At 36.5% G+C, this 63,029-nt stretch overlaps 3 protein-coding genes and 1 long non-coding RNA gene across 4 annotated transcripts; all 4 read left to right on the forward strand.

Moving 5' to 3' along the window:
• The first annotated feature begins 10,996 nt into the window (after positions 1 to 10,996).
• Positions 10,997 to 13,346, forward strand: LOC140167247 (uncharacterized). Its single transcript, XR_011861011.1, has 3 exons — positions 10,997 to 11,135; positions 12,302 to 12,342; positions 13,153 to 13,346. It is a non-coding gene; the product is annotated as an uncharacterized lncRNA (long non-coding RNA).
• Positions 13,347 to 20,552: 7,206 nt separating this feature from the next.
• On the forward strand, positions 20,553 to 31,570 carry LOC140167248 (uncharacterized). Its single transcript, XM_072190589.1, has 6 exons — positions 20,553 to 20,722; positions 21,958 to 22,084; positions 22,837 to 22,877; positions 23,978 to 24,171; positions 25,118 to 25,269; positions 31,075 to 31,570. The coding sequence occupies exons 2-6, from the start codon at positions 21,988 to 21,990 to the stop codon at positions 31,194 to 31,196; spliced, it is 606 nt and encodes a 201-aa protein (XP_072046690.1). The 5' UTR covers positions 20,553 to 20,722; positions 21,958 to 21,987; the 3' UTR covers positions 31,197 to 31,570.
• An 11,577-nt stretch (positions 31,571 to 43,147) lies between these two features.
• On the forward strand, positions 43,148 to 43,729 carry LOC140167571 (uncharacterized). Its single transcript, XM_072190871.1, has one exon. It carries the CDS (start codon positions 43,148 to 43,150, stop codon positions 43,727 to 43,729), a length of 582 nt encoding a protein of 193 aa, XP_072046972.1.
• Positions 43,730 to 58,340: 14,611 nt separating this feature from the next.
• Positions 58,341 to 58,667, forward strand: LOC140167573 (nucleoredoxin-like). The gene has a single exon (XM_072190872.1). It carries the CDS (start codon positions 58,341 to 58,343, stop codon positions 58,665 to 58,667), a length of 327 nt encoding a protein of 108 aa, XP_072046973.1.
• Positions 58,668 to 63,029: the final 4,362 nt, after the last annotated feature.

A 63,029-nucleotide genomic window follows, 5' to 3' on the forward strand; every position in this document is an offset into this window, starting at 1 on the left:
GTCCCTCTCCTTGATTGATAAACAATGATGTGAAGTGGTCTATACTGCAGAACATGTGGAAGAGGTTGTTGAATCCTACTATATATCAGATTCATGGAATGAAAGCCTACCCTTTATGTCATTTTTTCTTTAGAAATATATGAATTTGTACACCAATTACTTATAACATAGTCTGTACCAAGCAAAGTATTAAAATAAGGTAGACTTTGACACAGGTGTTTCACATGTTTGTTTGTTTATTTATATGTCATTTGTCTTTTGTTGTATTAAAATATGCAGTTTGTTTATGCAGTAGTTGGATGAGAGACCTCTCTGTAATGAAATACTTGGGCACTATTTAAGTACTTCACTCACCCGCATCCTGGGAAATGTGGGGCACTTCTTGTAAGTTCCGATTACATAGTGGTTCAGGTGTGTCACAAGCGGTAGCTTGGCTTACTCTGCTTTCCGGGATCGTAACAACTTTGGGTGCCCCATTTATTGTCACCTTGATATGTGCTTATAGAGGTTAACTGGTTGGTGTACCCCAGCAGTGTCCGAAATAAGGAAAATATGGAGGTTGTCCCAAGGACAACTAATGTATAAATTGTGCTTGTCCTCAAAACATTTTGGTTGTCCCCAAAATGTGTCATATTTGTGAGTGCAAAACCTGTAAACCTAGGTGCAAGCTTGTCATCATGCAGATCTCAAGCACTGGCACTACTGGGTAACTCAGTGAAATAGTTAATTAAAATTATTCAAAACTGGACATGCTGTGGACATCACAGCATATTGTAATACTATGTGCTAGCAGTGGTCCGTAGATCTCTCTTTTATGAGGATACAAATTACAATCGGACATGACAAGTCAAAAGTTTTATATTATATAAATCATAATTTTGGAGGTAAAATAAAGTGGTTGTCCAGTGGATAAGTACATGCTCAATTATGGTTGGCCCCAGCGAATTTTGTACAAGAGGATAAGTGCTTATTTCGAACACTGTACCCCAGAGGTGGGGGCGTGCAGTGTTTTGTTAAATGTGTCATTTCTGACCCGGGGATGGGCAATAGGAGAGTTGGTCAGGCAATAAATACAGTGGTCCTTAGGGCTCTTGTGATGTACTTCGGTGTAATTAGCTCTGTAAATTACAAGCCCCAGCATTTCCCCACATTCCTCAGGATTTAGGGTGGAGGAAGAATGAACTGCAAGTTTGACCATTCAATTTGGATGCTTCAAAAGTTAATGATAATGAAAGAAGTTGATATTGCCAATTTGCCATAGCCCACCAAACAAAAAAGACATTTAAATGCTGTCTACTGAAGATAGCATTCGCTTATTTAAATGATAGCCGTTTCCACAAAATACATCAAACATAGGCTGATAACGAGGAAGTTCCTCTAAAGCGCTCCCGGTAAGCGAAAATATACAAGTAGTGTTGAAGTTTAATTTAAATTACTATCATTTAAAACGTTTTCTAAAAACTGGGTTATTAAAAGATCAAGAAAACAATTTTAAAAAATGTTTTGGGAAAAATTGTTATTAATACAATTTTTAATCTAACCTTGACCAGTAAATGGTTTCTGTCAAGCTTTGTGCGCCCTTCCTTTTGAAAATATTATGAAAATATTTTGTATTTACTCTTAATCTTGAATTCCCCTAAGTATGGCAATATTTTCATCGCTCTTTTCATGAAATTGGGTGGTGTAATTTTCTAAGAAATATGAAATTTCTTTTAAATTTGAAATAGTTCTTTCGATATGTCTCGGGCACTAGCGGACCAGTTCACACAGAGTATCATTCAACAAAAATGAAAGGGAATGTTGGTCTTGTGGTCATATTTTGTAATTTTTCACCCTTTCATGCATGCATGATTGTCGACCTACATTCATACTCATTCATTTTTTCATTCATTCGTTTTATTTAACCTTGGATAAAATTTTGTGAACTTCGAGTTGATTGGAATAGGGTATTTGTATAAATTGGATGAGATTCCAGGTATTTATCCTCTTAGCATGAAAGACCATTGGCTAATTTCTATGTTTGAACTGATTGAGTATGACATTTCGAGAAACAGATAGCCAAATTTTCTCCACCGTGTTGTCTGATCATCGCCTTCAGGAGTGAAACTCAGAGTAACGACTTTTATTCTGGAAGGTCTAAACTTTGAATTTGAATTTATATATCTATCTATATGTATGTCCCATAGCTTGGAGGCCATTGGGCCTACACACTGATGACCCTTGAAACACAATATCTCCAAAGCACTCTCTTCAGCTGTTCTGATGATGAAAGTCTAGGCCAGTCCAATCTTTGATGTTATTTAACCAAGTCTTTACAGATCTTCGTCTCTTTCTACAGCCGTCTGTGCCTCCCTGATGGTGTTTGCAAGGCTGCCCTTCCATCTGGTCATGCCCAAACCAATGTAGCTGCTTGCTATCTGCTTGATTGAAGTGTGCGAAGTGGGGTGTACCTGGAGGAGTCTGCGCATGCAGTTCACCTCAAAAGTGTGGATTCGTTTTTCCAGTTCCGCATTCAGCGTCCAGGTTTCGCGCCCATTATAAGAACACCAATGTGACCAGTGCACAAACTTGCCACGAAATAAACCCATGTTTTCATGGAATTGTTCTTGTCCCTCCATATGGGCTTCAGCTTTGCAAGCGGTGATGTGGCAATAGCAATCCTGATGTTTATTTCTTGCACTGATCTTGCATCCTATATGATGGTAGCTCCAAAGTATTTGAATTTAAGTAACAGTTTCTTGTTTCTCGCCATCAGTTGATATATCCAATTCCTTGTTGGATCCCATTCTCGTGACTTTACTCTTCTCTGCACTGATCTGCATGTCAAGAACTTAAGTTTTGCACTCTTCTCTCGTCTTGTTGTCAATTAGACCCTCCCCCCTCGGGTCCATGGAGAACGATTGTAATGTAGATTACATATTTTAGCGTTCAATATAGGTGTGATTAGTGTAGTGGCATCAATTTGTGTAGAAAGAGGAATTGGTTTTGGGCACTGGGAATTGGTTTTGGGCGCTGTGTATTTAGAATCGGGGGGGGTGAAGGACTGTGGAATATTTTGATAGGCTATTATGTAATTATGTATCGTTCGTGTCGGGGTCGTCAGCAAATCGAAGATTGGTGACGGTTCTTCAACCAATACTGACTGAACCTTCAAAACCATCCAAGGCTTTGAAAGCTTTCATTACATTCAAACGTTCTTCTTTTAAGTGGGGGAAGAGGTGAAGTGCCCTATGTAATTTAATTTGATCTTTGTTTTAGCTGTTTCTTGAGAAAAAGAAAAACCATCCAAGGCTTTGAAAGCTTTCATTACATTCAAACGTTCTTCTTTTAAGTGGGGAAGAGGTGAACTGCCCTGTGTAATTTAATTTGATCTTTGTTAAGCTGTTTCTTGAGAAAAAGGTATCCCCCTCTCAGGTAAACATATAAACAACATGAACAATGCGATTTATAAAGCGCCTTAAGTAGACAAAGCGCTAAAAGAGAGAAGACAAGAAAGGAAAGACCTATTAAGGGAAAGAGGTGAGTTTTAGGAGATTCTTGAAAGTGGTAATATTTTCTTGACCACGGACAGTGGTTGGCAGCTCGTTCTTAAAATCTCAAGTAAAAGTTGAATCACAATAACGTCAGTCAGACCTATTTATGGATCGGGAATTCCCAGATGGCTCAGTGGGAAAGAGGCGAGTTTTAAGGAGATTCTTGAAAGTGGTAATATTTTCTTGACCACGGACAATGGTGGGCAACTCGTGTTCAAGTAACAGTTGTATCACAATAATGACGTCAGTCAGACCTATTTATGGATCGGGAATTCCCAGATGGCTCAGTGGGAAAGAGGCGAGTTTTAAGGAGATTCTTGAAAGTGGTAATATTTTCTTGACCACGGACAATGGTGGGCAACTCGTTTTCAAGTAACAGTTGAATCACAATAATGACGTCAGTCAGACCTATTTATGGATCGGGAATTCCCAGATGGCTCAGTGGGAAAGAGGCGAGTTTTAAGGAGATTCTTGAAAGTGGTAATATTTTCTTGACCACGGACAATGGTGGGCAACTCGTGTTCAAGTAACAGTTGTATCACAATAATGACGTCAGTCAGACCTATTTATGGATCGGGAATTCCCAGATGGCTCAGTGGGAAAGAGGCGAGTTTTAAGGAGATTCTTGAAAGTGGTAATATTTTCTTGACCACGGACAATGGTGGGCAACTCGTTTTCAAGTAACAGTTGAATCACAATAATGACGTCAGTCAGACCTATTTATGGATCAGGAATTCCCAGATGGCTCAGTGGGAAAGAGGCGAGTTTTAAGGAGATTCTTGAAAGTGGTAATATTTTCTTGACCACGGACAATGGTGTGCAACTCGTTTTCAAGTAACAGTTGAATCACAATAATGACGTCGGTCAGAACTATTTAAGGATCGGGAATTCCCAGATGGCTCAGTGGGAAAGAGGCGAGTTTTAAGGAGATTCTTGAAAGTGGTAATATTTTCTTGACCACGGACAATGGTGTGCAACTCGTTTTCAAGTAACAGTTGAATCACAATAATGACGTCGGTCAGAACTATTTAAGGATCGGGAATTCCCAGATGGCTCAATTCCATGATCCATTGCATGTGGGAAAACACTGTAGCTAAAATAAGGTGAATGTGACTTTCCAGTTTTACAAATTTTACTTATGGAAACTGTTGTGTTGTGTCGTATAAATGTGATGAGTATTGCAATGTGCCTACAAAGAAAAGGGTGCCTGGGATGTGAGCTAGTCCATTTGCAAAGCTAATAATGTGTTATTAATCCAGTGATTAACAACAAAGAAGAATCAGAGTACGCCAAAGAGCTCATCTTTCACAGAACGGGAATATATTCTTCTGTCGACTTACTGAAATCTGGTTTATGAAACGAGACATATTCAATGTAAGTGGAAATAAGAGTGAAAAATGTCCGTTTCCTGAAAAAGGACCATGTTTTTGAATCGTTTTATAATGCACTATAGGCTAATTTTTTTAAATTAATAGTTTTTTGATGGAACACATTTTTTCATGTTGTTCATTACAATACAATATTGACTCCAAAACGTGATTTCTTGAAATACTTTTCATTATGATAAAGTGAATCCTCCACCTCTCTGACCTGTACGCGAAAGTATGTACGTAATCTTAAGGTCAAATATGTTGTGTGAACTTTCAGAATCAGAAGTTAATTGGTATTGCTTTGAAAAATTATGATGATCATAAAATGGCTTTAATATGTGACCTGAAAGACATGGGCATGAATTCCGGTTATTTCTTTTGGATTCAGTACTTTTTAAGTGAGCATTGATACGAATTATGACGTTATTGCTTCCAAGAGTTTCAGCATTCTGTTTATACCTCTACGCATGAAGTCATGAATATAATGCATTGAATTGGTTCACATTTCCTTTTATTGGTATTAAATCAGCGAAAAAGTAATGAAAACAATAAAAATGAAAGTGAACAACCATTGTGTAGATATATATAAATGTTTCGGAAGATTAAATCTGCGATCAGATTTATTTGGATTCAGGAGTAGGACGTTATTATACTGAGTCATATCACAGTCTTCAAGTGCGTTTATCGTCTCATTTGGGTATAGGAGCGATAAGGCATATATCATCTCATTTGGGTATAGGAGCGTTAAGGCATATATCATCTCATTTGGGTATAGGAGCGTTAAGGCATATATCATCTCATTTGGGTAAGTGATATCAATATCTTATCAGTTCTATTTTATCATTGTAAGTTTGATAGTTATTGTTAAGTATCCACTATAACATACTGCAGTTACTGTCCGTTTTTTTCCTTATACACAATAAGGGGGCTCATAATTATTGCACAGCCCCTAAACGACAGATAACACCAAAAATATAAAAAATTATTTCCAAACCGTGTTAAGTCTGCAAACCATTATGCTTCTCATTTTCAAGAACGCTGGTTAACAATAAGCAGACTATTGTCTCATTTCGTAAACAAAAGCCCACACAGTATTGTTACCTTGCGTTCGCTTTATAATCGTTCACCCAACTGAAACTATAATACCAGCTCATTGCTCATTGCACAGGTCAAACAGAAACATGTGTAGTGTGGATTTAACCAGAGAAGATCTGATTTAATCAGTTGAGCTGTTTTCAATGAGTGTTATCAGGTGGTGTATGACGTGCAGTCCCTAAATTCAGTAAATTTTCATCGTCAACCGTGTAATTGAATGGGATTATTTTGAAATTTTAAAACGCTTGAAATATCACAAAACAAATAGGCCTATGTTGATAAATAATATAAATACAAGCTAAAACCGTTGGGTTCGATAATGAACCCCACAAAACTAACCAAGTATATGGAAAATGCCATACGGCCGGGCGGTTTCACGAGTTGCCGGCTCGATCATGTCATCCGCCGCCTGAGTGTTATCTTGGTTTAATAGCATTTAATGGGGTTTTATTAGGTCCTGCAAAGGTCGTGGTGAATTCTACTGTAGAAATGACTGCATCATGATAATAGTTAAATTCAAGTCGTTGATCTACAATTTGCAACTCGCAGACATAGAAAAAGAAATTCGAATGACTCGTAAATGAATGATACCACCAGGTACCGCTACCCAACACGGCATGTCACATAATAGCCTAATATTATTGAATAATCAAATCTTAGATCCTCTTTTTATGGTATTTTTTGGCCAGCCAAAAGGATGGGGGAAGCAATTTTTGGCAAGCCGAGAGGGCAACCGATTTTTGGCACCGTCATGGGGGCTATATATATAAAACGCTCTTAAAACACCTAAATATACAAACTCTCCTGCTCGCTGCCCTCCCAATATATCTACTGTAATTATTCATAAAGTTGTGTTTCTTCTTTCGTGAAAAAGAGTGCTCAATCCTGTGAAGGAGAGCGTGTATACATAAAATTAAAAGAAACAATTTATTCCATGTTCGAACATGGAATAAATTGTTTCTTTTAATTTTATGTACTGTAATTATTCAATATTTTGACACAAAGTAGCGATAAATGTGAAAAATCATGAATCAAATGTTACTAAATATTGTCAGACCCAGCAAGCGATTTTTTGCAGGCCGTTTGAAAATGTGACCCCTCGGCACAACTGAGCCCGGATGTCGCCAGTGCCACTATTGAGATATGCTCCATCGAACACAACAATAAACAATAGGAAACAAAGGATTTATTGACTGTTTTATTGATTTTTCACTACTTAAATGTCAAGTACTATAGACATGATATACATCATTTTAAAGCTAATTTCAAGCAGAATATTTTGGTTGAATATCTCAAAAATGATGATTGGCGACTTCAGGGCTCATTTGTGCCGAGGGGTCACAAATATTATTACCCCCGGCTCGTAGTCATTACACAGCCCCTAAGTTGGGGGTGAGGCTGTAGAGGCTGTAGATCACAAAGTGCCCCGTTAATTATTAACTCGAAATCTAATTGCACTTATTCTGTTGAAACATAAACGTTAACTGTTCAAGTGTTAAATAAGTGTTGCTCTGATGTTTTTGCGGATTTTGGCATCTGAAGAAAGCTCCTCATTTTACTTCATTTATACGAGTATTCATAACCCCCTGCAAAGGTGTAGGATGCAACAGACATGACAGAAATAACAATGAAATGTCTCCATTAAAGGGCATTTCGTGATCCACAGCCTCATCCCAACCTTTCTCCAAAAACAGTTGAGATTTTTATACCACTGGAAACCTCTGGTTACATAAAGTTTCTTGCACATTAATCCCGGGGGGGGGGCACTTCCATGACAGATATGCATCATGTGCCTCGGGATAGACCCCCTTTTTCAAACCGGCTTGTACCCAATGACCCCCCTTTTTGTGTTATGGTCCCATCTATTACCCAATGACCCTCTTTAAAAAAATTCATGTACTCAATGACCCCCTTTTTCTATTTACTGCTATACCCAATGACCCCCCTTTTAATTCCCAAATTTAGGTGGTATTTGTGTTCTCCTCCAGAAATAATGAGATTTTTGACATTTCCAAGGTGGCCAAGTTGTTTTTACGCAGTTTGGCACTTATTTATGTGTACTTAATGATACTCTTTTGGCAATCCTGTACTCAATGACTCCCATTTTACTTTTTGTTACCCCAATGACCATCCTTTTTCAAAGTTTCATACCGAATGACCCCATTTTTATTCAGGTTGTGTACTGAATGACCCCATATTTTTGTAATTGTACATTTGACCTGAATGCCCCCTATACTTTTAACATGGCCGAGGCACATCCCTGCCATTTCAGATAGGGAGTGCCTCCCCCGGGACATTAATTCGTAAAAATTATATCGTAAAATTTGAATTACGTTCTGGTACACCAGAACGTCAGAGCAATGTAATACACATAAGGCCAAGTAAAATAAATAGCATGATGTATATCGTCCCCACCCTCACCGATTTTTGGAGATTTTCAAATATTTTTGTTATTTTTCCTATTTGCTCCCTTACAATTACAAAATTGTTGTGATGAAAAGACATGCTTGGTTATCATTTATAAACACATTGCAAACACTTTCTTCAAGCTAGGGGTAGGGCTTTGGGAAAATAACAAAACTATTAGGCCTACTAATAATAGTATTAGGGGCCTCCCCAATTTTATGATGTGTTGACAAACACTCTGCAATTGTAATTTTAAACATAATAATAAATAATAAGGATCTCCCTCACCGATTTCTGAAAAAGTCCGGACGATATACATGTTATTTTTTTACTTGGCCTAATCATGCTTTTACAAAAGCCCATTCAGTGATCCCAGCGAAAGTATAACAAGTACAAGTCGTTAAAATTGTCATTATAGGCATTTTTAAAATGAAAAATTTGGCCAAAAACAAGGAAACGGTATTATTGACAAAGTTGAAGCCCGGCCCATTGACATGTATTTATAGCTAATTTATATACTATCAGTATATAAATTACTGATTCATGTAAAATGTCTTATTTTGTCTTTCATACACGGCTTTCAGCTTTGCTACTACTGTCTGTTCAATTAGCTTAGATTCTTGAATTTTTAAGATATTTGAAAAAATAAAAACTTGTGGCCAAAGTCATCAAAGAAAAGTGTTAGCACAGCCTTAGACCTAACGTGATTTATACTTTTCAAATTCCAAAGTTCAATTTAAAACCCCATTTCTTTTCAATTTTGCCTCATTTTAGGCAGTTACTTGGGTCCACCGAAAGGGTTCGCGACCTTTTACAAATCGAGTGGGACGGTCCATTCTCAACTTAGGGCATACACCCTATCCAATTTAGCAAAACAATCTGTCCACCAATCTGTCCTGCCATTTCAATTGTTATACCGTTCCGGTTATTGGATAGGTTCTATAGGTGATGATGGTCTATCGGTTTTTGTTACACGAAATTATATGGCGCGATTACCTTTTACATGTTTTATGCATAACATTATTCTGAGCATTATTTTTCCCTAAACAATTACATTAAAATTATGGATTTCGTTCTTCAACTGGTTTACAATGTAAATTGAGTTTTGTTTAATACCACCATTCCTTCCCAAGAATATCAGCATTCGCTTGACATTTTCAGATACAGTGACTTTACAAGAATTGTTTTCTGTAACCTGATTGTTTTAAATTATATTTTCTTGTACAAAAGTTCTTTTGTTTCACGGTTTTTTCAGTTTGTATTCAACAAACAAAACGAAATAACAAATTGAAAATAAATGTGTAGTTTTATAATAGGCCTATAGGCCTACACCTTCTCAGACCAATTCTCAGACCCATACGCAAAATAAATAAATAAATAAATAAATAAATAAATAAATAAATACGCAAGGAATGTATTTATATAAGCTGTGCCTATTTTAGAAAACATTAGTTCATAAATAATAACGTATTGTTTCAACAGTAGGGTTTCAACACAAATTAGGCATACTGGCAAATATTTTTCTGAACAATACTTCCTGATGCGGATGGTCGAATAAATACTATCTCTGCGCATTGTGACATTCGTCCCCATTGCTCTAAATGGATTGGTTCAAAAAAGTTTATGGTACCCGACGTTCTACGGCTTTTTATAAAAATATCGCGGGAAAAGACCAAAATTGAAAAGAAATGGGGTTTTAAATTGAACTTTAGAATTTGAAAAGTATAAATCACGTTAGGTCTAAGGCTGTGCTAACACTTTTCTTTGATGACTTTGACCACAATTTTTTATTTTTTCAAATATCTTAAAAATTCAAGAATCTAAGCTAATTGAACAGACAGTAGTATCCTCTTTTTATGATATTTTTCAGCAAATATCCAAGAAAAAGGCTTATTCCCAAAAATTTCAGTTGATTCCGATGTTGCGATTGCGAGTTATTGGCCCATTCAGTGATTTGCTCATCCGGACGATCGTAAAAATCATCATTAAAAGGGCATTTCGTGATCCACAGCATCATCCCCCCACTTTTCTCAAAAAAAGTTGAGATTTTTATATCACTGGAAACCTCTTGCTACATAATGTTTATGTACAAAATATTTCTTGCAGATTAATTCGTTTAGCAAAGATATCGTGAAATTACAACATCTATGCAGCAGTGCAATATACATAATCATGCATTTACTCGCAAACGCAAGATCGGAAGCAACTGAAATTTTGGGAATAAGCTTTTTTCGTGGATATGTACTGAAATATGTCATATGGCATATGTATGCCCTAAGTTGAGAATGGACCGTCCCACTCGATTTGTAAAAAGGTCGCGAACCCTTTCGGTGGACCCAAGTAACTGCCTAAAATGAGGCAAAATTGAAAAGAAATGGGGTTTTAAATTGAACTTTGGAATTTGAAAAGTATAAATCACGTTAGGTCTAAGGCTGTGCTAACACTTTTCTTTGATGACTTTGGCCACAAGTTTTATTTTTTCAAATATCTTAAAAATTCAAGAATCTAAGCTAATTGAACAGACAGTAGGATACCCCTTTAAGTGATATGAAAGAACAATTTTGTTTCTTGACATTTTCTTGTTCAGTTGATTACGAAAAAAGTGGAGGTGAAAAACTAAAAATGGTTCGATTGAGCGTCTTTGTCATGTGTGTTGCTATGATGATGATGGTGGTTTGGGATCATTGCTTGGCCGACAATGAAGACGTGGACATGGAGGCAACACTGAAGGGTAAATATCAGATTAAAAAAAAACCTTTGTGGATTTTGGTTTCTAACAACAAACCTATTGAGACCAACTTTACTTTCTTTGTTTAACCAGTCGCACAGTGTCATCGCCCCGATATCTTCATGGCAGAAATCGCCATGGTAGGTTGAATCCACCGCCACGCATGGCCATTTTGTTCCGACCTGTTTAATAGTTTTGAGACAATAGCCCGGTGACTGACCTCGCTATGTGTGAGTGAGCATGGTACGCCATGGGTCATATGCTTTTGGCCTATACACTGCGCTATATATAGTTCGGCACATATAAAATCAGAATTATTATCAGTTTTTGAGTTCAAGACGCAAGCTTCTTTCTCAAGACGCAAGCTAACGACTATCATATCTGTTCAATGCATATATTCAAGTGCAAGGAACCACATCTGGTTTCTTTAGACGAAATCAAATACGGGAGATATTCATCATTTTCTACCCCGGTATCCAAAGATTTTCGTCTGAATATCAAAATCGTGCATAGCGCATTCACGTGTATCGATCCCGGGTATTGATTTTAGTATCTTTGCTGTACCAAGTAATTATTAGCCAGGGGATGTCGGTGTGAGTCGGTCCGAGCGGACGCGCGTTTGGGTCTTGATGGGACCAGGCTCTAGCATAGCACAATGCTCAAGCCAATCTGAAAAGAATAATCATGCTGACTTGTATTGGAGGGAAAAGAAAGAAACAGCATTGAAGGAAAACTGTCATTGTATTGTGATTTTCAAACATAGACTAAGATTACCATGATTACAGTCAGACCCAATGACAAAAAGGTCCACTTTTCAAGAAAAGTGTAAATATGTACCCAAGATGGTCCAAATTACAAAGAAATATTACAAAGGGACCACTTTTTCATGTTAAACCGTTCAAATTAGCACGACAATCATTGCTATTTAGGAGTTATGTCCACTTTTTGCATGTAAGCTAATTTGTTGAGGAAAAAGGTCCTTTTTGGAACTTCCGCATCCCCGCAAAAAAATCGAAGCGCCTTATCAGTATTTGGGTGCCGGCATAGACCGCGATGACGGTCTATCCCTAATCATTAATGGATTGGTTCTAGCGTAATTAATTATTAAACGTTCCATAACAACCTGCTTTCTTTTCTCTCTTTATGTCTTTTTAAAATATTTTTTATAGAAAACACGAAAATCGCAGGCTTCGGCGAAAAAGAACTTCAGGTGAGAGTGTAGAAAGAACTATTATTATTGCTATGAACATAGGCCTACGGGCGAACATCTTTCACAAATCACAATTTCGTTATGTTTACTTTTTATCATGATATAGTCCGAAAAAAATGAAACAAATCAATCAATCAATCAATTAATCGATCAATAAATCAATTAATCAAACACCTACAATCAATCAATCGATCAATTAATCGATCAATAAATCATTTAATCAAACACCTACAATCAATCAATAAATCAATCAATCAATCAATCGATCACTATAAAGTAGCCGGGAGGAAATTAGGGTACGGGGATGTGCGGCAGATTGGGGGTATATTTTCAGCCATTTAGTTTAGACTCGGTCGGGTGGTTTCATTTATTGATGGCCCTCAATTTCATGAAAATTTGGTTTAAGAAAGAGTGCTTTTCAAAATTTCTCGAAAATGTGCCAATTTTGTTTTAATGTGTGAAATTTCCGAAAATTGGAGCTAAGGCGACGAAAAACCCAACCTGTTCTACGGGCGGATAAACCTTTCAAGTATAAGGTCGGTCGGTTGGGCTTTTTTTTCTGGAGGCTAAAATTACCCTAAAATTTCACATGAAAATCTTCGCCTAAATTGGTATAATTTCGGGTCTGTGTTTTGTCAAATTTGGTTTAAAATGGGGTAGTTCCATCAACACATCCACACCCAAACCAAAGTTGAGAGGGATGCTATTTCCCCTCAAAATGATATGGTTTACTTCATTTTACAATAAAAATATTATTAAAACGAAATTCAATAATCACATTTCCCTTTATTAATGTTCTTCGTTTTCCAGAATTTGAAACTTATCCGTTCCAAGCGTTCACTGCCCACATTATGGTACTTGTTAATATGCAAGTGGGGCCCCGAAACTGCCCTTATTCGGACCTATCATTTGGTGTTTAATGCCTATGGTTGTTACTGTGGACCAAGCTTTTTGGGATTAATAGGCACGTCCGTTTCATCTGGTATTCCGCCCGTGGATCCAATCGACCAGTAGGCCCTAAGTGTAGTTAATTTACGTAAAATCATGCGCGATATAATTTTATTTTCTATTGAATGCCCACCAAAATGAGAAAACTATGAACCTACTTGTTTGCTAAGCCCCAGCACTTAAAGCTCTTAGCACAGGTGTGTTTTACCACAGATCCTGGTTTTACCCATTTTTATATTAGCTTATATGTGACGTGTCATGTCAAAACGAGACACTTTTGGGCAGGATCGTAAATGGAGAAATAGCCAAAAATCTGCCCGGGGGTGATTTTTTCACAATTTAGGTTTGTTGCGAATTTGTGATGTTATTAATGTTTAAAATATTGTCTGATAGTTTCAGACCGGAATATAACTGGCATCTTGTATTTTTTGAGACATTTTTCAAGGTAATTCCTACTCTCAACATTGTGAATAATATTTTTAAAGGCCGATATCTCAATTTCCAATTTTATAATACCATAACTTACAAACTCAATATCTTCGCTTAGGAATGCCCGATTTAATTGGGGAAAACGGCGCTGTGGAGCAAAATATCTCTATATTGAAGATATGTTAAAACCTCAAAATTGATAATCTGCCCAAAAGTGTCTCCTTTTGACATGACACGTCACATATATGGCCTCACACGCCACACTAACGTGCGAGAGACAGAAATAGAGAGAACCAATTAAGACACACACGAATACACCATTACAAGATATGTAAGCAATGTAGTTTTACCATTTCCCGGATTACAATTTCCCGCAGGCCATTACGTTCCTCCTCTGCACCACTACATGTTATTCGAACCCAGAACTCACCACCGCGCCGAACATTTGCTGACCGTGCTTTTACATGCTACGCACCTCGTCAATGGAACCGACTTCCGAAACGTATCAGAAATGCGAACTCTCTTCTCATTTTCAAAAGACTCTTGAAATGTCATTATGGACTGTAATTTTTTGTTTTGTTTAAGTGTTTATCAGCGCCTTAGTACAATTGTTTGGTTTTAGGCGCTATATACATTTCAGTTGTATTGTATTGTAGTGAGTATTAAGAAACAAGTTCAGCTAACAAGCACACCCGGCCGGCTCACTGAACATGGCAACATGCTCAAACAAAATCCATGTAGGCCTACATAGATTTTCGTTTCTGTATCAAATTATTCATCTTTTTCTGCGTTTTTGTGGTTTTTATTCTATAAACTTTACATTTGTGGGCAAATTGAGGGCACTATTTACATCTTAAATCTAAATTATCCAAATAATAAATACCTTACATTTGATGAAAAAAAGTTTTTTGAAAATATCCTTGTCATTTGTTAGTCATTTTGCTGATGATCTAATACCATTATATAAGTGTCTGTCCCTTGTAAAGATGCAAACAAGATTTAAGATAAATAGCACCCCTCATTGATTGTTCAACTTATCTTAAAAATGACTCAGTTTTACATGCCATCAAACAACCGTGCCTTTATTATTTTTGTCCGAAGACGTGAAAAATGACGAATTTTTTTACAAGTCCAAAATGTCCGGTGTCATTGGTGTGTTGTCAGGTCAATTCCTCAAAAAGTCGGTAATACCGAACGAGTAGTGTTCGAACGGTTAAAGCCTCGAGGACGTGAGCTAGAGGGGGTAGTAGGCTTATTGGGTAGTTTTCGGCGTTTTCCAAGGACTCAATAAGCCTTCAATATTTTGCGAGGACGCGTGAGATCCTCGCTCGGTGTGCCTGTGTGTTGTTATGTTGGAGTCCTCGAAAGTAATGGAATACACACGCACTCCCTCCCCCTCCCTTGCACACACAGAAACTCAATGAGATCATAACTTTATCCTATCTAACCGAGGACACACACATCCGTTTGTAATCGCATACCGAGGACCTAACGCACAAGTTCCATACTATCCAACGAGTCTACCAATCACCCCGCGTATTTGTACGGATCTTCTGAATATAGCCATTTCACCGAGGACGTCCTCAGTTGTTGCGTGTCCACGTTTCCCTGCATGCGCGTCCTCGTTTGGATGGACATGCAAAAGCGCACAACAGAAAAATCCTACAAACCACATTGTGATGTTGAATTTCATGACGAAATATTTGGCTTTGATTGACAGATGCTGCTTAGAGCACGACATCTGCTGGAACAATGCTAATGATGATACTAGCATCGCTTTCGAAAACATTATTTTCGGGTGGCTTTTCACCGAGCCATGTCATGGTTACTTCCACGACTATGACTTTGATTGGAGCACATGCGACTGTGATTGTAAGTATAATATATTAGGTACAGTCCGGTCACTAAACGTTTTTGTCTGTTTCAGCTTGTTTTGGAGTCTTTTTTGCGTTCTGAGACCACCAACTTTAAGAAACAAACAATACTGGCTATACACTCATAGAAATTACTTGTTCGCCTTGTTGGCGCAATTCAAAAGGAGTAAGTTTGGAAAACTCAAAAATAGTGTAAAAGTTCATTTTAGTTCATAGTACAAAATTCATTTTAGTTATCCGAACTTAAAAAATGCTGAAAAAGCTCAAGTTCCGTGAACTAATCAACTTTGTTGGCATTACTTAAAAAGTTGATGTAAGTCGTTGCGTCAACTTTTTAAGTAATGCCAACTTCTGAATTCAAGTTCAGGGAACTTAGAAAAATAAACAAGGTTCAAAGAACCAATTAGTTGAGTTATTGTAACTCAACATGTAAGTTGATTTAACTCGTTCATATTAAAGGGGCACTTCGTGATCCACAGCCTCATCCCCACTTTTCTCAAAAAAAGTTGAGATTTTTATATCACTGGAAACCTCTGGCTACATAATGTTTATGTACAAAATATTTCTTGCAGATTAATTCGTTTTGCAAAGATATCGTGAAATTTGAATTTCGTTCTGGTGCACCAGAACGAAATTACAACGCATTGTCTATGGAGCAGTGTAATACACATAATCATGCATAACTCGCAAACGCAAAATCGGAATCAACTGAAATTTTGGAAATAGGCTTTTTTTCGTGGATATGTACTGAAAAATGTCATAAAAAGAGGATGCTAGGATCACGAAACACTCCTTTAAGTTACTGGTACTTATTGTTTTTAGTTATTCCAATTTGGTACTTTGTTACTTAATTCACGTAATTGGATCATTTTCTGCACAATTAGCAGTATTCAAATATTTATTTTTGTAATCAGTGCAAAATTTTGTATAGCACACCTCTAGAAAATTATGCTAACCTAGGCTAGTTTCATTTTCTGAGTTGTAAATGAGTGCGACCAACATAATGATATCGAGTCAGCGTTACTCAAAATTGTACGCGTTGGCATTACTCGGAAAGTTGACGCAACGACTTACATCAACTTACTGAGTAATGCCAACGAACAATTTCTATGAGTGTAATTATGTCAGCTTCCCAGCAAACACAAAACGTTTTCGACATCATTTGCAAAAGGTTAGAAAAGGTTGCCAGAAAACGTTTAAATGTCGTGTTATATAAAGACATAATAAAGGGTATAAAACTTTTCATTACATTCAAAAACATTTGTTGATAACCTACTGCAAATATAACATAATGTTATTCAAGTGTTGACAAAATATTTAGTAAAATTTGCAAGAAAAAAAATATTTTAAAATATTGCTGTAGTGTGTTTTCATACATAATGTTTTAAACGTTTCAATGACCGTTATATAACCCGACATTTAATGTTATTAAAACGTTTTTATATAAACCAAAACCCAAAATATAGCCTGTTTTTAAAACGTTTTAAACCATTTTTGTATTTTGCTGGGTTTGGGCAATTGAGATGGCGTGTAAAAACTCAGGCTGACGGTCCTATACTATACACGAACTGTTTTTGTGGATGTTAAAAGCCTCGCAAAGTAATCCTCTTGTATTAAGGAGAAAGAAAATAAATGAAAAAGGTCTAGTATTGGCAATCTACAATTGTCAGGATGCTCTTTAAAAATATTGACTAAAATAGTTTCAAATTTTGAGTCCGCTTGTACAAACAATAAAACAAAAATACACCCTTCGAAAAAAAAAGGTTCTTGACTGTCCTGTATGTAGAACCCTCAAGAGAAAAGTGTTCTTGAAAATTTAACGATTAACGATTCTTTCTGGCCTTTCCAGAACATTTTTCAGGTCTAAAATGGTTCTTTCTGACCTCTACAGAACCCCTTTCAGGTCTGAAATGGTTCTTTCTCATACAGGACAGCGTAAGAACCATTTTAGGTTCTTTGAAATTCTTTCTTTCTTTTTTTTTTCTTTTTTTATTCTTTCGTTATTAATCACCTTTATTGTCTCATTTCTGCATGACATTTCTTTCTTTCTTTCTTTCTTTCTTTCTTTTTCTTTCTTTCTTTCTTTCTTTCTTTCTTTCTTTCTTTCTTTCTTTCTTTCGTTCGTTCGTTCGTTCGTTCGTTCGTTCGTTCGTTCGTTCTTTCGTTCTTTCGTTCTTTCGTTATTAATCACCTTTCTTGTCTCATTTCTGCATGACAGCTGACCAACATGACTGTCGAAGTACTCTGTGTAGATGTGATGCAGCGTTTGCAGACTGCATAACTGACGTCTGGGATGACAACTTTTCTAGTACTAAGTCCTGCCCCAAGTAGCCAATGTGGTATATTGGGCTATTCCATTTCAAATCCACACTACCCCTACGGAAGATTTTGGAAATATCTTCAACGGGAGGAGTATGAATATCAAATGGAATGAACACATAATAATAATAATAATAACACAAATAATAATAATAATAATAATAATAATGTCTTTATTTTCCACATCATTTAACATCAAACAACGAGCAAGAATATAAGTATTATAAAAAACACATAAGAAACAACAAGAAGAGTCTTTCAAAAAGACATAGTTCACGGATCAGGTGTATAGTAATTTGTTCTAACTTTCCATTTTCATATCTAACCTATACTCTGTACTGATTTTACAATAAATTAGTGATTTGAGGCATAATGATACCTACATCCTGACTCTGGCTTATACAACTTTCCAGCAAGAAACTTCGTGAAATACAAACTTTCAAATCAATATCACTATCATAGGCCTATTGAAATTCAATTATACCATGCAAATATGACCTTGACCCAATAATTATTAGGGTTCCAATAAGCAAACATTACTGGGTAGATAACAGGAACTAAATTTCGTCAGTTGGCAGTAATTGAGTAAATCGGCTGTATCAAAATTTCCAGTGTAGGGCCTATTTTTCATATATGCTCAGCCTTATCACAAAATAAACAATAGCACTTACCCACCAATCAGTAAAGCCTATTATAATCATGTGATGGCTCAATCCAATAGTAAACATGCGTAGAAAAAAGGCAAAAAATAGTCCCGGCTGCCATTGTCTCAATACAAGATAAGATGGGCTAAAAAGTCCTTTTCATGATTTGGGGCAGGATTAGATAAAGCTGGGATACAAACCTGGGTATGAGACATTAGGAATTATTTGCTAGCCTCTTAACCACAGAGTTGATGGGCTACAATAGCTATTCAAGACACAGTGTATGTAAAGGGATAAACTGTGCATATGAGATATGGTTTCAAGTGGCGGAAATGTTCACTCTGTGAACAAAAAGACAAAAAAAAATGACATGGAGGAGATGATCAAAAGGCCAGGCCAGAAGTGGTCATCCCCTGAAACATCTAAATCACCAACAAGATTTAAATAATGTTTTCGTCACCACAAAGGAAATTAGCACCGTACCAATGAAATGACCTTAAGCATTAATGTATAAACATAGAATTAGCATACAAAAAACTGTAGATAAAGTAAGACATTAATCGCTCTAAAGAAGCATGTACATGAAATTACAATAATTGATTCAATAAATATTTCTTAAATTGTTTTCTGAAAGTTTTAACATTCATAGTATTTTCGAGAGGAAGGTCATTCCAAAGGGTAGGACCTGATGTCCTGACACCTTTACTCGCTAAATTTGTTTTTCTTTTCTGAATATCATAATCATTGTTTTTCCTAGTTTTGTGACTATGAATTTCATGTCTTTTGTAAAAGTATTCATTAAATATGTGGAGCTCCTAATATGGGGAGCGTTGTCTTTTAAAGACACTTCTTGTTTTAACATGAAATGGGCAATTCCACCACGGAATTACAGAGACATATTTGGCCATAATGTAACATCTTAACTGATTACAAAAAGTTTTATCTGGTCAGGTGATACCCGTACCCCTGTTATTACATCAAAATGAAAAATTGGAAACTTTCTGCACGTGGAAGAATGTTGATAAGTTTTGGTAACAGAATTACGTCAGAAAATTTGGTTTTACTGTCAATAGAATTTCTAAGAAATCTGTAACACATTGACCTCGGGTTGACTCTGGTCTTAATTACATATACTATATCCTGGCATGAATTTATTGTGTTATATTTTCACGGATACTCCATACTCAATCATTTTTCCAAACAGGCCGCGATAAACGGAATTACACAAAAATGGTAAAGGAATAATTACTCCTGTTTGCATTTTCGAAAACAACATTTTGGGCAGAAAATCATGATGTTTTTTGAAATCAGTAGTGAACATATTTCAATATAACTGCAACATCCTTAGGAAGTTCAAATTAAAGATGTTGTGCTACTCTTTCATTTGATACCTAATTTGTGATTGTGGCACCAATACTTTTGGAGATATTAACAATTAGTACCATTTAGAATTTGCTCTCTGCATGCGGAATTGTCAAAATAATGAAAAAAAAATGTGTTCGCTGGGTGGTGTCAAATAAAAGAGTAAAAAGTAAGGAATACATTAAAAAACTCCTAATAGTTTTAAAAGGTGTGACCCTGTGTGGTGTCAAATGACAGAGAAAAATACAAAGAATACAACCAAAAGAAAACAAGAGGTGTTTTAAAGTGTGCTGAGGCTTGTGGATCAATGAACAGTGCGTAGCGTACTATAATAAATCACTGTGCTTGTTTTTTTTTCTTGTTTTTTTTACTATGAAAATTCTTAAAAAGCCGAAAAGTACCAATAGCTTTGCGGAATATATGTCAGGTATGCACGTTTTAATAATCACATTTGATTTATCGCCTTTCAAGTGAGCAGAGAAAATACTTTTTTACGAATTATGACGTTATTGCCTCCAAGAAGTACAAAATAATATTCTCTTTGTCCACATCCGATTTTTTGTATTGACATGATTGATAAATAGACCATGAAGTTAAAAAGCTATATGAAACTGAAAACGAAATGAAAAACCATTATGCACTGTCCCTAGTATTTGCCACCATTTTCATGCGTCATACATTTTTGCGGCAACTATACACACTATTTAAATGGAAGAGTAATAAATTCTGCGATCATATTTATTTGAAATCTGGAGTCAGTAGGACGTTACTGGTCATCACAGTCTTCAAGAGCGTCTCATTTGGGTAAGTAATGTCAAATGCACTTCTATTTTATCATCGAAGGTTGGGAATTAAGCATTGGCCGCATTTGGCGAGTAATATCTGGATATTTATAGAGCTTTATAGGCATATACATTTGCTGTATAAAGACCCACCATGCATCACAAAATTCCCGGGGAACATACCACCTAAACATTTACGATGTGCCCCAACCCCCTCCCCCAGGATTCCTAACCTAATTCCGTATATCAAAATTACGATTTTGGCATCGGCAGAATACCATTTTACCAAATAGGCCTACTAATATGCAAAGGTTTAGGCTGATACGGTAAACAACAACCGTTAACCGTAACATTGGAAATGTCTGTATAGCCTATCCTGGGGAGTTTAATAGGATAGGTTAATTAAAATGGCATTTCGTGATCCACAGCATCCCCCCACTTTTCGCAAAAAAAGTTGAGATTTTTATATCACTGGAAACCGCTGGCTACACAATGTTTATGTTCAAAAAATTTCTTGCAGATTAATTCGTTCAGCAAAGATATCGTGAAATTTGAATTTCGTTCTGGTATCAGAACGAAATTACAACACACTGTCTATGGAGCAGTGTAACACACATAATCATGCATAACTCGCAAACGCAAAATCGGAATCAACTGAAATTTTGGGAATAAGCTTTTTTCGCGGATATCTACTGAAAAAAGTCATAAAAAAGAGTATGCTAATCCTAAATATTCCTTTAAGGGGTTTTGTCCCGGTATTTCGTCGGTTGGTAAGGCCGACACCCAACCGTCGCGTTCTTTCATTTATGGGTGTCTATTCCGGTAAAAGAAATGTCAGTATGATAATATTCAATGTCTGTGTTGACCCCGGAGGGGGGGGGGCACTTAAAAGAAATGACCATACGGGTATGTTCCCCCCGGAAAGACCCCCCTTTTTGGATTTCGCATGCAGCTCCAAAAGACCCCCTATTTGAACAAAATAGATCTCCGAAAGACCCTTGATTTTGATAATTTCAGCTCTATACCCCAAAATTGCTCATAAAGCCAATAAAGACCCTTGATTTTGATTGTTCGCAATCGCAGCTCCAAAAGACCCCATTTTACCGGCGTCCGATGACAAAGTAGCCCGCCTCGGACGTGTATGGGCGCTATTTTACACACTGCATTAGTAGGCCCCATAGACCTATCCAGCTTCTATATCAAAGAAATGATCATGATTAAAAGTAGAATTATGCTTTTTGAAATTTTCTTGTTCAGTCAACTACGCGCCAAAACTGAGGAATCAGAATGCTTCGATTAAGGGTCTTTGTCATGTGTGCTGCAATGATGGTGGTTTGGGATCACTGCTTGGCAGAAGACGTAGACATGGATGCAATACTGAGGGGTAAATACCAGATCAAAAATTTGTATTTTTGAAGATCATGTTTTTTAAAGGAGACAAACTTTACTTGGCTTTACTATAATGATAAAAAGATAGATTGCCATAGGTTTTTGTACGTTTGGGTGGGTGAAGGTGGTGGTGGTGGTGGTGGTGGGGGGGTGTGGGGGTGTGCTTGTGATGCGGTGATCAGGCTAAGCCCATATATTGTATGCAGGCCTGCGGGGGGTTGCAGAACATCCAAAAGTGGATTTTTTTAATGAAAAGTACGCATGCGCAGATTTTTTTCTCTAACTCCTAAAAATTGCCCTTCATTTGAACGTCTTATCATCACCAAAAAGACATTTTGTAAATGTTTCTCCCCCCTTTTGGACCCGTTTGGACAAAATAGCAAAAAGCGGACCTTTTGTGAGAGGCGCTGTCAGGGGCGTAGCCAGGGTGGAGGAGGGGGGACTGCACCCCACTTAAATTTTTCAGGGAGAAAATGGGCACGGCAAAGAATAAAGTATATTTTAATAACTAAAAATGGGACAAACAATTTACAAATGGGGACGAAAATTTGGCTTTGCCCCCTCACACTAAAATCCTGGCTACGCTACTGTTACTCCTCCTGCGTACGGGCCTGTTGGTGCTTTTGCAGTGTTAGTAATCATTGTGTGATTGGATGTTGGTATAGGCATTTGTTTGATATTTGAGTTATTCTTTATGAATTGATTATCATACTAACCTTTTCATAATCACTTGATTTTTTTATATAGAAAACGCGAAAATCGCAGGAATCGGCGAGAAAGAAATTCAGGTGAATAAATAAATAAATATATATTAATTAAAATTAATTAATTAATTAGTATAATAATTGGATGCAATCAGGTTTTAGCCATTTAACTTTAAAATGGCAGTGTACATCTTAATATACATATTATAGGACAGGTCTTGCCGTTCTTGAGTTAAGGCCAATAAAGGCAATAATCATATCAAAAAGTTTTATGCGTTTCCCCCTTACGAGAAGAAGCATGCACATGGGGCGGAAATGACACTTAACATTAATCCTTGTGGGATCTCCTTTATAGAATCCATGCCATTCTTCTTGTGTGTCAGCTTTATTTGTCTCAATATTTGAGTGCAACCCAATAGGTCATGGCTTAAAAAAAACCCAAAAAAAAAACAAAACAAAAAAATCACAAATGCTTCAGCGCACAATATCTGAATTTCCATTTAAGGGGTCGAGCAATTAAGTTACCACTCTCCGAAAAGTTTTTTCGATAAATTCATTAATTTCTCAAAAAGTAAAAATCTCAGTTTAATAAATAACAGTTAAAATGAAAGCCATTATTGGGGGCCTAATTATCGTATCATTATAATAGGTCCGGCACCAATGCAAGTATTTATTTCGGTGTCCCAAGTTCATAGTCAAATACGGTCACGGTGTTTTTTACAAATCGCCTGGAATTGTATATTTAGGTTTCAGCGATTGCTGAAAAAAGAGTGGTATGTTTCTGAAAACCGTTTTCGCTTGGAATGTAGATGCCTATTGTGGAGCTTAACTGTCCGTGATTTTTTAATTTATAAGCTCTTTCATGGACAATTTGCAACGTCTTTTGCACACCATCCGGGTCGCCTGCTTGAATCCCGATATTTTAAAATTATCGTTTTTTTAAACCAAACAACCAGCCACATTATTTCTCTAAACTGTACTGCAACCGCAGATAACATTAGATCGGCTGCTATCGGTAGAATTTAAACGAGAACCAAAAGTGTTCGCCAAAGTCATGTAAATATGGACTATCGCGAAATATGGCGTTTTGTAAAAAGTTGCATTTTTACCAGTGTTTTTTATGTTCTTGCTATGAAGAACATTCTGAACTTACCTCCAATGTAGAATTTTGCTCTTTGTTCCAGAATTTGAAAGGCATCCGTTCCAAGCGTTCAACTGCCTCGGGAGCGGACCTTTTATATTGCAGGTGGGACTATAACTTTTGGGATTTCTACTACCGGAGCTATTACTTGCAGGGCTATGGATGTTACTGTGGATCAAGTTTTCTTGGAAGTGCGTCCGTTTCATCTGGTTATGCGTTTGTGGATCCAATTGACAAGTAAGTTAGTAATACACAACAGGTATACAGGTTAAACGGCTAACAAATATACACACTCCCACACCACCCCACCCCCCGCTCACCAGCACCCCTGCCCACGTAAATATGCATGATACACAATCCCACCATACACAAGATATGTTGGTCAAAACCAATGTAGTTTTATCACAACTGAAACTAAGGAATAACTTGACATTCAACTGACATCCTTCGAACACTCCAAGTCACACACCAACATAAATACAACATCACCACACCCAAGATGAGCAATCAATGTAGTTTTACCATTTTCCGGATAGCATGTTACAACTGCATGAGTAAAACACATCCGATATACAGAAAAGACTCTATAGATCATTCCTATATATAATTCCACTTTCCTGCCGTTGATAGGGTCGATATCAAGTAAAAAATAAAATAATGACAAGAAGAGTAAACAGACTGAAGAAATCACAAACAACGACTGCTAATTAATCCTTGGCGATAGCGTTTATTCTAATTTTATTTTCTTGAGTCGTAATTAGATGTACTACTAGGCCTATCCAGATAGGGATCTCCAGGTCAGTCCGAAACGCCGTCAGTCCGAACCGCCATCAGTCCAATTTTTTAAGGGTTAGGGTTAGGGTTAGCGTTAGGGTTAAGGTTAGGAACCCTAGAAAGAAGCCTTGGTACTTTAGAAAGTGTGTGGAGGGTAGAAAGTACCAAAAATATTAACATTTCCGAACACGTGTGGATCTGGAGTTTAGGTTTAGTGCATGGGGTCCTGCGTTTGACGTTTGTTTACCCGGCTTTTCCTCGCTTTCGTTATTTTATTATCACGTGATATGTCGATGTTCACCCCATCATCGACAGGAAAGTGCCAATTATAGGAATGATCTATAGAAAATACATTGTGATATCATAATTAAATTTAATGACGGAATAATTTGTCGACTTTGATTGATAGATGCTGCTTAGAGCATGACATATGCTGGAACAACGCTGCAGACAACACTAACTTGGAATACGACTACTGGCTTTTCACTGTGCCATGCACGGGCTATTACCACAGTTATGAATTCAGTTGGAGCTCTTCACAACAAACATGTGTCTGTGATTGTAAGTATATAATTCCTAAGTAAAAAAGTTAATCTATTAGATTGAGATGAGGGACACATCCAAGTTTAGATTAAAAATTCTTAATCTAATAGATCAAATTGAACTAATGTAAAATAGATCACCTTATAGATTAAAATTCAAATCCATAAGATTGACTTTGAAATCTTAGCATGGATTAATCTTGGAATAAAATGGACACTAATCCAAATTCCAAATGAAGATTAAAAATTCAATCTATAGGCCCTAAAATGAGCATTTTGGCCCAAATTTGACCTCACAGATGAATTTATCAAGTCTTTGCCATTCTACTAAATATACTTTTATGTACTTTAGACCAACAATTTATGAGGCCCAAAAGTTTCCATAATTCCAGGGTTAAGACCAATTTGTCCCTCAGCACAATCGAATTTAGATTAACTTTTTAATCTGAGGGATTTAGAGAGTATGATATAGGCCTACAGTTCGGATGGGAAACGAGTTTCTGTAGCTTATGGGGTCTTAAGTTGTTTGTGTTTGATGGATGTTGCTTCTGAAGATAACCAACTAGCCAAAAAAAAAACCCAAAAAAAACAAACAAACAAAAACACACAATAGGCCTGTTTGTGCATACATTGGCTGGGGTCTATTGAGAAAGCAGACTTTGATATACAGTTTCTTCAGGCAGCGATCGTTATTTATGACAGAGGGGGGGAATGGGAAAATGTAGGGGGAACACGAAAAATTTTTGGGGTCTTTAGGGGGAACCTGAAATTTTTAGTTGAACCAGGAGGGGGATTGTTAACGCGGCTGTGTACTCTAGCCATTGTTTCTTTCTCAAAATTGAGTTTTTATGATATGTTTGTACCTTGTTATGTTTTTTATAAATACAAGGAATGAAAATCCAGATTTGTAAACTCCAACTGCAATATTTTAAGGATTTTATTTCACTATTCCACTCGTGTTTGAAATTGAAAAGGAAAGAAAATCTTTGTTGTACCAGCAAGGTACACGCGCGCAACAACTCATCGCGTAGCGTATCGCGCAATTTGTTAACGCACAAATACACGACGCATACGCGACGCTTATCTGCATGCGCGGCGCATCTTATGGAAACACCACGGAAGCACTGATTTCACAAAACCTAGTGGTCAAATGGCTCCGTTTTAGCTGATAAAATGTGGGTTTTTCAAGTTCTTTCCCCGATTTAAATATCAAGTTATGAATGGATTTCGCTCAAACTCCTCAAGGGGCTGTGGATTTACCCGATGTTCACGTAATATAAGTTACAAAAACGAAAACTGTCGCATTCTCCTGTGAGATTCGATGAAAGTGCAAAATGTGACCACTTTAAACTTCAACGGCCATTATTTCAATGTTCATTTTCTCGGTAAAATGACGATTTAGGTACACGATAACTCAATAAATACAGCATCTATAGGTAAGCAAATATGATCATCGTAAAAAGCATGATCGACTCAAGAAACGGTTTTCTCATTTTTTTATATTTTGGTCTATTTCCGATTTTGGGCATCATTTTGTGCAAATAGGCGTTTTTGAATTTTAATAAGTTCATTTTGATGCCTTATATGGTCAATATCTCAAAAAATAAGGCCAATATCAAAAAATAAAAAACCGTTTTTGGAATGGAGCCTCAAGATTGAGCTAAAAACAAAATAAAATATTTTGGAAAGAATGTTTTTTGTTATGATGTACCTAACAAATATTGCCAAAAACTCACTTTTTGTGATTTTCTTCAAAATTGTTGTTTTTACCCCAAATCTGTATTTATATTAAGATTTATTGATGTCTTGCCTTCATAAAAATGTATACTTTTATATGTTTTGCGCGAATAATTACAAAGTTATTGCACTTTTACTACATGCATGTCTGAGAGTACACAGCCATTTTAAATGGAGAAAATTGGGAAAACAAGAGGGAACGCGAAAATTTTGAGCGGACGCGAGGGGGGAACGCGAAATTTTTTGTCGATATTTTTTCCAAAACGCCCACCCCCCTGCCGTAAATAACGATCAGTCCCTTATTTGTCACCTCATCCCTATACGTCCTCTTTCTCTCCAATTATTAATCTACCAAAAAACGTTTCAAAACGTAAAAAGCGGCCAAAGTTTAAAAAATCTTTCCTGTGTGGCTTTTCACCCTTTTTTAAACTTGGTCCCATTTAGTAAAGTAGTATTAACATGAAGAATGAGTCCTAATTTTTACATGCAACAATGTACTCTTATATGTTTAAGACTGTTCGAAAGCGGTGCAATATGACGTAGGCTACCGTATGTATTATCAAAAACATTTCAAGGTTTATGTTTTATTATATTGCGTGATCATAAAGAGTAGTAGAGTATTATATATACTTAGCAAATTGACTGTGTGTCAACCTGCTACATATAGGCCCTACATCTGTACATAAGGCGCAGAATCGCACATGACGATGAAGAATTTAACAAAGTGAGTATTTGCTACAAAATACATTATAACGTCTATACGGAAAAAAACTTCAATTACGCACGAACATTAATTCATTTGCTCTACAAAATAAACATTGACAACTAAGAAAACCAACAAGTAGCCTATAGATGACTTCGTATGGGTCTTTAAAAACTTTCATACATGGTACCATTTTAAAAAAGGGTGAAAAGCCACACATGAAAGATTTTTTAAACTTTGGCCGCTTTTTACGTTTTGAAACGTTTTTGGTAGATATTAATTCTTTTTTGAGGTAAAAAAATATTGCGCGCTAAGTGGTTCTTTGTAGCCATGCGAGGTGAACTAGTTGGATATCCATATTTCGCGGTTAATGGTGCTTTGTAGCCCTGCGGGGCAAACTAGTTGGATATCCATATTTCGGGGTGAGTGGTTTTTTTGAAGCTCCGAGGGGCAAACTATTTGGATATCCATATTTCGCGGTTAGCGGTTCTTTGTAGCCCTGCGGGGCAAACTAGTTGGATATCCATATTTCGCGGTTTGTGGTTCTAGTGGTTTTAACGACCCGTAACCACCCCAGTCAGCTGCATACCGCATCCAGCTATTTTAATTATCAAAATACTAGTTTTTTAATGCTATGGGGTAACAGAATTATTAAAAAATTAATAGCTGAACCCAATAGTTCAGCCAAGGACTGGAAACGACATATTGATGACTTTATATAGAGTGTATTCAATAAACCCAAGGCGGAACGAGAGTTGCTAAGTAACCGCTATCCGAACCATAAACACACATGCATGATCAGACAACGAGTATTCAATTTCCTCATACGCTGGCGAAGTTACGTAATTAATCGGATTAATTACCATAGCAATAGGTGAAAACAATTTTGAACATATCGCGCTGCACTACAAGCAGGTTACACTCATCACCTGTGTATGTCTGCAATCATAGATTGAATACAATACTTGTCTTTTCAAAGATACTAATCTTACAGGTGCAAGTAATCAGCATGATATGGTTCAATGAAGAGGTACCGCTTGAACGTATCAGTGCAGCGCGGTATATTCAAAAATTGTTTTCACCTATTGCTATGGTAGTTAATCCGATTATTACGTAACTTCGCCAGCGTATAGCATCCCACGTTGTACACACGTCAGTCGAATTTGGCGGTGTTGGTTTGTTAGCCCTCCAAGTTATATCATCGTTCACTTTGTGTTGAACATTGTATGTGGGCCTCGCTGTAATAACATAAAGATCAGTATGATCAGTGTGGTATCACAGAGCAGACCCTTGAGAGGGTCTGCTCATTTGGCTCATTTGCATGGCAGTCGGACTCGCCATTGTATTTGATCATTTGTGTATGGAGAGCAATGGCGACCCGTCATTGTATTTGTTCATATGTGTATGGAGAGCCACTCTTGGAGCCCATGGGACTTAGGCTAGGTCCTCAGGTAGAGTCAGACGCTGTATGTACTAGAAACGCCCATTCTTGATTCTGCGTTCATTCAATGTTAGCATTAAATTTTTATTGCCCGGCGGCCCCGCGTAATGGAAAAACCTGAATTTGTTACATAAAAAGAAATGAAAATTAAAAAAGCAAGGTTCCACCTGAGTACATATTAAATTGGTGTAGAAATTGTTTTCAAATATATATATGAATTTAGACAAACATACGGGATATAATGAACCTTTGACATGACGCCATGATGACATGATTTTATTAGTCGTTTTGTATATCATAATACCAGTATTTGTAATTTTATATTATATAGAACTAATATTTTGCATCATAAATGCGCAGTTCATATGCACAGACGATTACTAATCTTCAAGACTTCAAAATAACATGTTACTAAGCAGGTAATAGGTGCTGGCCTTGTCCTATTGTACTTGTTCATTTGTGTATGGAGAGCTCACTGACCTGTTAATAGAGGTCAATGGGATAGCTTCTTTATGGGGCACTTCTCCATCGGTTTCAGGGCGCAGTTCATTGAACTCAGCGGGATTCTATTGCAAGTGCTTTTATATTATTACAAAACGGATCGTGGTTATTGCCTTGACAAATCTAATACATAATTCATACCAGGGATTAATAAATCCAGGGGTGCGGACATTTCATTGGTCGCAAACCACCGGGATTCGATACAAGTTTGCGTTGTAAATGAATGCGTGAATAAGAGTGTCATCCCCTTGGCGCGATATTTGATTTCTGAAAATACTCAAGTTGCCGTTCAAAATGCTTAAAAATCATCAAGATATTGCAATACTGTCTAAAGTGATGTAAAATTGTGGCAAATTTGTATGATTTATCGCACATAATTTCTGCGTAGCGTGGAGAATCATTTACATAGGATTTTGGAGAAAAATGTGATAATTTTAGGGAAATATAGAATGGCGGAAGAAACAAATAAAACATTTTCCTGGAATGTAGACCATACTCTTTCTGTTCCTATTGATTTGGATACTGAAATAATTCTTAAAATGAAGCTGTTGGGTGATTTATGTTGGCGTTTCTAGAGTGTGTCATTATTGGCAAACATCTAGGGATATTGTTGAGAGGGCACTCGATTCACGAGATTTCTTTTGCAAGAACGCAAAAATAGCACGAATTTTGTTGGTTTGCGACTGAAGAGTGTCCGCACTATAGATTTCTGCCATGCAAATTAGCTAGTGTCAGTGGGTAAGAAAGTGGCATCTTTTGAATCGTTAAGACAAGCCACATAATCTTATGTAAAACTCTGCTGGGTGTTTCGATCATGTATTATGCGTGTTTGGTCAAGTGAGGGTAATTTGTAAAGCATCAACTTGTGAACAAGTCATAGAGGGTTTGATCATGCTGATGATGTTGCCATTTTGGACGACTTCTGAGTGTTTAAAGCCCAAAATGAATGAATAAAATCGTGTATGAGATATTTGCGGGGATATTTGGGTGCATTGGGCACTTATGGGTTGGGTATAATAGATTTCTATGTATACAATTAAGTCTGATATATTTTCGATGGAATATATATTTTCACTTGAAAAGTTAGTAGTTTTCCGAATTGCAATTTCTGAATATTATATAAAAGGTGAGAATAAGACTATAAATGTAAGAGTATGGGATAATTTTGATTGTTAATAAATGCGAAACGCCGGCGGTAGACATCAGCAATATCAGGGATTGCCGCGATTCTTGCAGTAGCTTTTATGAATAGAATACAATAGTGGATACAATAGCGGATACAATAGCGGAACAATAGAGCTCTCTTACGGGCAAATAAACCTCGTCGCGTTTTGCTAAATTTCACTTCTTCTTTTTCATGAACTAACCGTTATTTTTTAAAACTTGTGGCAAAACTTCGACCGAAGTTTTTAATCACCTTTCTCTCTTTTCATTTCTATCAGCTGGCCAAGGTGGCTGTGCAAGTGCCCTGTGTGAGTGTGATGCAGCGTTTGCAGACTGCATTGCTGACGAATGGGAAGACAACTTTGATTGGACTACTCCGGATTGTCCCGGCAGCAAGTAGCTCTCCGTGTTGTATGTCATATCATGATATATCCGGATCCGAGTGGCACCGTCCGGAACTGAACGCGCGATAAATATAATAAAGAAATTACATTATTTTGGGTCACATTTAAACTTTGTTAAAATAAAATCACCTTCGTGTTCTCTCTTCGTTAAATATATACATACCAATTTATTAACACGGAAATATATTAGAACAAAAATTAAAGAATGGTCTAAACTACAAAAGAAATATGCTTTTATGCAAGAAATTACAACATAAATACTTTCATATACATTATTATGTTAAAATACAAAACTAAAGCATGATCAGAGAAACGAAAATTTGATTTTATAAGGTACAACCTAACTATGGACAAATCAAATGTTATGTTACTGGGGAAACAAGTAAATAAATAAAATAAAATAATAAACAGTAATTTTGTGTTGTTGTTTGTTTGTTTGTTTGTTTGTTTGTCTTTTCATACGTTTTATTCAAGTGTTTAAAGAACAAGCAAAAAACATTGATAAAAAAATCAAGCTGCAGCACCACTATTATAAACAATAACAACAGCCAACAAAAACCCGAAAGTACTGCAGACAAAGAGAAAACATTTAAACATGTTAATGATTACGTTGAAAGGTCTCGTTAATGAACTCATCTTAGCCATTATTAGGTAGAAAGTTCTCATTGATGAAGTTATCCAAGGTAGGTAGCACTGATTGATAAAACATCACATACAGGTACACTCATAATGAAGTCATCTTAGGTAGAAAACACTCATTGATGGAGTCATCTTCATCTTATAGGTCGATAGAGCACTTATTGATGAATTCATCTTTCACTCATTGGTGAAGTTAACTTATGTAGATTGCGCTTATTGATGAAGTCATCTTATCTATAGAAACTATATAGGTAGATAACACTAATTGATGAAGTCAACTTAGGTAGATAACACTCATTGATAAAGTCATCTTATATAGGTAGATAACACTCATTGATAAAGTCATCTTAGGTAGATAACACTCATTGATAAAGTCATCGCAATTGGTAGATAGCACTCATTGATAAAGTCAACGTAGGATAGCACTCATTGATGAAGTCATCGTAAGTAGAAAGCACTCATTGATGAAGTAATCTTATAGGTAGATAGCACTCATTGATATAGTCATCTTAGGTAGATAGCACTCATTGATAAAGTCATCTTATAGGTAGATAACACTCATTGATGAAGTCATCTTAGGTAGATAGCACTCATTGATGAAGTCATCTTAGGTAGATAGCACTCATTGATGAAGTCATCTTAGGTAGATATCACTCATTGATGAAGTCATCTTAGGTAGATATCACTCATTGATGAAGTCATCTTAGGTAGATAGCACTCATTGATTAAGTCATCTTAGGTACGTGATATAGCACTCATTGATGAAGTCATCTTAGGTAGATATCACTCATTGATAAAGTCATCTTAGGTAGATATCACTCATTGATAAAGTCATCTTAGGTAGATAGCACTCATTGATGAAGTCATCTTCGGTAGATAGCACTCATTGATTACGTCATCTTAGGTACGTGATATAGCACTCATTGATGAAGTCATCTTAGGTAGATATCACTCATTGATAAAGTCATCTTAGGTACGTGATATAGCACTCATTGATGAAGTCATCTTAGGTAGATATCACTCATTGATAAAGTCATCTTAGGTAGATATCACTCATTGATAAAGTCATCTTAGGTAGATAGCACTCATTGATTAAGTCATCTTAGGTAGATATCACTCATTGATGAAGTCATCTTAGGTAGATATCACTCATTGATGAAGTCATCTTAGGTAGATATCACTCATTGATGAAGTCATCTTAGGTAGTAGCACTCATTGATTAAGTCATCTTAGGTAGATAGCACTCATTGATAAAGTCATCTTAGGTAGATATCACTCATTGATGAAGTCATCTTAGGTAGATATCACTCAATGATGAAGTCATCTTCGGTAGATAGCACTCATTGATTAAGTCATCTTAGGTACGTGATATAGCACTCATTGATGAAATCATCTTAGGTAGATATCACTCATTGATAAAGTCATCTTGGTAGATATCACTCATTGATAAAGTCATCTTAGGTAGATAGCACTCATTGATTAAGTCATCTTAGGTAGATATCACTCATTGATGAAGTCATCTTAGGTAGATATCACTCATTGATAAAGTCATCTTAGGTAGATGTCACTCATTGATAAAGTCATCTTAGGTAGATAACACTCATTGATAAAGTCATCTTAGGTAGATATCACTCATTGATGAAGTCATCTTAGGTAGATACCACTCATTGATGAAGTCATCTTCGGTAGATAGCACTCATTGATTAAGTCATCTTAGGTACGTGATATAGCACTCATTGATGAAGTCATCTTAGGTAGATAGCACTCATTGATTAAGTCATCTTAGGTAGATATCACTCATTGATGAAGTCATCTTAGGTAGATAGCACTCATTGATGAAGTCATCTTAGGTAGTAGCATTCATTGATTAAGTCATCTTAGGTAGATAGCACTCATTGATAAAGTCATCTTAGGTAGATAACACTCATTGATAAAGTCATCTTAGGTAGATATCACTCATTGATGAAGTCATCTTAGGCAGATATCACTCATTGATGAAGTCATCTTCGGTAGATAGCACTCATTGATTAAGTCATCTTAGGTACGTGATATAGCACTCATTGACGAAGTCATCTTAGGTAGGTATCACTCATTGATAAAGTCCTCTTGGTAGATATCACTCATTGATAAAGTCATCTTAGGTAGATAGCACTCATTGATTAAGTCATCTTAGGTAGATATCACTCATTGATGAAGTCATCTTAGGTAGATAGCACTCATTGATAAAGTCATCTTAGGTAGATAGCACTCATTGATAAAGTCATCTTATAGGTAGATAACACTCATTGATGAAGTCATCTTAGGTAGATAGCACTCATTGATGAAGTCATCTTAGGTAGATATCACTCATTGATGAAGTCATCTTAGGTAGATAGCACTCATTGATATAGTCATCTTAGGTAGATAGCACTCATTGATAAAGTCATCTTATAGGTAGATAACACTCATTGATGAAGTCATCTTAGGTAGATAGCACTCATTGATGAAGTCATCTTAGGTAGATAGCACTCATTGATGAAGTCATCTTAGGTAGATATCACTCATTGATGAAGTCATCTTAGGTAGATATCACTCATTGATGAAGTCATCTTAGGTAGATAGCACTCATTGATTAAGTCATCTTAGGTACGTGATATAGCACTCATTGATGAAGTCATCTTAGGTAGATATCACTCATTGATAAAGTCATCTTAGGTAGATATCACTCATTGATAAAGTCATCTTAGGTAGATAGCACTCATTGATGAAGTCATCTTCGGTAGATAGCACTCATTGATTAAGTCATCTTAGGTACGTGATATAGCACTCATTGATGAAGTCATCTTAGGTAGATATCACTCATTGATAAAGTCATCTTAGGTACGTGATATAGCACTCATTGATGAAGTCATCTTAGGTAGATATCACTCATTGATAAAGTCATCTTAGGTAGATATCACTCATTGATAAAGTCATCTTAGGTAGATAGCACTCATTGATTAAGTCATCTTAGGTAGATATCACTCATTGATGAAGTCATCTTAGGTAGATATCACTCATTGATGAAGTCATCTTAGGTAGATATCACTCATTGATGAAGTCATCTTAGGTAGTAGCACTCATTGATTAAGTCATCTTAGGTAGATAGCACTCATTGATAAAGTCATCTTAGGTAGATATCACTCATTGATGAAGTCATCTTAGGTAGATATCACTCAATGATGAAGTCATCTTCGGTAGATAGCACTCATTGATTAAGTCATCTTAGGTACGTGATATAGCACTCATTGATGAAATCATCTTAGGTAGATATCACTCATTGATAAAGTCATCTTGGTAGATATCACTCATTGATAAAGTCATCTTAGGTAGATAGCACTCATTGATTAAGTCATCTTAGGTAGATATCACTCATTGATGAAGTCATCTTAGGTAGATATCACTCATTGATAAAGTCATCTTAGGTAGATGTCACTCATTGATAAAGTCATCTTAGGTAGATAACACTCATTGATAAAGTCATCTTAGGTAGATATCACTCATTGATGAAGTCATCTTAGGTAGATACCACTCATTGATGAAGTCATCTTCGGTAGATAGCACTCATTGATTAAGTCATCTTAGGTACGTGATATAGCACTCATTGATGAAGTCATCTTAGGTAGATAGCACTCATTGATTAAGTCATCTTAGGTAGATATCACTCATTGATGAAGTCATCTTAGGTAGATATCACTCATTGATGAAGTCATCTTAGGTAGTAGCATTCATTGATTAAGTCATCTTAGGTAGATAGCACTCATTGATAAAGTCATCTTAGGTAGATAACACTCATTGATAAAGTCATCTTAGGTAGATATCACTCATTGATGAAGTCATCTTAGGCAGATATCACTCATTGATGAAGTCATCTTCGGTAGATAGCACTCATTGATTAAGTCATCTTAGGTACGTGATATAGCACTCATTGATGAAGTCATCTTAGGTAGGTATCACTCATTGATAAAGTCCTCTTGGTAGATATCACTCATTGATAAAGTCATCTTAGGTAGATAGCACTCATTGATTAAGTCATCTTAGGTAGATATCACTCATTGATGAAGTCATCTTAGGTAGATAGCACTCATTGATAAAGTCATCTTAGGTAGATAGCACTCATTGATAAAGTCATCTTATAGGTAGATAACACTCATTGATGAAGTCATCTTAGGTAGATAGCACTCATTGATGAAGTCATCTTAGGTAGATATCACTCATTGATGAAGTCATCTTAGGTAGATAGCACTCATTGATTAAGTCATCTTAGGTACGTGATATAGCACTCATTGATGAAGTCATCTTAGGTAGATATCACTCATTGATAAAGTCATCTTAGGTAGATATCACTCGTTGATAAAGTCATCTTAGGTAGATAGCACTCATTGATGAAGTCATCTTCGGTAGATAGCACTCATTGATTAAGTCATCTTAGGTACGTGATATAGCACTCATTGACGAAGTCATCTTAGGTAGATATCACTCATTGATAAAGTCATCTTAGGTAGATATCACTCATTGATAAAGTCATCTTAGGTAGATAGCACTCATTGATTAAGTCATCTTAGGTAGATATCACTCATTGATGAAGTCATCTTAGGTAGATATCACTCATTGATGAAGTCATCTTAGGTAGATGTCACTCATTGATAAAGTCATCTTAGGTAGATAACACTCATTGATAAAGTCATCTTAGGTAGATATCACTCATTGATGAAGTCATCTTAGGTAGATACCACTCATTGATGAAGTCATCTTCGGTAGATAGCACTCATTGATTAAGTCATCTTAGGTACGTGATATAGCACTCATTGATGAAGTCATCTTAGGTAGATATCACTCATTGATAAAGTCATCTTGGTAGATATCACTCATTGATAAAGTCATCTTAGGTAGATAACACTCATTGATTAAGTCATCTTAGGTAGATATCACTCATTGATGAAGTCATCTTAGGTAGATATCACTCATTGATGAAGTCATCTTAGGTAGTAGCACTCATTGATTAAGTCATCTTAGGTACGTGATATAGCACTCATTGATGAAGTCATCTTAGGTAGATAGCACTGATTGATTAAGTCATCTTAGGTAGATATCACTCATTGATGAAGTCATCTTAGGTAGATATCACTCATTGATGAAGTCATCTTAGGTAGTAGCACTCATTGATTAAGTCATCTTAGGTAGATAGCACTCATTGATAAAGTCATCTTAGGTAGATAACACTCATTGATAAAGTCATCTTAGGTAGATATCACTCATTGATGAAGTCATCTTAGGTAGATATCACTCATTGATGAAGTCATCTTCGGTAGATAGCACTCATTGATTAAGTCATCTTAGGTACGTGATATAGCACTCATTGATGAAGTCATCTTAGGTAGATATCACTCATTGATAAAGTCCTCTTGGTAGATATCACTCATTGATAAAGTCATCTTAGGTAGATAGCACTCATTGATTAAGTCATCTTAGGTAGATATCACTCATTGATGAAGTCATCTTAGGTAGATATCACTCATTGATAAAGTCATCTTAGGTAGATAGCACTCATTGATTAAGTCATCTTAGGTAGATAGCACTCATTGATAAAGTCATATTAGGTAAATAACACTCATTGATAAAGTCATCTTAGGTAGATAGCACTCATTGATTAAGTCATCTTAGGTAGATAGCACTCATTGATAAAGTCATCTTAGGTAGATAGCACTCATTGATAAAGTCATCTTAGGTAGATAACACTCATTGATGAAGTCATCTTAGGTAGTAGCACTCATTGATTAAGTCATCTTAGGTAGATAGCACTCATTGATTAAGTCATCTTAGGTAGATAGCAGTTATTGATAAAGTCATCTTAGGTAGATAACACTCATTGATAAAGTCATCTTAGGTAGATATCACTCATTGATGAAGTCATCTTAGGTAGATATCACTCATTGATGAAGTCATCTTAGGTAGATATCACTCATTGATAAAGTCATCTTAGGTAGATAGCACTCATTGATTAAGTCATCTTAGGTAGATATCACTCATTGATGAAGTCATCTTAGGTAGATATCACTCATTGATGAAGTCATCTTAGGTAGTAGCACTCATTGATTAAGTCATCTTAGGTAGATAGCACTCATTGATTAAGTCATCTTAGGTAGATAGCACTCATTGATAAAGTCATCTTAGGTAGATATCACTCATTGATAAAGTCATCTTAGGTAGATAGCATCCATTGATGAAGTCATCTTTGGAATAGATAGTATACAAGTACAACATGTTTTGAGGGGAAGTAGTCAAAACTGCTGGTCCCAAGTGTTGGATGCATCGATGACTTGACTATAGTTAAAATCATCCAACACCAAGGGACCAGTAGATTTGAATACACTGGACCGGTACACGCCTTTTTAGGACAGCCACTGTCATTGGCATTGGATGACCTAAAAAGGCGTGCACTGTCCATTTGTTGTAGCGCAATTCTCTAAAGCATTGGCTTTTGAAATGATTACCATTTCAACATGTCAACATTCGATTACAGATATGTTTATTCACATGAACACACCAAAGCTCAGTGGCGGCACCAGGATTTAAAAAAAAAATCAAATTAAAAGAATAACGGACCCTTGGTCAGAACCTGAATCCAGTCCAAAATCAAAACCACAAAGGGGTAAAAAAAATGAAAGAAAATATCCGAAATATGTCTCACCTTGTGAAACTTGTAAAAACGAAACATTTTATGATACATATATTATATATATCAAAACACTTTCTTCAACGTGTCTAAGGAAACTATACGTGTTTCCCAAAATATACTACTTTTATCTTCTGAATTAGAATAGTAGTATAGCTTTATATGGTCATGTTGAAGAGATCTAATACTACTCATATCTCTGGAAACTTAGTAGTATTACTTCAGACATGCATATAAAATTGTCTTTATTTAAATAAACCATCTAAATATTTCAGGCTTTAAAGCCTATTTTGTTTCGAAATCTTTCAAAACATTCAAATTCTTTCCAAATTTCCAAAACAATCTTCTACTCAACCAATTGAACACTTCACTGTCTTTTAGTAAAAATGTCTGCGTTAGCAGACTAAAAATTGTAAATTAACACTAAAAACAGCAAGGCCGCAGGGCCGGCAGGCCCGAGGTCGGTGACTCCCATACGACGACTAAACACTCCAAGTGAGTTTATTTTATATAGGCCCCGCAGGGCTAAAAAGATCGGTAAACCGCTAAAGCCCTAATGCAATCTCTAGCTATAGAAATCAGACCTGTCGATAGGTTGTAAGAGGGGATAGCCTTTTCCAGGCACAAATTGGGCCATATAATAAAGAAAGTTTTGCTACTTTGCAACACAATAAAAACCCATTACTCGTCGATGGTCGATAGACATCCCAATAAAGCGGACTTAGTCACCGGTCAGTTCTACAGAATAGATCCCCATGGCTAACTATGGCTAACTATGGAAACATGTTAAAGCATCAAGAAAATTTTCCAAGTTATTTATTTTGAGCTCTTTCGAGTATGCAAAATGAGATCCTGTAGGTGGCTCCAGAGGGGGCTTAAAAAACTAAATGCAAAATGAGGTTTTTAAAAAATATTGTTTTCCAGAGTCAAGACGCAGGTATCATTATTAAGCCTCATATCACTTATTTATTGTCGAATAAGTGCAGAGTAGGTTAGATATGAATATTAAATGTTAGACCAAAGTAGCTCAAAGTACACGTAATAATACACCTGATCCGTGAACTTGTCTTTTTTAAAGACAAATTCTTGTTGGAATTTCATTCACATGTACACTATAAAGTGTCTGGGTTTCTCTAACACTTTTTAAACATTTCTATTCTATGCGTTTCATTTTTCATTTACACAGTAAAAGGAAGGCCTATATAGTCCTATAATCAGTTTCGCTGGGCTAAACACCTACTCCCTATTCCAGAAAAATACAGCACTAATGTTTCATTTGGGATAAAAAAATTATTATCCTGTTTTGCCAAATGAAACATAGCTAAATCCTAATCCTTTAGTTAGTCCTAACTATAGCAATAAAAGTCAAATTTTAATATTTGGCCAATTTTTGATAATAAGGGCCAAAAATGTGCGTTTTTAGGGTGTTTTTCGTATGTTGTGACAATCAAGCCCAAAGACTTGTACTAAGACTAATTTCAGTTTATGTATTCTAATTTTTGGAAAAGACATGTTTCATTCGTATAACCAAAGTATTCTAACCAGAATATTCTGGCTAGAATACTTTGGTATAACCAACCATTTAATTAAAGTAACACAAAAAAGTGAAAATTAAAGCAAAATTTCGACTTGTTCCAAGTCTGGGATCTTTGTGACTCGATTGTCAGAAAACATGCTGAAAATGCTTGTTTGTGGCTCTTTTTGCAAAACATTAGTAAAATAGTGAACTTTTTCTTTTCTCTCCAGTTAGGACTAAATGAATGGTTAGGATTGAGCAGCTATGTTTCATTTGGCAGAACTTGATAATATTTTTTTAATCCCAACAAAATCGGTGCTGTATTTTTCTGGAATGGGACTGAGTAAACACATAAACACAAAGAGTATTATATTCTAAAACATTTCAAATCAAATCAAATTGTTCAGAAAGTAAACGCGCATGTGTTTATTTTCTAAATATTTGACTTGTACTCTGTGTGTTTATGTGCTTACTCTTTGTGTTTATGTGTTTACTATGGTGTTCAGGAATATGGTGTTCAGGTATTTAGCCCAGTGAAACTATCATATATACCTTTATTTTTGATACTATATGAGTGAGAATCGATTTAACTAATAAATTAAATTTTAATTAATATGGGATACAATCACATTGCTTGTGTTGTATATGACGTTTGTAACTACATTCCTGCATGATACAAATAAACATTGTTAATGCTTAGGCCTTAACAAAAAGAAATATAGGCCTACACTGTAATTATTATTATCATGATTATAGGCACTGTAAAAAACTACGCCCTTATAGGACAAGGGTTACCATTGCAAACTGTTTAGTGTTACAGAATGGTAAAGACCCCGGTATTTTTGGCAAATCCTACACCCAATGACCCCGTTTTTTTCAGTAGCCTACACTGAATGACCCCCTTTCTTGAACAATTAGTCCTCAAAATTGAAATTTCGGCGCGCTTCGCGCGCATTTTGAGCAAATTAAATGAGTTTTGTCTATTTTGTACTGTAAAATTGGGTAAAAAGCTATTTTTGATTGTCAATGATGTGAAATTTGGGCGCTCCCATACAAAATCACCCCATTTTTGACATTGCCAACACCAAATGACCCCAGTTTTTCTGAAAATTTCTACACCGATAGACCCCTAGTTTCGTACGCTGGTGGGCACAGGTACGTCGCTTTCACATAATTGTAAAGTATACATGCGTCGTTACAATCGTGCCTCCCCCGGAGGTGAATCATAGCATATACATATTGTTAAATTTTGGTGAAAAGCCCCAAAATTGGCACAGATGTAGCTCTTGATATGCTTAACAAATTTTGATCCAGGGCCAATTTAAATTAATTCCAAGATGAAGGGTAGAGGTCATCGAACTTTATACAGAGAAAAAAATCAAAGTTGTTCAAATTGAGTCATAATAAACCATGCCAAAGTGTTCCTCTGGTCACAAGGATTCAGAAAAAGTATAGTTTGACCTATCTGTGACGTACGGTTCTCAAGTTATAAGCACAAAGGTCAAGGTTTGACCTCTACAGGGTCAAATTTGAAAAATTGCTTCGATTGTTATCAAAATGATCTTGGTTTTGCGGTTCTTGATTCAAGTTCATTAATATATCAAAACGAAAGTTTTTGGTGTTTTTCTCCTCCCGAGAAAAATGCACATGGTGGGGTGGAAATGATGAATAGGGCCTACTTATCAGTGGTTCAAAAGGTACAATTTATGAATGCGCGCGTCCGAGCTGTTCTGTGACATTTTCAATGATATAATATGCAGGGTTTTGAATTCCAGTTAATTATATTTGATTCATCATTTTTTAAGGCATAGGGTATGGACGAACTTGAAGTACTGGTATCTGGAGAGGGGAAGCAACGAGTTACCCCAAATCACAGCGGCAGGTAGTCAGTGGGCCGCCGAGTGCTAATATATATTTATTTTGGAAGGTTCGTGTTTGTTTTTAATTTTGGGGCGTTTTCCCAAAATTTGATATTTTTGGTGATATTTCAAAAAAAGCGACATGCCAAAGACAACTCTTTGGGCACATAGTTTGTTATTGTTATTGCAGTTCTTTTCCACATACCTACGTTACCATCTGCTTGGGTGATTTAGTAATATTATATATTTTATGTCTGCAATTTGGCGTTTTCAATGCGTTTTAAACGTATAATGAAATTAACGCAAATATCTAGTCACGCTGCTTTTATAATTTTTACCTGATCGTCGTTTATTTATTTATTTACGGGTCATATGTCTATTTATTTATTTGTTTATTTACTGACATTTGAATAACATCGTACATTAGATAAATATCAGTATTGGAAACACATTAGCTGATAACTTTAAGTGTAGTAATGATGATGTTCGTAAACTCAATGATACTTATTATAATGTTGAAAATGCAGATTTTAAATTTGATATTATAACACCTGATTTTGTGTTTGATCAAATTTGTCAGTTTTCAAATAACAAAAGTACTGGTATTGACAATGTGTGTATGAAACTATTGAAATTAGCTGCTCATGTCATCTGTCACCCACTTGCAAATATATGTAACCTTTCCATGTTCACTTCTGTCTTTCCTTCTATGTGGAAAAAAGCAAAAGTTACACCTATTTACAAGGATGGTGGCAAGAATGAAGTCAGCAATTATAGGCCTATATCAGTTCTGCCAATATTATCTAAGATTTTAGAACGAACCGTTCATGATCAACTTTACAATTATCTTAATTTAAACAATATTTTAAATCCATGTCAGTCAGGTTTTAGACATAATCACAGTACTAATACTGCTCTTCTAGATGTAACTGATTATATCTTAAATAACATGAATGACGGTAAAGTAACTGGGTCAATTTTCTTAGATCTTAAAAAAGCCTTTGATACAGTAAATCATGATCTTTTATTTGATAAATTGTATTCATATGGTATCACTGGCATGTCACTGGACTGGTTCAAATCATATTTGAGTGGTAGATCTCAAGCTGTCAATATAAATTCTACTCTTTCTGCTTTTAAAGATATTAATATTGGGATACCACAAGGATCAATATTGGGTCCTCTGTTATTTATTATTTTGTTAATTCATTACCGGATTCTGTTAATTGTAAGTGCGTAATGTATGCAGATGATACAACTCTATTAGTTAGTTCACCAGATCCAACAATATTACAGACTGATCTCAAGAGTAACCTTGATATGATAGCTAGATGGTTCAAGTCTAATAAACTCACTTTAAACATTAAGAAGACTAAGATCATGCTCTTTGGCTCTAGTCAGAAATTAAGTAAATTTAAGGACATATCTCTTACCTATGGAAACGAGAGCATAGAAATTGTAAATAAATATAAATATTTAGGTGTTGTATTTGATCCAAACTTATCTTGGAGTGAACATGTAAATTATATGTCATCTAATGTATCTAAACGTATTGGTGTAATTGGTAGAGTCAAGAATTATCTTCCACCTAGTACTGTGAACATGCTCGCTAAAGCTCTAGTCTTCCCTCATTTTGACTATTGTAGCTCTGTATGGAATAATTTCAATGCTTATCATCATCATGAGCTCCAGGTCTTGCAGAACAAGCTTGCTCGTATGCTCCTCCATGCTGACATCAGAACTCCAATTGACCAAATGATGGAAGACCTGAATTGGGTAAAACTTAATTGTAGATGGGATAATCAATCACTGATTGTTTAATACTTTCAAGTGTCTGAAACAAATTGCTCCATCCTACCTCTCATCTATTTTCACTTTCTCACACGCAACATATAACAAATGTACTCGAAGTCAAACCCATAATGCCCTGATTGTTCCTGCATGGAATATTCTTGCTGGTAAAAGAACCTTCAATTACAGAGCTGCAGTACTCTGGAATAATCTCCCTCAGAACATTCGTTCGAACTTTATGGCCATGAGTATGTGTGAGTTCAAGAATGCTATTGCTGTTTAACAATACTGTGTAGCCTATATAATTATGTAATTATGAGTTTGTTTTTGGTAATGATATATTGTTACTATTACATGTATTAATATTATAATATTTTTTCATGCTTGTATTATACAATGTACATTACTGTATCATTCCCATATCATCAGTATTCTGCACATTTTAATTATTTTTCTACATGTAATTGTATATATTAGAGAGCTTGCGATTTCCAAACGTAGACATCGGACGTACGTTGATCTATTCAAAACCACTCTCCTGTATCGAAGCGAGGTCACGTATTTAGCTATTTTTGAAGATATTCCACGTGCGAAATCGACGTAGATACATCGTTGAAAATGCATAAGATTTGTCCATTTCACAATATGTTAAAGACAGTCAAAGATAATGAACATACGAAGGAAAGTCTAATTATTATTATGATCCTTTTTGTTTGTAACAAATCATTATAATAAAGGTACAGCGATGTGTTAAAATGGACTAAATTTAAACGCAATATTCATACGCAGAGATTGTCTATTGAAATGTGTGTGATACCTTGCGTATAAAAAATTAGCTTGCGATTTGACATTTTGGACTCAACGTAGCATTAAACGTACGTTCCACCATGGTTCCACGTGGAAATAGGCTGATTTTACCTCGAGTCTAGGTAAAGGAAACGTAGAGAACGAGTGTTTCTCTACGAATGTTATAATCAAAATATCATGTGTTTTTTGTACAGCTGAGGGGTGGTGCAATAACTTTGTGTATCCTGGAGGTGGTGAAGTATTATAGGGGGTGGGGGGGCAAAGATTGGTTGGCAGGTCAAAAGGGGGGGGCATTTTTTGCAGGTCGAAAGTTGGGTGGGGAGGGCAAGGAAATTTTGGCTCAGATATTTTAGGAACATTAGGAACGCGTTCAAATATGCAAAATTCCTGATCGGTTATTTATGTATTTATTTATTTATTTATATTTATTTATTTATTTATTTATTTATTTATTTATTTATTTATTTATTTATTTATTTATTTATTTATTTATTTATTCATTGAACCATAGATGTCAAAGAAAGGATGTTCACTTGCACCTATAAGATTAGTATTTTTGAAAGAGCTGTATTGTATTCAATCTATGTTTGCAGACATACACAGGTAATTAGTGCAATCTGCTTGTGTTGGCATGGTTGGGCGATCTATTCAAACATTGTATTCATCTATTGCGATTATTACGTCACTTCTTAACTTATAGAGGCCCTGCATTCTTTTATCGATTGGCTCCAAACAAAGGATTTGAACCGGTGTCCTTCATCGTAGTTATGGCGGAGTGCAGTTCAACAAAAGCATGATTGCAATCAACCACGACATTTCGGCTCACACACATAAGAAATGCACTACGATAAAATAGGTTGATGAAAACAGTGCAACAGAGCATTAATGCCCAAAATTGAAAAGCTGTATAATTTATAAACAATATACACTACACATAAAAAATACTACTACAAGGGATTTTCAACATATAAGAATCCAAACAATCAAGTACCAACATGCACAGTTTTGTCCTTATATCACTTTTGGGTTTATAACAAAATGTTTTCAAGCCTCTATCGTGATTGGCAGCTGCATAAGACATCTCTTTGATAGCTGATAATGCCCATCTATTCACCAAGTGGCTATTAACTGATGAGCACTGTCATTATGCTAATCATATGGAAAAGTAGTCGCTTTTGCTCAAATAAAAGGGGTCCCATAGTTAAGCAATGGGAGAAAATTGTCTTTTTTCACTTTCAACTTCAATTATTATAAAGGAAAGTCTTTTATTTTTGGCTCACTCTTAATTGTCTCATGTATATATTAAACTTTACTTTCCCCGATTTTCAAGGAAATCTGATGAAAGACCTCGTCGTACAGGAGCACTAAACACAGCAAGGTATTCCCAAAATCTCACTCGATTTATGGCCAAATACACTGACAAGCACCCCGTGTCATTAAAGTAGCGTGCTATAGACGGCCTTCACTTGATAATAGAAAGTCCGATTGACTTGGCTCAAACGGTATTTCCTAGAAATACTTTGCCAGATTCTACTCTCTAAAAAAGAATCTGATTGGTTACAAAATGCCGTCGTACCATAGGAAAAACCATACCCTCTTCCGTACAGCCCTGCTTAGTGTGTTGTGTGGTAATGTATGCATTGTGCATTGACCTCGAACGCCTCTGTACACACAGCGTGCACACACTGGAGTCGAGTAGGCCTATAATTTATTTAAAGAGACTTTCATAGGAAAACTTTTCCATATGTGAAATCATTGTTTATCAACAAAGGCGAGGGACTCGTCTGTCGATATGCTCAAACAAACCGCTACACTGTTCAATGGCTTTCTTGTACTATATGAAATATAGACTGGCCCCCAGTCTCGGTTCGGTTCCATCTCTGGATAATGTAACAATAAATAATTACGTAATGCCCTATGAAAAAAAAATGCCAACTCCCCCCTTATTTTCTTCAATGCCAAAACCCATTCCTCTTCATCCACAAATCGACGCCACTAATTACACCCACCACAGTCAACCATGCAGCAATATAGAAATATACTCGTATTATAAGTGAACGCGAAAGTCTATTGAGCGCTGATTCCGAGACTGGTCCAATCTGTTAGAGATCTCACTTCCAAATATTCGTTCAACGAAGCACGGTGATTCCGATGTCAATTACGAAAGCCCCGCCCCAGTTTCAATTCAAATATGGTAGCACAAAGCTATGCCGCGGGATGTGACGCAAGATCGGATGGGACACTTGTCAACAACTGAGAGGTATTGAGCTCAAGTGGCACGCGTCTGATAGACCCATGGTACGCGCAATAATAAAAGGCAACCACTCGACTCGGACTTAGGCCTATTGTCCATATTGCGTATATTATCGCGTGCGGTTTGCAAATGTTTGCACATTATTTAGCTAGGGAAGCCTTTTCAAATATCCCCGCGCTGCCAAGCTGCGTTGATTGGTCGGATACAATATCGTTGTTTAGTCGCTTACACAAACGTTAATGTAGTGAAAACATGGACGTGGCACAGTGACATCGCCCCGATATCTTCATAGTAGAAATCGCCATGGTAGGTTAAATCCACAGCCACCCATGACCATTTTATTCGGACCTTATGAGATGCATATTATTAGCGAAGTGACCTGACTAAGGCTACTGACATAGACGGGGTAATTGATTTCTCGCTCTGTGAGCAAGCTTGTATACGACATTGCGGTCAATGGTTATACTCTCTCCACTTGAGTGAGTGCCGCTATAGCCTGCTGTGCGCTGTAGTCCATACAAGACCAACGCAATATAAAATTGAGAGTCTTGGTCAAATTTTGACTTCAAAGCGCACGGCCAATTTTCAAAGCGCACGCTAACGACTATAATATCTGTTCAACACGTATTTTCAAGTGTATGAGACCACATCTGGTTTCTTGAGAAAAATTCATTTACGGGAGATATTCATCATTTTCTAACTCAGTATCCGAAGATTTTCGTCTGATATCAAAATCGTGCATAGCAATTCACGTGTATCGATCCCGTGTATTCATCTTAATGTCACTGCTGCACCAAATAATTATTAGCCAGGCGATGTCGGTGTGCGTGGTATATAGAAAGATTGCGTGACTCCAAATCCGTAAAAGTGAACTCCCAGCATTTTGTGGGAACTGGAAGTCAAATTGCTTACAGACTGGGAGGGTCCATGTATTGGGTTGATTTTTAATGCTATGTAATCTACATTACCAGTCGTTCTCCATGGACCCGAGGGAGGGTCTATATGAAATATGGTGGGCGATTTGAAATGCACGCGCGCATACTGCCGGGCAATGACGTCACATGTCAAGTGGTCTATACCAGATCAATGTTGGAGTTGCCTATAGCCTATATGTTTAAAATTCAATATGGCTACCGAACTGTCATGTGGTCCAGTGGATTAGTGCGCTGGACTTCTGTATTCTGTATGTAGCAGCGGCGTGGGTTCGAGGCCCACCTGTGCCGAACTGAAATTCCATTTTTAAAAAAAAATTTAATATTAGGGAAATGAGACTGGGCGAATTTATGTATGACGTAGAGAGGATTAAGATCCCTTTATTGATCCCTGCCCCCCACCGACTACCCCGGGCTGATTTCATGCAAAACAAATCACCAGATGACTGACTATAGGACATAGCGCCACAACACGAGCGTTGGTAAAGTATGTGGCCTCACTGCAATACATAGCTACGTAAAAACGTACGTGTTAACGTACGTAAAAACGTACGTCCTACGTCTACGTTTGGAAAATCGCAATCTCTCTATTGTCTGATCTGGACCTCTTGGGAGATCAGTACTTATGTATTGAAAGAGCTTACCAGAATAAAGATAGATTGAATGAAAAAAAATGAAAAAATATTCAACAATATCAAGGACTACTATCAAACTTCTCACAGCAACTAGCTACAGGGTGTATCAAAATGATTGGTACCGAAGACTTCTCATTTTTGCCGATTTTTTTTTTTACTATTTTTTGTGCCAGTTTTGGGTTAATTGTTTAAATATTTGTAATTATAGTAGTTTTATCTTCTCTAAGAATTTTAGATCATAAAGATAGCACATTTTATTTCATCGTAACGCTGGATCAGTAGCGCACCATTTTCAAAGCTCTATTTTACTGCAAATACCTTGTGAGGATGTTGAAAATCATGGAAATGTTTACAATTTTCCTTGCCAGTTTCTTCATTCATAATATATATAAATGTTATAATCAATATTTATTGCTTGAGAGTAATATTATTGATTTGAATAATTGAGGTGGGGTGAAAGAAGTTTGTGTATCAACACCATCCAGGGCGGTAATTTAAATTGTATTATTGAGATTACTAAGTAGATGGTGTGACAGAATAGACTGTAGATAGTGTAGGTTAGTTTAGATCTGGTAAAAGTTATTGGAATGGCTCCACAGTATTCCACACTTCAGTGTGCATTTATAGGAATTACTGGTCGACACGAAGCTATGGAAAGAAGATTTAGGAGACAGTTTCTAAGAGCAAGGCGTATGCCATGCAAACATGCTATAACTTCTAAAATGCTTGAAAATTTGATATGGGCAGTTACAGAATGGACCCATCCCAGGTGTTAAGTTCTTTCAAGATAGGGCTTCACCTCACACTGCCAGAGTCGTAAGGCAGGGACTTCAGGAACTATATATCTTTCTAAAAGCATGTGTAAAGCAATTTTATGTTATGTATACTGAGGCGAGATATTGAAGAGTATGTATGCAATAAATGGTTCAAGCAGTGAACCTATTCCTCTTTCTATTTATAATACAAAAACTATATTAATTAGCAATTTTATATTTTTGATATATTTTTAAAAATGTCACATAGCCCGGTACCAATCATTTTGATACACCCTGTAGTTGGCTTAGTGGTAATGCATTGAGTTTCAGAACCGCGAGGACCCGGGTTCGATTCCCAGCTCTGCCTATTTTTTTTCAAGACTGGGAAAAATATCAATTTCTGAACTGCTGACTTATTTGGCGCGCGATCTGAGCTATTCCTTTTCTGATGGCTGTGTCTCTTGCAGGCACACTCCCTCTGGAATCCAAACCAGGTTCCTGCCCATTACCCCTCCCTTAAGTGAGCACAGAAAAATATTCTATACGATTATTGTGACGTCATTACTTCCAAAAGTTACAAATATTCTGTTTGTACCATACATGAAGGCACAGACACAATATATTGTTTCGCATTTCTTTTTATTAAGGCAATGACAATGAACATGAAAATGAAAAATCATTGTACACTGAACAAAATAATATTTGCCGCCTTTTCCCCGTCATTATATTACTGTTAACTGTTGGCACACACTCTGTGAATGTTGCAGAAGGTCTGGAGTAAATCTGCAATATAGTTGGATTGAGGAGGACGTGTAAACAGTAATAACGCCTTTAGAGCGAGTGTCATCTCATTTTGGTATAGCGCATCATTTGGGTAAGCAATATCAAATATCTCATCACTTATTGGACATCGTTAGTTTGCACATAATTGTAAAGTATACATGCGTCGTTACAATCGTGCATTCTGTATCAATATTTGTATTGTACACTATACATGTTCCTTGTGTCCGATTCAGGGCCGGATTTACCTTTTTGGGGGCCCTGGGCCAGGCCAAAATTTGGAGGCCCCAAAACGCACTGTGAGGAAGGCAAGTGCACTCAAGTGGCCAAGTTTTTAGATCTCACTAGGACATTTGCGCGCGAAAAATTTGAATTTATAGACTATTTTAGCCCAAATTAAAGCTGAATTTTGAAACAGGCCAGTGCACGCGAAGCGCGCAAAATGTTGCAATTTTTGTAGGCTATTTTGGGCAAAACATAGCCTTTTTCGGCTAAAATGGAAGATGCACATTGTACAGGGCAATTTTGGGGCCCTGGGCCCGGGCCCATCTGGCCCTATGGTACCGTAAATCCGGCCCTGGTCCGAGTCCGGACTCGAGAGCCACGGTCAGCACCGGCGTGTCCAGGATCTGTTCCTGTGTGCATGGGGGGGGCTCAGAGGGGCTTTCAGAGGTATGCAGGGGGCTTAATGGCTAAAATCACCAATGCGCTATAATTTTAGGGCGTACATGCTCCAGCGTGTACGCACCATTCTAATATCACTTTTGACATTTAATGACATTTACGCGTTTAGTATGAGATGAAACTTTCTTCACAATTTTTGTAGTCTGAATCGATGCAAGTGATATTGTGCGATGCAGTCCCGATGGAGTTTTTTATACTAATTACTCACTATAAAATTAATGACCCATTACATACAAGCTAGACACGTACCTCACGGTGATCTAGTGATAGAGGTAATAATTATTGGGAATACTAGAATCACTTTTGACCCATAGCGGAAGTTGCAAAGAAATATTATGGCCGTGATATTGCACAGTACAACGGCTATAATGAAAGACAAAGATAAGAAGACTAGTTTGCGTCTGACGTCACTGTCAATCAAATTCTCTACGATCCTTGATTGGCTAATAGCGCGTATAAGGAAGGTCGATTCATCTGGCTGGTGCCGATCGGAGAAAAGGAATAGCAGTGAATGGCGAAAAATACGTACTCTTACAAGGCAAAAAGCAACTTTTCTAGGCATTGTGGACATGGTGCATTCAGCAAAGAAAGTTTCCTACTATTAAGCCTTAACTTTTGAGATGGTTTGTGTGTTAAAAGGTGCAAAATTAACAATAAGGCACCCGGTTTTACCGCCGTGTTCAGCAACTCATATCATCACGACACTTGTAAACAAACCGTGCTCGGAGTTTGATTGACAGATGACGTCAGACGCAAACTAGTCTTTTTATCTTTGTCTATCATTATAGTACAATTGCCAGATTTTTGTCCACGTTTCGCCCAATGAAAGTGTAATGGAACTTACCGCTGTTTGAGGGCGGCAGACAGGGTACGCGATACAGCAGTATCAGACACTAATTTTGTCCCAACCTCTCAGATAAGGACCGTAGGGGCCTACACTGTACATTCGAAAAACCCGTAAAATATTATGTGCACAACATACTATTAATAAAATGTATCATAAGTAGTATATATAGGCCTATATGTAGGCCTATACATTCTAACACAAGTTTCCTTCTTTTAGTAGCCCCTGAGCCACTAGACCAAAACTATTGATGGGGCTAAGCCCCTACAAGTCTCCTCCTCGGTTCCTAAGCCTATGCAAACGTGGACACACCTGCAACCGTAGACATCCATGCTTAAACAAAGACAGTGCAAATAACGTACCGTATACATTTACAACTCCACGTTGAGGGGGTCCAATACAAATCACAATTGCATAGCATGTTGTCGAGTGTTGATGAGATGGGGCCCTGGGGTCCTTGTGTGCAGATACTTACAAACAGGGGTGTGTTTGCACTACAAAAAATGCGTTTTAATCACACTTACCCTTTTCAAATCGTAAAATACTACACGTGTTTACTTGTTTATCCCAGTGCACTCATTCCTACTATTAATTCCAATACTTATGTCAAACATTAACAATACCCTACCTACATCATGCGCACTTTCTTTGGTACGCCCATTTCCTTTTTAAAGGAATTTTTATTGAGAAAAATGCAAAAATAGGCACAAAATTGACCAGGGGTGTAGTACCACCTTAAGGTTATACAAAGAAACGTATAAAAAACGTATAAAAGACGTATAAAGTTGTTCTCTAAAACAGAGTTTTCTCAGTAATCAAATATCGCAGCAAGTGAAATGTTGGTGCATTGGATGTAGCTTAACATTTTTCTTGTGTGTTTATACAAATTTTTAGAATAAATTTGAAAATCCTTCGTTTAAAGCCGTTTTACGCACCATGTTCACAAGATCAAAAACGCGTTCCATGACGTTTTTTTTCAAATGTGCGCCTCGTATAAAACCACGCCGAGTGATTGTTTTCCTCTTTTTTGTATTGTACTACAAATCGATTAAAGAAATAATGTTGCCATGGGGAAGAACCAAATACAGTACCGATTAAATTTTAAAAGCCCGTTTTTGGGGAACATTTTCGAGAATCTTGCCTGAGAAAAAAACTGTTTTGTGAAATTATCGATATCTTGATTACGGGACGTTAATTTAGACATCTGAATACCTACATTATTTCTCAACATTCTGCCAATTGCTATCCCATTTGATTTTCACTCCAAATTGAAGCTAGTATTGCAAAAAACGAGGTTTTTCCTCCATCAGTTCGTTCAAAATTTCAGCGGCGACATGCGTGTTTATTCTAAGAGCCATTGTGCGGACGCGATTGTAATCAAGTAATTGCGTCATATTAAAGTAATATATCCGCTTCGAGAACAAGCAATTGCGTCTGATGTATGGCCGAGTGGATAAAGCGTTAGACTGGGAATCTGTTGTGAACTTTTTTGTGGGTTCGAGTCCCCGTGAGGCTGAATTTCCTTTTTTTTCCTCTTTTCTCATTTTTACTTCCTTTCTTTCCTCTTTTCTTTCTCCTTATCATTTCTCTTTTTTTTTCCTTTCTTTCTTTCTTTCTTTCTTCCTTTCATTTTCGTTATTTTTCTTTCTCTTTCTCTTTCTCTCTCTTTCTTTCTCTTTTTTCACTATTTCTTTATTCTTTCTTGCTCCTTTCTTTAGTTTTATTTGATTGATTCGCTGACTGCAGTGAATCGTGATTGATTGTTGTTCACTTTATATAATTCAGAAATTTGTAGGCCTGCTAAGTCTGTCTCGTTGTTCTTCCCAAATTCGATTTGCAAATAATTGCTTTTTGATATTGTTGTTGATGTTATTGTTGTACCCTATTACATTGTAATCAGGTGAATATCAGCATTTATTTATTTCATCAAAGATATCAAGGCTATAAATTCAAAATCAACACATTTTCCAGGGCGTAGCTTGACGAAGTGCCCCCAATCAATTTTAAAATTTAAAAATCCTTATGAAAATTGTGCCCCCCCCCGGCATCCGACCCGGCATGCCGCCCCTCATGACACCCCCCCCCCCGACTCACGAGCTCCGGGCACGAGCTAAGCCAAGTTTCATGTCTTGACCGTGGATCGATATTCTATTGTAAGTATAGGCCTACGTCCCAGTGTACACGCTTGTTCATTTTCTGCATGGCTGTTTCTGTTATGAACTTACGCCCTCTGATATCAAGCGCATGAAAAACTCTCGGCTAACCTTAAATTGATCTTTCAAATGATTTTGTACTGAATTGCGCGAAAAATGTTGACTTTCATCGGTAGGAGGGGGCGCAGAATCGACGTTGAATTGATCAATTCTGCGCCCCCTAAAGGTGTCACACAGGGCACGTGCCCCCTCTGACCCCCCCGTCGTACGTCAAGTGTTGTTTCTTGCAAAAGCTGATCGCACATGTGACTCCCGGATGTGACTCAAAGAATGGGGAAGGGGCCAAAGACTCGATGGTTCAAAGTGGATCAGAAAGCGGGGGAACAATGTTATCAATCGCGTTTGGATCTATATTATAGGAGGGCATTGGTTGAGAATATGACCTTTTTAAAAGGGGGTCTTCGGGTGAGAGCCTAAAAGACTCAAAAATTGAATTTCTAGTTCCAAATGGCTTCAAATTGCTTTGTTATTTCAAAAGAAGTAACAAAATCAGTGATAGATGGCTCGTTGCTGTTCAAATGGAAAAATAAGGGTCTATCGGTGACAGATCAGAAGGAAAAATAAGGGGCCTTGGGTGACAGAGCATGTGCTCATAACAAAATATGGGGCCTTTGGGTGACAAAGTGAGAGAGCCCCCCCCCGGATATTAGCGAAATTCAGATCAGCTTGCTGCGCTATGTGTCCTATTATATATCCATTGAATTTTCTGTAGAACTCTGGTTTGCTAGTTTTGATTCTAGCTTCTGCCTGTTTTCTTTCTTTCTATCTTTCTTTCTTTCTATTTCGGAATTGGGCTATTCCAGCTGAAACCATACAACCCATAAATGGAAGACATGACCTTAAATCTTGCGCACAGGGAGTGTTACCTGAGAACATAAAAAAAGTGTCTCATCTACTATTTCCATGCTGAGAATGAGATTGAATGGGTGTTTCCATTTGAAATCTACCCCCATGTGTGGGAGATTAAGGTCATGTCTTCCACAGGGGGTGTATGGATTTCAACTGGAATAGCCCATTGCTAATCTCAGCCTATATAGTTCTGTAATTTATATACTAAATGCACACAAATAACGCTGAAAATGTCCGCATTTACTTTGACTATACACATAATACATCTAGCTTATATTTCAAAATAATAAGAAAAGATATTAAGTGATCTGAAAGAAGAACTATGTTTCTTTAAATTTTCTTGTTCAGCAGATTACGAAAAAAAGTGGGAGTGAGGAACTAAAATGGTTCGACTGAGCGTCTTTGTCATGTGTGTTGTTATGATGGTGGTTTGGGATCGCTGCTTGGCCGAAAATGGTAGATATTTTAATCGCAAAAATGAGTATATTGCACAATAGAACAGAAAAACCTGGTTTTCGTCGACAAACCTGGTTTTTCGATCGGAAAACCAGGTTTATCGGCCGAGAACCCTGGTTTTTCGCCGATAAACTTGGTTTATCACTGATAAACCTGGTTTTTCAATCGAAAACCAGGTCAAATCGATTGTCATAGTTTTTTGAAAAACCAGGTTTCTCGGTCGAAAAGACGTAATTTTCTTTATTTTTATATCACTAGCGGGACACCCGCGCTTGGCGAGGGTCCCCGCAAGATGAGTAAATGGGAGCGTTCACTAAAACAGGAGGAATTACTGAACATGAGATAGAATCATTGAAAAGATAAATTTTGGGTGAGTAGATCAAAATCATGATAGCTCTGGTTTGTAACCTAACATTGACCCTGGGGTTTGGCATTAAAGTGTGAGTATACATTATCTTAACTAATTAGTAAGTCGCGTGGCTAAGATTAGTGAGTGGATATAATAAAAATTCCCTCTAAAAGGGAAAGCCAGCCTCAATGTAGAAGAGGTCTTGTAATTAGTTTTGGTCAATGTGAAAGGCATTTTTAGGATCACGGCTTACTACATCCATGTTACATGACAGTCCACCAAACCATCAACGGTGAGAAGATGTACACTGAAACTGCAGAAAACATTAACTCCTAATCTCCTGTCAACTCTTTAATTCATTATTGTTCATTATTATTAATTCATTATTGTTCTCTAAATTGTTCTGTTCTGGTTTTATTTGTCTTTTCAGCTTTTTACCCACGATATTTCAATTTCCAATTTTTAATACCATAACTTACGAACTCAATTTCTTCGCTTAGGAATGTCCGATTTTATTGGGGAAAACGGCGTTGTGGAGCAAAATAGCTCTTTATGTGAAAGCCTCCAAATTTATAAGCTGTCCAAAAGATGTCTGTTTTTGACATGATACACCATATTTCTTAAAGACCCATTCAGTGATCCCAGTGCAAGAGTAAAAAAATTAAAATTGTTTATAAATTGCTTAAAAGAGAAGGATAGGCCTAAGTCATTCAAATTGTCATTTGGTATTTTTGAAATGCAAAATTTGGCAAAAGTTCAAGCCCCGCCATTCAAATACTTGTAGCTAATTTTAGATACTGTCAGTATCTAAAAATACAGATTCGTGTAAAATGTCTTATTTTGTCTTAAATAGGCCTACACGGCTTTTGGCTGAACCATTCGCAGACTTAGCACATCTATGTAATAACAAAGGTACGGTACCAAAATTTTGATGATTTTTACGATCGTCCGGATGAGCAAATCACTGAATGGGCCTTTAATATTAATAATAGATAAGCTGCCTTTAAAAATATTATTGACAATGTTGAGAGTAGGAATTACCTTGAAAAATGTCTCAAAAATACAACATGCCAGTTATATTCCGGTCTGAAACGATCAGACAATATTTTAAACATTAATAACATCATAAACCCAAATCGTGAAAAAATCACCCCGGGTAGATTTTTGGCTATTTCTCCATTTACGATCCTGCCCAAAAGTGTCTGCTTTCGATATACCACGTCACAAATACTACACTGCACTGACTGCAGGTTTTAGTTAAAAGGGCATTTCGTGATCCACAGCATCATCCCCTAACTTTTCTCAAAAAAAGTTGAGATTTTTATATCACTGGAAACCTCTGGCTACATAATGTTTATGTACAAAATATTTCTTGCAGATTAATTCGTTAGCAAAGTAATCGTGAAATTTGAATTTCGTTCTGGTATACCAGAACAAAATTGCAACACATTGTGTACACATAACCATGCATAACTCGTAAAGGCAAAATCGGAATCAACTGAAATTTTTTAGAATAAGCTTTTTTTTTTTTTATCTACTGAAAAATGTCATAAAAAGAGGATGCTAGGATCACGAAATACTCCTTAAATTCGCCATATAACATAATATAAACTCACCTTACATGTACATTTTTTATTTTAAAATAATTTGATATTAATTCGCAATGTATAGTTTACTATATGATAGATGGTGGCAAGAACATTTATAAAGGACTGATTACTCACTGCAATCTTCACTCTTGTGTGTCTTGACTGTAAGTTTATGAATCAAATAAAAAAGATAGAAAGTAGCTTCACTTACGTTATGTGTCATTTTATTTATAACATAGAAGTTATTAAATTAATAAAGTAAGACAATTTATTTATATATAAGTGCATGTCAAATGGGTACATTGTTCAATACTATAGGCCTACATGCATAAATTATGCCCATATTATAGCTAGGCCCTAAAAACTTTATTTTGCATCGGATTTTTCCGTTGAAAAGGCAAAACTGATGTTCATGATAGCAACTATTTCATCAATAGCATTTTGAGTCATTTTTATCCATAAAACGACACAGGATATGATAGATAATTACTTTGACATCAATATGGTCCATATGATGAAGATTTTGATTCTTAGATCTGTTATCAACATGATATCACGCTGTTCAGTGGTCAAGGACCCCGGGTCAAAGACACTGAAATGACATACTTTTCTTCTGCTGACCATATGATGCTGTATATTAACTATTATTGTTACATTTTAGGCCTATACCTAAAACTTTTAAAGTCATATTAATTCAAACATAACTTTGGTAATACTCACTCATTTTCATTCGTTGAAACGGCAAAACATACTTACTTTTCCTTACACATCGAATTAAAATATTTTAAAAAAAATTCAACCACAAAAAGTTTTAACAAAAAGTCATTCCAATACCAATAAAAATTAATCTCTTGAGCAAACTGACCCCATCCCAGAAACAGGTACCAGCCCGATGGGCTGGCGAAAAGGACCGCCTGGATGATTATGGGAATGGTATATCGTAGGCCTATAGAATTTTAATAGGCAGTTGTTCAACAACTTTGGGGGAGGGGAAGGGGACACTCAAAAGACTTGGACAAGTCTACGTATACGGGTACGGTTTAGGGTATTTATGTAATAAAATAGCAATTCGGTGTGGTATTTAACCCTGGTCTCTATCATCATGAGGCCTAATCGCTTCAGCGATTCTTCCCGTTTAGTAATCGCTCCCGTTTAGTCAACTAGCGGAGCGCGGGCATTCCGCTAGTAGTTTTTGAAAAACCAAGTTTATCGGCCGAGAAACCTGGTTTTTCCGGCGCCGATAAACTTGGTTTTTCACTGATAAACTTGGTTTTTCAGTCGAAAAACCAGGTTTTTCGAATTCGATTGTCATAGTTTTTGATAAACCAGATTTCTCGACCGAGAAACCTGGTTTTTCGATCGAAAAACCAGGTTTATCGACGAAAAACCAGGTTTTTCTGTTCTATTGTGCAATATACTTGCCATAGTTATCATAAACTTCTTTTACTCTCTCTTTGGTCTGTTTATACTGTAACTCCAAACCTTTGTCTCGCAATGGCAGGTCGAATTGTTGACATCCTTCAGCATGTTACGGTACGCAGCAAAATATACGGTGATGTCTTACTAGTCCCATTGCTGAAAAGAGACGGATCTGTACCTGTACTTGGACTCTACTTCGCTGCCCATTGGTCTCCTCCTTGTCGTGGTTTCACTCCTATATTGAAAGAGTGGTACCTCAACTTTAAGCAGTCCGACAATCGTGACAAATTAGAGATTGTCTTCGTGAGTTCCGATCGAAGTGACGAGGAATTTGAAATGTTTTATCATGAGATGCCATGGCTTGCATTCCGCGACGACGTCGAATTAAAGGTAAGCAGATGACTGTAAATGGTCGGTCGAATCCAACCAAAAGTGTACACAGCATGTTCCGGGCCATAACTTAACAGTATTAATCAATTGGTTTTCGTTTTTGTATTGTGTTTATTCGCCTTGATCATACGCTTCGCGCCATATATAATAAGACCCCATTCTGTGAAAAACTTGGACACAGAGACCCCAAAACATGCTATTTTTACCCATTTTTTCAAAATATTTCTTAAAGCATTTTTAAAAACATCTAAACCAGTTATGAAAAGCAGTCATTGGATTTAATCTAAATTGATTTCCTGAAAGGTGTGTATTCAAAGATTGCCTGTTCAATTTTTCACATATTTGTACACAATTATGAATTTTTTATGATAATTTTTTGAGTGGTATTTTTTTACATTACCTACGAATACAATTTTTCATAGCACTAGATATATCTTTAAAAAATGGAAATCACTAATAAATGCGCAATTAATACAAGCTTTGATATGTCCAATACTGAAATGCATTGCATTCGGACATCTTTATTGTTGTGTTTAGTTGCCAGAAATTCTAAATGGCATAAAGGTAGGTTTGGTAAAAAATATGCATTACCTCCGAATACATGGTAAAAGCTCTGTCATTTCCACAAACTGAGAGAATAGTAAATTATATTTAAGCAATAGGTGCATTGTAATGCACTCTTTAATACTACCAAGTTTCAATAGCCTGCATTTAACCATTTCTGAGATATTAACAAAATAAGTAAGTATTCGTAGGTAGCTTTCGGTAGCTGAATGTTGCCTACAAATACAATTTGACATCATGACCTTATTGTGAAACACCGCCATTCATGCCAAGACGACGGTCTGCTCATTTGAAAGAAAAATCAGATTCGAAGAAGATTAGAAGGGGATAAATACTTGGATTTGTCAGCTGTCATGTGTGCTTCATTTTAAACGTTTACCGACCTTCTGGTTTCTGAGTAATTTGTGTCCAAATTGATTTATTCGAAGGTAACTTTTGACGTTTTCGCTAAGGTTACCTACGAATACCATGGACAAAAACGACTTTTCTCATTGTCTCATGATCTAGACAACACAGTGGTGGACCCTATAAAGCTGATTATAGTTGCTCTCAAACGAAAGGCCACAAGACGTAACTGACTCCAAGATGGACTTCACAAGTCTGCAATAACGGTTTAAGCGATTTGTGTGCAATTAAGCAAATTAAAGTCACTTTAGTGCCTTTGTTTCTTACTTCAATTTCTCTTTCAACCACTGTGAACCGACATTATAAATACATGATAGGGTCTCAAGTATCAATAAACGCACATAAAGAAAATAATACATTCAAAGTGCTTTATAAAATGAAGATTTGATTGCGATATCCACCAAAAGACTAATTCTTACCTACAAATACTGAAATGTTACTTACGAATACAGAATAATACATGACATGTGTAATGAAGTGTCCCTACTAATGGACATAAATTGTCAAAAACTTTAAGCGGTACCCCCGGACAATATTATTACCCATATACGGATTCATTCAACAATTATTTATTATGTAAATTTGCTGTTTAACTACTTGTATATCAAAATGAAGTGTTCAAAATCTTGCTAAAAGCATCAAAAATTTTTGATCTAAGGTAATAGCATTTATTCATTTGGACGTACCATCTGAAAGAGATCTAAAAACTACCATTTTATTCATTCATTATCATAATAGCGAAATTTGAACCTCTAAACTCAATATAGATATTGTTAAATCGCTCATGTTACCTACGAGTACCCGAGTTTCTTCACCTATCATTTTATAAAGCGTTATGTGTATTCGTATAATTCCTAATATTCCTGAAAACAGATATCCCACTCGTTCTTATACAATATGTAAATTGATTCATACTCATTTGATAAGTAAAATACAGAAACTGACCTAAACTTCTTTTTCAGAAATAAACTAGCATAAATTGACTAAGATCATATTGATCGCGTTATAAAATATTTTCTGGTTGAGCTAGAATTTTCCTGACACCCTGTGGTCTACATTACACGAAAAAAGCGTTAATATGAATATTCCATTTGTTTTAGGTGGATTAGTATTGCGATAGTGAAAGCATCCTAGTGGTATTCGTAGGTAACATTGGGTTTTGATGTCACATTTACTATCACACGTCCTGGATTTATTTTTCAAGATTAGTGATGGCACTTTTGGTTCCTATAAGGCCAACATGCCATCAATCAATGAGCAAAAGGAAAAAAATGTGGAGACATTTTTATTTTGGACTTTTATTTTTGGCCCGTGGACACTTTTGGTTGGATTCGACCATATATATATATATAAAGGGAGAGAGGAAAGTTAGGAGTCAAACAATAATTGAAACACTGACGGAGGCCTAGATAATGAAAATGCTAACACCTGATGACATAAACTCTAAACCTAGCCCTAAAGGTTAGGTGTAATTGCGGCCCATTATGGTTGAAAAGGTGTATTACGCATACGGGCCATTTAGGGGCTGGCATTTTCTTCGGAAGCATATGGAAAGGTTTCTATAAACCTGACCACACATTTTCGTCCCAAGAGCTTCCAAGCAAAGAACAACAAGCTGCGAATGTCTCCACCACAGTCTTTGATTACAATACACGGTTGAGTGCATAGCAATGTAGGAGCTGTGAAGCTTCTAGCTAAAAAAATGACCAATTTGATGGGTTTTTGTCGAAACCTCAAGTGTTCCCTTCATCCAATTAATCAGAACTTCCCCCTAAAAACACTTTTAGTCACTAGGTCAACAGATAACACAATTCAATGTTATAGCAAGGCGAATGTGGTAAATCTGTTGAACCCCCTATTTCGACAACAAAAAATGTATGACCCCCCACCACCACCGATACACCTTAGCCCCTAAACAGGATAAAATTTTATTGATTTTATTGAAATCAGTCTTTTTGAATAAAATAAACACACTATCTGTGGCCATCTTTTGACTCCCTACATTTTGGTCATTAAAAATTTTATGACCCCCCCTATTTTTCTTTCCAAAAATGTATGACCCCCAGCTGAGACCCACCCCCTTCCGAAGAAAATTCCAGCCCACTTATGGTTGCAGAAAGAAATTAAACGCCCGGGACGCGATAATTTTTTTCGTACATCATATTTGTACATTTTGAGTTTTTTCCGTTTAAATAATCAAACACGGAATAAAGCAAAACTCACTGAAAAAATAAGATTTTCTGAAAGGGGGAACAACACTAAATTCTTCCGCATTTGGTGTAATCTTGTATTATAGTTCCGGTGAATCGTGCTGCTTGTTTTGATGAAAACACTAGAGTAGAACCTCAACATTAAAAATCTGTTCAAAAAATGTTTCAAATCGATTGTGAATTAGTGACAGGCTGTCGGAATGATATCAAGGCCGGATCTGGTAAGGAGGCGAAATTGTCGGCTGAAATTCGTGAGGGCGCTGTTCAGGGGCCCGTAGCTCCAGCCCTGCGTAGCTCAAAAGTTCGACTAGATGGAGCCCCCAAAAAATAAATTCTCATCTTTAGGCAAAAGGGTATAAAAACGAATTTACTTTCTTTTGTTTTCACGTGTATTTCAATGGGACGATTATTTAGTGGTGTGCCCCCTTGAAACATTTTTGAACAGATTTTTTAATGTTGAGGTCCTACTCTATTCATTTCATAAAAACAAGCATGATTCACTTAAATTTAGTACCCTCGAGAGGCTCATACATTTCGCTCAGACGCTATTTTTAACCGGAACTATACAGGGTTACACCAAATGCGGAAGAATTTAGTGGTGTGTACCCTTATAAGGAGAAAAATTTATTTTGTTTCTTTATTTTTTTCCCAATTTTTTGAAAGAATAGACAGTTTAAAGAAAAGGTGTCAAATATTTTTCTTCTATGTATCTTAGTTACGTTTTCCGAAAAATGGCAAATGCCGCTTTGGCCACATTTTAGCCAAAAAAGCACTTTAATTAATCTGGCATTAGGTCTATGCCCAAAACACGTGTTGTAGGCCTATCTAGTTTTACCGCTGAATGCTCAATTTTTCTTTAAATAAAGGAAAGTCACGTTAATAATTAATTGCAAGGGTCCAGTAGCCAAAACTTGTGTAATAATTACCACCCCCTCATAAAAACAAATTTGGGAGGGTTTAAGGACCTGTGCAGATTTATAGCAAATTAATTAAAATCGTTGAAATCTTATTTTTCCACATATCTCGACATTTTGTTCAGCTTTGAAGCCCGTGGGGTTCTTCGAAAAATTTTGTACGGGGGTGTACCACGCAGACTTTCGGATGCTGACTTTCTCTATACCTACTTTTTGCTGTTTTTGCTACCCATCAGTAGGCCTATACAAATTTTCAAGAAAAAGCACCCAAATTTGCCATA

This window comes from Amphiura filiformis, chromosome 13 (assembly GCF_039555335.1).
Source record: "Amphiura filiformis chromosome 13, Afil_fr2py, whole genome shotgun sequence".
NCBI lineage: Eukaryota > Metazoa > Echinodermata > Ophiuroidea > Amphilepidida > Amphiuridae > Amphiura > Amphiura filiformis.

Bases quoted from the DNA above. Each gene is read 5' to 3' on its own strand.
- LOC140167571 (XM_072190871.1), top strand. From the start codon at position 43,148: ATGTATGCAGATGATACAACTCTATTAGTTAGTTCACCAGATCCAACA.
- LOC140167573 (XM_072190872.1), top strand. From the start codon at position 58,341: ATGGCAGGTCGAATTGTTGACATCCTTCAGCATGTTACGGTACGCAGC.
- LOC140167248 (XM_072190589.1), top strand. From the start codon at position 21,988: ATGCTTCGATTAAGGGTCTTTGTCATGTGTGCTGCAATGATGGTGGTT. The intron at 22,085-22,836 runs GTAAATACCAGA...TTTTTTATATAG, and splicing joins CATGGATGCAATACTGAGGG to AAAACGCGAAAATCGCAGGA. The intron at 24,172-25,117 runs GTAAGTTAGTAA...TTTGATTGATAG, and splicing joins TTTGTGGATCCAATTGACAA to ATGCTGCTTAGAGCATGACA.